General features: G+C 39.7%; 2 long non-coding RNA genes across 2 annotated transcripts; one reads left to right on the forward strand and one right to left on the reverse strand.

Moving 5' to 3' along the window:
• Window positions 1-14,333: 14,333 nt before the first annotated feature.
• Window positions 14,334-22,773, reverse strand: LOC123619797 (uncharacterized). The gene is made up of 4 exons (XR_006728491.2): window positions 22,634-22,773; window positions 15,574-15,697; window positions 14,911-15,156; window positions 14,334-14,778 (listed from the first exon to the last, which is right to left on the reverse strand). It is a non-coding gene; the product is annotated as an uncharacterized LOC123619797 (long non-coding RNA).
• A 7,135-nt stretch (window positions 22,774-29,908) lies between these two features.
• Window positions 29,909-35,901, forward strand: LOC141578469 (uncharacterized). Its single transcript, XR_012508855.1, has 3 exons — window positions 29,909-30,068; window positions 31,673-31,826; window positions 35,444-35,901. It is a non-coding gene; the product is annotated as an uncharacterized LOC141578469 (long non-coding RNA).
• The last annotated feature ends 36,188 nt before the right edge of the window (window positions 35,902-72,089 follow it).

Below are 72,089 nucleotides of genomic sequence, written 5' to 3' on the forward strand. Positions count from 1 at the left end.
CTCCAGCATCTTCTTCCTGGGTATCTCTACATCCACCACAGCCACTAAACTGGGTGTTACAGGACCTGTCTTTTATAGGGAACTGCCTTCGCTGAACTACTGGAGACCATAGGTACTGATGGTGTTGTGAAGGCGATGTTTCACAAGTAACTTTCTCGCCTCTGGCTATTACATTTTGCTGAATAGGCACTACATCTCTGCTGTTTGTGCCCCAACAGAACTCCTGGTAAACAGAGTTTTAGTTTCTCATCCTGAATACTACCATTTACCATTAAGACTCAAGGAGATAGGCTGTCAGTAACTACCTTGTTAGAGTCAAATTCTCTCTCCCCTCTGGCAACTAAGTCATTGTCATTCCTAACTCTTCTCTTGAAGTGGAAGGCTTTTCAGGTCCTTATGCGCACAGACTTCTAGCAGATCTTCTCACCACTTTACAAACAGGCAATGTATGTCTGAAACTCAATGGAGAACACAACTTACATGTAGTTTGAAGCCCTCTCCCTATAAAAGTATAAACAGGGAAATAAAAAAGATGCTGGGAGCTCAAAAGTGTGGTGAAGCACGTGGCAGAGAAAGAGAGGCTTCTGCAGCAATGCTTTGTGAAAGATCAAGGGAGTTGTGGGACTACTGATCTTAAAACACTACTGTAGGGCCGCCTGGGATGGGACAGAGGGAGTGTTCATGAGGGACCAGTTGAAACAGAGAGAAAGGAAGGGAATGAGAGGCAGGATGCATTGAAGTTAATAATTCCTGGGCCTTGCAATTATGAAAGCATAGATGATCCACCGTTTTCCACTCACCAATTGATAAGGATTCAAGAAGTGATAATATTTAGTTTGGGGAAGGGTATGGTAAGATAAATTCTCTCTGTCACAGCCAATTTATTGCTTTGCTTTGTAATCCTGTTTTTTTTTCCCCTTTCAGTTTTCACTGATAACAATTTCCTATACATCATAGAAAGTAAGAAGTAAAATATCCTCTCTGCAGTTTTCCAGGCAGGAATTTAGGTTAGAGCCACGTGAAAGCAGAGACTTCTGTTCTGAGCTTTTCACGTATTTAGTGGTACTTTATGAATGATGACACATCGGTAGCTGCTTCTCACACGCCGGTGGATGGCCCGGCTGTGGGCTCCTTCTGCTTCTCTGTAGAAGGCACTCTGAGCCAGCTAGCCTCAATTTCTTGAAGGCATTTAGATTCTCAGGAACTTGTTTCTCTTTAAGCTTTTGGTTTTAACAGAACAAAGTAGAGAGAGAAATGCAGTGGCCTACATTAAGTTGTCCGTGATTAAATAAATGAATTCACAATACCATTTGCTAATTACTGACAAAATTGCTTAAATAATTTCCATTCAGATATGATACAGAAAGAAACATTTTTGTCATCATGTTGGAATAGAAAAAGTTCTGGTGTTCATATCATGGTACCAAAGAGTTTTTCTTATGCCTTTATAAACAATTTTGCAGATTTGTTTAGTTCATTAATTGATTTCCAAATACGGCTTTTAATGAGAAAAAAATCAGAAATGCATTATGTATTAATGAATGGATGAGAAAAGGAAGGACTCCAAGAATAAATTGTAATGTGAGTTATCTATATTTATCAAGTAAGAACATTCATTCTCTTATGAATAGAATCTTTCACTTTATTTTCTTGGCAATGACTCGACACAGGAAGGAAATAATATTATCTGAAATAAATGAGTCCATGTGTATCATCACAGAATATGCTTAGTATCATACTGTTCCCACGTTTATTCAGGAAAGGAAAGAAAACATTATCCGGTGTGTTGGACCAAGTAGCTGAGACGCAAGTAAGGGTCTTAGATCCTTTTAGAGATTTTTACTATATATCCAAAATACTTGTTAAATATTTTTAAAATGAAGGATGTACATGGATAAATTCTTTCTTTCTTTTAATTAAGAAAATTTTGGAAGTCACTTGCAGTCCCACAGTATGAGTGCAACTACTGTCATTTTCATGTTTCCTCCCTTTTCCACATGTGTGTACAAGGGTTAGAATTTTATGAGCATGAGGCACAGACTCCACCTACATAGACTGATTGTAAATCTTCTGGTTTAAGCCTCCACCCAGAAACCTGGGAAGCACTCACGACAGACAAATGGCTTGCTGATTTTAAACCTGCTTGGTCAAAGTGCAAAGGCCCTTAATGGTCACAGTTGCAAAGCAGCCCATGGAACATTGCCAAAAGAGCACCCGCTTCTCCTTTGGGAAACTCCGAGCTGATGTTCAGGCCCCTGCTGGTATTTTTGCTTCTCAAAGGCATATCAAGTTAGTCATCACTATCTTTACTTCCTTAATTTTTCAGCCTACTGTGGTGTGCTTTCGGACTTACAGTAGTCACCACGTGGCTTTCCTTTGCCAAATACCCCGTTCTCTTTAGCCTTGCCCTCTTTGTAGCATATGGTCACGTCCTTATTGAAACTCTTTCCTCCTTCAGCTTTCACAGCCTGAGTCTTTGGGTTTTTCCCCCCTCTTTCTATGTCTCTACTTCTCCTTCAGATCCTTTTTTTTTTTTCCTGTTTTTTGTATTTGCTATCCTCAAAATCCTTCCAACTCTAAGTCTGATCTGATGTCAAGCAGCATCAGCAACTCCTGAGAGCTCTGATTAAAAATGCAGAAGTTGGGCCTCATCCCAGACCTACTGAGTCAGAATCTGCATTCTCACAAAATCTCTGGATGACCCGCCTGCACGTCATGTGTGAGAAGTGCGGCTCGAAACGATGGTGTTCCCTAAGGTCTGTCCTCTGTCCTTGTTTCAGTTTCCTTGATAATCACATCTGCATCAGACTTTAAATTTTATATCCTTCTGACTTTCAAAGTAACTCCAGCTCGATGTGTCTTTGGAGTGCCAGGCAATCATTTCAATTTTCTTAACTACGTGTGTATCCCATAGGCACAATGGACTAAATATGTCTATTATTGAACTCATTTTCACTTCTCTATCTGCCCAAACACCCAAACCAAAAACCCATTATTCTTGACCCCTCCTTCTCCCAGCAGTGGTAGAATAGACTAATAAAGAATCATCAGCTATAGAAAATGCCCTGGGAAAATTTTAAATTAAATGCTCTTATTTTATCGTAAGTCAATCCCACCCCCACCTAAAAAAAAAAAAGGATGGGAAAAAAATTCTATCAAGGTCAGTGGCAGACCTGGTTTGCTTGTGGCTTCCCCAGAGAACTGGAAATCACTCACAAATCTGGCATGGCCTAGCTCTTTTCGCTTGTTTTTAATAGCCTGAAATCAGAGTAGAGGGAGAATTGAGTTTTAAACAAGTCGGTTAAGAAGTGGAGGTCCTTTCCTAATGCAAGAGATGGCGAAAATATATACATCCTGGTTGGCCTTCCAACTGCTGTTAAAAGGAAACGTCTATAATGCTTTGGAAATTCCCAGATGTTGGTGTTTCTTTATTCTTAAAGTCATATGCTTCTAGGAGCAAAAGTTTACTTTAACTTTTCTTAGGATTTTAGCTGCCCTCTGAATCACATCTAGAGTTGAGTTAATCTGTTTGTAATTAGTTGAAATGACATGTGTGGGGTCAGAGATGGTTGGCTGCCTGTGAATATCCGGCATCCCCTCCTCTTCAGTGACAGCATCCTGACTTGATCTGAGGAGGCCTCTGTCCTGACACGATTAGAGTGGTGAGCAGCCCGCGGGAGCGACCAGCCACACACCGCAGCATCTCTGCCTCCACGCCATCCTCCTGGCACACCCTGGAGAGAGCATCACCACGCTCAGCTGCTACCCTCGGGATGAGCTGTGACTGCTCATCCTCTAGTTCAGAACCCCCAGAGGAGCAGTCTGACTCAATCTTCAAAGCTCCCCCTGGGGCCCCAGAGCCCTGGCCCCTTGAGTGAGCAGAGCCTCCAAACCAGTCTCCTAGAGTAGCACACCTTAGTATCTCTAAGCAGATTATCATCGACAAGGCTCTTCCGTATCATCATTCACCTGTATGGAGTATACACAGGCCTTTGCTGTCTGGACCAAATAACTAACCACCATCTGTAACCCTATTTGTATGGGGGAAATGTGTTTGGCACTCCAAATATCTAATTTACTGAGCAACATTTACAGCACGGCCCGTGTGTGTAAGAGGATGCCTGCCAGGGGAAGTGGACAGAGATGAATCAGGAATCAAGAGCCTCAAAATGAAAAATGGATTTGATTCCTAAATATGGCTGTGACTATGCACAGGAACAGATTTAGAGAAGCAAAACCCATAGATGGTTGAATTCAGTGGGAAAAAAAAAAAAAACAACCAACTAGCAATTTGATGTAATTCAACTATTTCCTCACCCACGCACTTGGCTGAAACCAAGGCAGTTTATTCCGTCTTTTATCTAATGCTCTGAGATGTCCTCAGATGGAAATGTAAATCAGGCTGCCACTGAGTCACAAATGCATCCCCAGAAATGCCCCTGTACCGTAAGTGAGGACATATCAGCTCTGTGTCCTCTGATTTTCAAGTAGAAATTTCCAGAAGAACTGGCAAAGTCAATGTCTCAGTTTGGTATGACTTTAAATCCTTCAAACCAGTGTATACTGATTGTCCTTTATTAATAGTAGTAGAACAAGTAACTGGAAGTGTACCTGTTACATGGGATCCATCTGGGGTTTATGTGTAACTTACCAATTTCTTGTAACCGGCCAAATCCTTGAAGGGGATTAGAAACATAATAAAACAATACAGGAGAAGCAGCAATTTTCTATAGTTTTCCTAAAGGGATGAAGATATAAAAGCTGATTAAACAAGTGCAAGTCAAAGTGGCTCAAACCAAAAAGGGAACCAAAGGAAATATGATTTGAGTAAGTGACAGAGCTGCAGAGCGGCCCAGAGCCACGTCCCCGAAGTCCCAGGCCTGCCTGCAAAGGTGGCCGCTGTCACTTGCTGGCTGTTCAGGTTTAAAGAAGACCCTGAATGTGTTTAGGCCTCAGTTTCTTTCTCTGTAAATGATATTTGCTGCTTTTCCTTTTTGGGCCAAAATAATCACCTCAGGCCTGAAATGGTGCTGATGAAGACACATGTGCTTTAGAATATTATTGTACTATTGAGGGTTTTTTTTCTTCTTTTTTTTTGGTATTGGTGGACCAACCAATTTGAAGTAAATTCCATATTTGCTTTTGAGACCAGGCAGAAAAATCATTTTTAGAGAAGAAGGAGACACTTGGTTTTTTAAAATTTATACTTTAAAGTGTATTAGTCTCTTTATAGCACCTTTAAGTCTCCTCCCCAAAAGGAAAAGAAAAAAAAAAGGGAAGATGATTGGAGCCAAATCTCTCGTCACTATCTTAGGAGGGAATTTCCTATAGCACCTTGTCACTGTAGGCTCCTCCTTCACCTTAGATTTTAGTGGAGATGTTGAGATGAATGTTGGCTTGATATATTGCCATAACAGATCATATAGAATGATGGAGGCTCTTGACCTGTGGTCTTTCAAGTTTTCTCTAAGTCAGGTTCAGAGACTCTAATTTCCATGAGGGTGCTAAGGTGGTGTCATTTACTGAAAGGAGGAACATGTGGACTGAGGTGGAGAACAGGATATGGACATATATTTATTTGAAAACATGTAAGTTTGAGGCAAGAATCTGACATCCCAGAGTGGATATCATATTGACAGATGGCTCTGTGAGTCTAGATTTAAGGATATGGTTGAGGCTAGAGGTATAAATTTAGGAATCTTTAGTATATGCATGATGTCTAAAACCATGAGACCAGGTATGGTCACCTAGGGAGCAAGTATAGTCCATCAGAGAAGAGGTTGAAGAAAAGGGATGTTCTGTGACATGGTATCTGCTATTAAGGTTGATTTCCTGAACCAAAATGAACTTCTGTCAGAAGTCATATCTAGGGAGATGATAAGGTACTCTAACTTTTAAAATTTTATTATTATTTTTATTTTTTGAATGGAAGTACGGGAGACAGAGCCCAGGACCTTGCACATATCAAGCATGCACTCTACCACTGAGCTATATACCCCTCCCACAAGGTGCTCTAACTTGAAGTGAGAACTTGAAGATGTGTTTCATTCCTGGTTCCATAAGACATGGTGGTCAAAGGCAGTATGACTTGGCTCCATCCTAACAGGACTAACATAAGAAAGGATGGACAAGTGGCAGCCAGCTGAGGTGGTGGTAAAGCTGGGCTGAAAGGGTGATTCCATTGTGGGGGGGTGACCAGCAGAGGGGACAGCAGTGCCCAGCTGAGGCTGAACCCAGTGCAGAAATAAACCCAGGGTTCAGTGGGCAGAGACGTAAGTGATGGCTGACTTGAGAGCTGGCTGTAAAAAGCCTCGAGGAAGCACCCAAGGGAAGGGAGCCACACCTTGCAGGAGGTGGTGAGGGATGTGGAGGAAGTTTTGAAGGCAGCTGAGCTCTCGCTGGTGATGAGCCTCTGCCTTGTATGTTCTGTGTTCTCTCCATGCGCCAAGGATCTCAATTCACCTCTGGCCAGTCTTCATTTCTACCCATTCATAAGTTTCAGTAACTGACCGGCAGCTGTGGAGGTGATTCAGCAGACCGATTGCCATAGCATCGTGTTCTTCGAAGTCCTGGAAACTCCTCAGAGATCTTAAAGGGCACAGAGGTAGGGGTGGGAGTGTGACTCTGGCTCTCCCCACCTCCGCCCCACTTCAACAAGAGCACTCTTTCTTTATTCTGTTTTCCATCAGAGCTTCTATGAAGTTTCTTAAGAGACATTTCTACAGTTTAAAAATTAAAAAAAAAAGAAAAAAACCCCACTGAACTACAGAAAGGATGAAGTGGTGACTAAATATATAAAATACTATGCAGATGTGATTTGTTTGAGAAACACAAGGATGTATTGTTTGACTGATTGTCTAAACCAATTAATCTCTGAAATGGAATACAGAGGGAGAAAAAGGAACAAAACTGTCACACAACTGCAGTTAGTCGTTGGGTTATTTTATTGGCCTGATTCACTGACAGACTCTCCTATTCAATTGAATAGTCTTCAGACACACTGTATGCATCCCCCGGCTGACGTCAACTGTGACCTTTTAATACATTATTTTTTTTAACTCTGTGTGTCATGAATCCAGTACAATCTTAGAACACAGGCATTATGTTACTCCTATACTACATTTCCAGGACTTGGCTAAACAATGGACTGACCATTGTTTCCGTCTTCAAAACACAGAAGGAACATGTAAAAAGTTAGAAGACTATCATAGGTGACTTCCTTCTTCCAAAATTATTCACCTTTGAGAACGTGATGGGGTAAAATGCTAACAGAGGAAACTGTTGAACCAAAAAAAGAAGGAAACCTTCAGGTCCCTAAATCATGAGATGTTATGAACCATTATCCCATTTCCTGGGTACCTTTCTTCTAATTCTGTTCTCTGAAAGCACACCTTCCTCTTGACAATTTCTGGTCTGACACCTCTCTGCCAGTGTACCTGTACAGCCTTGACTGTGTGACTATGCTCCATTCCACAGAGGTCTTGCTAACCCATTTGAACACTTCGAATATTAGGGCCTATCTTATATTTCTTTTATTCTTTAAGAGACTTATACAATGTGTTTAAAGAACATATGGCCAGTGCCTTCCTGGCAGAGACTACCAAGAATCCACTTGTAGGTGAATGAGATCTGTTTATGACTCACGCAGTGACAGAGAGCACACACCCTGGGGGACAGAGAAGGTGGTGGGAATGACTGATCATAGGATTTGGGCTTGTGTTAAGTAATTTGGGTGAGGATTTGAGGAAGTGGGGCTTTGCTCTGCATTAGACGCTGTCAGGAAGTGGGAGTAATTCTGTGACTGAGGAGCCTCATAGATCTGATCTAGAAGGAAGGGAGACCAGACTGAGTCTACAGCTGTAATTGGTAAAGCTGCAGCCATAACTCCTATTAATCAGGACAGGGGGATTTGGTTCTTTTTTGTTGTTTGGACACTGTGTTTTTGTGTTGAAACATCATGGTCTTGTGTTTGTCCTGGTGCATCACGTTTACAGAGTGGGCTTGCCTAGTGTTGATGCCCTGTGAAATCCTCTGCATCCAATAGGAGAACCCCAGAGCTCCCAGTGTCCATCTTTCTCAATATGGAATTTAATTGCTTTTCAGAAGAATTTTATCTTTATCAAAGACCCCTGTTTGATATCCTGGGTGGGTAGAAGTCATCCCAAGAGATAGGACCTCTGAGCTTTAATCTCTGATCTCTCCTTTTTCTCTTACGCAGAAGGCATTATATAATTTCTTTTCAAGGCTGTCTTTTGATCTATGGAGGAAGTTGCGTTGAACTCCAAGCGAGTGTCCCAATTCTTTCCCTTAACTGGAATCTCCTGGTAAGGGTCAAAACCTAATTTCTTTATCCTGGAGGCTAACCCTTCATGTCCTTGTCCCATTCTTAAAAGGACCAGGTGATAGTGAGGCTCTGCTGAAGGGGGAAACCTGTGACACAATGTGGTCTTCTGTGCCTGAGGCTGCTTTCTGCACTCCACCAGGGTGGCCGTTTCATGCCACCTACACCTGTTTGGAAGGTTTGGGTGAAAATCAGCAGGAATCTATTTGATCCAAATGGATGTAAAACATTTGCTTGGTAATTTGTTTGTCATGGATCCTGACTTTTTTTTTTAATTGAAGTATAGTTGATTTACAATATTGTATTAGTTTCTGATGTGCAGAAAAGTGATTCATATATATACATATATATCTGAATATATATGTATAGGTATGTGTGTATATATATATTTTTTTTTCAGATCCTTTTCCATTATAGGTTATTGCAAGGTATTGAATATAGTTCTCTGTGCTGTACAGTAGGTCTTTGTTGTTTATCTATTTTATATATAGTATTGTGATGGATACTTATTTTAAGCAGTTCACAATCTTGGCTGCACAACAAAATCAAAGGAGCACTTTTTAAAAAGAAACTGGTTTCAATGACTGGCATGGGGTCCAAGTATCTGTCTGTCTGTCTATCTATCTATCTATCTATCTATCTATCTATCTATCTATCTATTTAAAAAGATACTCCCAAGGCAATTCTATCAAGACTCATTCTTAAAAAGTTGCCCTAAGTTGATAGTGTAAATTATCCTTTGAAGTGGTCAAGGAAGGTTTGTGGCTCTAGGTATCCAGGTTTGCTATAATATGCCTTAAAATTGGATGCTTAGGCCAATAAACTTTATGTGACTGGCTCTTGGAAAAACAACAATCAGCTAAAGTCTCAACTGAAAAATGAATCATCTTACAACAAAACTGGCTAATTTCTCCAAGGCTTTGGTGAGTTAAAGTCATTCTGCTTCCGTGGTCATTCTCCCTGCCCTATAAACAGGATGAGGGGGCAGCAGCAGTAAAAACGGGAGCGCCAGTGACTGGCGCTGGGTTGACGAGCAGACGTATAAACAGAGTCTTGGGAGGAAGTTGTATTTATAGCAACAGAGAGGGAAGGCCTGACCTCAGAAGTGACTGAGGGACTTTGGTGCATATAAATAGTCTGATTATTTCCAATGCTTGATAATAACTATTCATCAATAAATATCTTCCAATATGTAGTGGAAATTAATCATTGGTTCAACATTTATTCAGATGCTGATTGTACTTTGGGTTTCTGCAAAATTGTTTTAGACTAAGCCATATAATTTCCTAATGTATAGACAGCAATATATTTCAAATTGAATTACAGCACAAAAACTTGAAAGGAGGTCACTGAGGTGTAAATGTTAACTTGAGTAACTTCATCTCCTCTGTGAAGGCCAGCATGAAGGGCCTTGAATGTGTTATGTGTGTAACTGATGGTAGTTATTACTCTAGAGAGAAGAATTGTATTTATTGCAAATAAAAGAAGAGACCGAGCAATGTTGTCTGTTATATATACTCTGTATGGAGATATATCAATACATATGTGTGTGTGTGTGTGTGTGTGTGTGTGTGTGTGTGTATTTGCTGAAAATAAACATCCATGGATCTACTGAAGAGATGCACACACAGAAAGATATTGGAATCATAGTTCATTAAGTTAATAAGTTGAGTTCCTGGGCTACACTTTTACTTTTAATTACATTCTAGATGGCGGTATTGATAATTTTATTATTGTGGAAGTATGCTGTGTGATATCCTAAATTTTAGACATTAGTGTTCATTTTAGGGGAAACAAAGGTAGTATAATTGAGTAGTTATAGATGGAGGGCAGGGCCAGACTTCTTGGGTTTAAATTTTAGCTCCATCCATTCTAGCTCTATGTGATCTTGGGCAAGTTATTTAATGTCTCTGAACCTCATCCTCAACTGTAAAATGGGACAACAATGACATTCCTAGAACTGTTGTGAGAATTAAGCTGTTTGATGTAAGAAAGCACCTGCAACAGTGCTTGGCACAGAGTAAGATCTTGATTGTAAGTACCAGGTGTGTTTAGATTTTTGGTCTTTCTGAGAGTTGAGTGGTGAGAAATGGACTTTGGTTGAGCAAGGACATTGGCTGAAACAATCTCTGTCTGTTGAAGGTGATTTTTTCTGTAATAACACCTGATTCACTGTCAGTAAATTTTATGCTAATTACCTCGTCTGAGGAATGCAGCTGAGGAAACTCTTGGGACAAAGCGGTTTGCCTTTCTATCCAGTTACCTTGTACTTCCAGTGACTTCTGAAGGGGAACAGTAATTTTTTTGAACAGAAATCTGTTTCCATCTCAAGTTGGAAAAAAAATCTAATTAAAATAATTTCAAAAGATTTTTGCTTATAGTCTGAATAATATTTAAGTATCTGTTGTAGAAAGGGCTTTCATAAGCATGGAGGACATTGAAGGACAGAGAGGATGTCTGTAGTCCTTTGTCACATACTTCCTTTCATTTCAGGGGCTCTATCGGGTTGACTTCTTGAACTCTCGGTGAAGCTCACTCACAGATCTTTCTGGAAAGAAGGCCCTACCAGGAACTCTCCAGCGACAACTGTGAGTACCCGCTGCCTGGCTGAATGCGCACTGGTTGGCAGTTACTAAGCACTTTCTCTAAATGTGACAGAGGAAATCAGTGCCAAGACACCATCCATGGACCCTGGGAGACTGTGAGGAGCGTTTCACCCTGGGGCAGTCTGCTTTCCTTTCTTAACAAAGGAAATCAAACTGATTTATGATAATACATGAACTCAGATGCTACAGGATAAATGGAAAAGATTTAAAAGATTTTTGCATGTTCTCTTCTGATTTTGATGACATTTTGATGACTGTTAAGTAGCATCGCACTGGAGTTGAAACTGAAGGTTATTGCTTAGCAATCATTATCTAAATAATAATAACTGCAAGAACCAAACTGAGTATCTCCTGTATGTGTGTCACATCTCAGCATGGCTCTGTGCAGAACATATTAGGTATTACTTGTTTAATCCTCACAACAACCCTGTGAATATCACTATCAACTCAGGATCCCAGAGTGTAGGGGGTGGAGGATATTGTACATTGGAAAACACATGGCAGCGTGAGTGGTGCTGGGATTTACTCAAAGGCATAGGATGATTTAGAGATCACAAAATCTGGATCAAATCCATGTGTTCTGCCCTCTGCGTCTCATGATCTGGCATTTCTCCAACTAAAGAGTTTCAAAATGAGAGAAAGGGAATGACTCCTGAATATGGAAATACATTTATCTAAGGGTAATCCTGTCCTTCTGTTTATTTAATGCCCTTCACTGAAACAACTGTTTTCTATCAGTAGTATAAATGCACATAATATAATTCAAAGATTTTTAAACACACAGGACAAAAGTTTCGCTTGTTACATGGCTGTGTGCTAATCCCTGAAGTTATTGGGGCTTTTCTTTTCACACGAACATACTTGGAGAAGAAAAGATTTGCATAATCTCTAATACTGCCCTGTGGTCCTGAATGAATTACGTTTTCCCATTATAGTCCTTGCTTCCCCACATTCTCCTGATGACTCTGAAAAAATAGACTAATTTTCTATCAGGGAAAGGAAAAGAGGCCATTAGTTAGTGTCTGGAAAGAATGAAGGAATTACTGAGCTATTTACAAGGTCTGCACATGTGGAATCAATCTAAAATTCCATCAGATGGTTCAAAAATGTATTCAAATTATGTAGTTTTGAAATTCTACATTTTGGAATTTGTTTTTTAATGAGAGGCTTTTTAGGATGGTTTGCCTGATGAATATCCCCTTTCGTGAATCTGAATAATAAATTGTTTATAATAATATATAACCATCTTAATTTACATTTTATCCCTGTTTTCTGAATGTCAGTGCAAGTCTGACGAGGTGTATTACTGCTCCCTCCCTAGTGGGGATGTGATGACCACAGCAAATTGAAAGAAAATCAGGGCAAGGATAAATCCCTCTATTCCATTTGGCTCCTATTGTGATATTTGCCCATGAATTGGCGGTCATATTTAATTAGCCATAGTCTGATTTCTATGCAAGCTTTTCCTTAAAGAATATGATAGTGTTTAAGCACATGTGGACTTTCAAATGAGATTCCTAAAGCAATAAACTGAAAGGAAATGAATGATACATGTAGAATTGGATATCTATTAGAACTCCTGCAATGCAACACTTCAAAATTTAGTTGAACTTGGTTAAAGTATGTAAATTCCTAAAGTCAGTGAAATGCAAAATGATATTTCAGTTATGTGCCCACTAAGATCCGTATTCCTGGCTCAGTACACACTTTCACCATGTGTGTGTGATAACAAGGCTGGAGGTGTGGATGAGGCATGGAGGTTGCAGCATGGAATTACTGTTAGGCTAACTTAGCTCTACCTTTCTGTGCAGAGCTCTCACACATCGTTTCTTCTGATCTTCATAGCAGTTCTACGAAGTTAGATATTATCATCTCCCTTTTACAAATCAAGGAGCTTTTGTAGATAGTGAATAATAGGAACAGTGCATGGAAGACAGCATGGTATCATGCAAAGAAGATGGACTTCGGGATCAGACAGTTTCAAAATCCCAACTTCACCGCTTAGTGCATTGATGAACTATGAATATATTGTTTAAGTCCTTTAAGTCTTATTTGCATCATCTGTAAAATGGGATAATTCTACCAACCTCATGAAATTGCTAAGAGAACTGAAGACAGTGAGGTGTGTGGATGGCCTCACCTGTCCCAACTCAGCTTTTTCTGGAAGATATGAGTCTTAACTCTAGGAGACTCCAACCCCCCCAGTGCTTCTTGGATACTTGGCTGAGATCTCTTTTCTGACATTTCTGACATTGGGGCACACTTTCTTGGGCCCTGTTGCTGAAGCCATAGGGAGCCCCTGGTGAGAGAGGAGCAAAGTGACCTCTACCCCTGATGAAAATCATTACTTTCCTGATGCCTCGCTACACACATCTGGATTTAGTCATCATTCTCCCCAAGGGGTAAAGATCTACAGATGTGTGTGTACAGTAAGAATTACATGGTCTTGCTGCTTATAGTTTACATGCTTTGCTTTTAGCTACTTTGTGGGTACACGTGTTCACCAGCTGTGAGAAACTGCTCTACCCACGCGCAGAATTCTTATCACTCACAACATACGTCTCTTGAGGCCCCCGATGTGCATGGTTCGGGCTGTTTGTGACATGCGGGGTATCTATGGCTTCATGGCATGACCTATCTCAAACATCTGCAAAGGAAGAAGAGGACAGGCACTGGTTAAGTTCACTCCCCAAATGGAGAAGTGGGGGAGCAGGGAAGGAAACTGTGTACAACATTACGCAGGGAGCACATGATGAAGTGGACTGGGAACCTGTTACCCGTCTCTTGTCCACTTCTCTCTCCCCAGAGGGAATGACGCTGCCTCGACTCGTGGGTGTCACACTCACACCCTTATGCGTGCTCACAAGTGTACTTTCCAGGGACACCACTGCGGAGACCTCCACCCACCCCCACACAACTTATATTTAGCTCTGAAGACAAGGGTTCGCTTGACCTCAGCAGAAATCAAAGGGGAGGGCAGACTGTTGGGGCCTGGAAAGGGGAGGAGGAACTCAAAGAAGTGTCTCTGTAGAAACTGCAGGAAAATCTCTGACCTTGAGGTCCTCGGAGAGGAGGCGGTCTAGCCCCCATGATGACAGAGTTGAATTAAAATAAAAATGCTTCCAAATATCTGTTGCCAGGAAGCAGATGACATGCTAAATTACTCTGCAGATTGACTACTTAATTCAGCGATTTCCTGAGTCAGGAGTTGCCAGAAGAGCCATTTTGTCCTTTCTGGCAAAAAAACCCACTGGGATGGCTGTCTCCAGTCCTCTTTCCTGTGCTTCCTGCGTAGGAAGGCCTGTTTCCTGCAGAGAGATGCCTGATTAGACGGCACTATTTTGGTAGGCTGGGGACGAGGTAGCAAGCGAGGCCTTTCCTTTGCAATTGATTCGGGAACAGTGTGGATGTCACAGACATCACAGAAATAGAAATTCTTTCAGAAAATGTAAAATAGGGAATCCAAAGCAAATTAGACCCAGTAAGAGTTCCAAAAGGTTGTACAGTAACATTTTCATCTGTTTAATTTTAAGTGTTTTGAGATGCCTGGTTTATTTTTGTGTGTAAAGAATTCTGCTTCTGTTTTAATGCAGTTTCTTAAAACTGAATTTTGAGCAATGGAATTAATATTTACAGAGCAAATATGATGCTGCTAAGGGGTTTAATGCTGGTAAGGGTTGACTTTGAGAAGCTAGTCTGGCAGTAGGCTGGAGCTTTAAGACTTGACCCTGAGCCAGTGTGGGGATTTTATAGGACCTGATGGATGAGCTGTTTGTATCCCAGCTTGTGACTCTTCCTCTGGGTTCTTTCAGCAGTGCCTTTATCTGGTCTCTGAAAGAAGTAAAGTGGATGAATTAGATGCATATAACTCAGCAAAGCTAAATAAATACAAAGGTTAGGACCTTTGGGCAAAAGGAAATGAAGGGTAGGAAGTAAGTTGAAACCACAAATGAATTTGCTCACAAAACATAGAGGGTGAAGATCTATTTCTTCTCATACTCGTTTGGCACTGATTCCATGTGACCTCGTGTTACTGTGTGTGTGCCTTGTGGGACACTCGATCAGATTGTTAGCTTCTCCAGGGAAAGGCTGCTGTCTTGGGCTTCTCTGAATTCTGTGTCTGGTTCAGAGCCTTACTTGCAATCTGCACCCCATAAAAGTTTGCTACCATTGATGGTGATGCTTGAGTTTCTTCTCATCCACAAGCTTCTGTCACAGAATACCAAATATTGCAACATTGTTACACACATTAACCATGATTTTGGGAGTTGTTACTATGGATCACAGGGTGTCCCAAGTTAATTGCCTTTAAGCAAATTTGGGATTACTTCGTTGAATAATTTCAAATTTATACTTTTAGGCTTTTACTCCAATATCTGAGTGTTGGTTAGAGAGCTCCTGTCACTAAGAGTATTTGTACAAAAGAAAAATGTCCATTGACCATGGAATATCTTAGAGCAATTCCTTCTCTGGTGGAGGGGGTGACTAGTTGACTCTATTAGCTGATTCTACTCATTTTATGATCTCTTATTTTACCACAGCAGTGATTTTGTGATCGAAGCTCTATAGCTTATTCTCATATTCGGTATTTCTTTAATCCTAAAGAAAAGAACATAAAATAAGTACTTGACAGGTTGCTTTCAAGTTTCTGCCCTTGACCTTTTGGGTGTTGCTTCCCAGTATGAGGACTCTGCAGGCCTGAGGGGTCTCTGGATGTATCATCTGCCAGTTTGGGGATTTGTTATCACATCTGCCAAAGAAGATCAAAAAACAAAAATTGAAACAAAAGTGAAAATCTGAAGCTTTCCTTTTGCCTTTTTTCTAACAGCATGGTTGAAGAGTTTAGGGGGAAAGAAGTCAAAGATATTAACTAAAATGAAATTTTGGCAATATTTAAATTAATAATTTTGGTAATTTTTAAAGATTTTTATTAATAAAATATTTTATTAGGCAATATTTTATCAAATTTTTATTTTTAATCGAGGTAGTATATTTTATTTAGTATTAAATTTGGTAATATTTTATTAAATTATTATTTTATTATCTATTGTATACATTATCAATATTTTATTAATAAAATATTTTTATTTTATGCTATTCAAGTGTATTAATGCAGGTAATGAATAACTAATTCTGGTATATATCAAAAATCAATAATTAATTTAGCATATATCCAAATAAAGGAGAAAAAAGTTCTTAAAAGTCATTAGCTCAGCTTGTAAATAAGGCATGAATATAAATTTATCCTGTCTTAATCTGCATTTTAAATCTCTTATTTGCATCTCATCTCCACCAGATGACCAATTTAAAATAGAGAACACATCTCAACCAGAAGAATAAATGGGAAAAATGGAATGGAAACTTTTGGAAAAAAAAAATAGTTGTGAGAGGTAAGGAGGGACTTTCTACATATTAAATTGCATGTTAGAGCAATAACATTTAAATCCATGTGGTGCTGACAGAGGTATCAACTGCCCAGTAGTCTAGAAATAGATAATATTATAAAAGATCCTCCGATGTATATAAAAATAGCATCACATATCAGTTTGAAAAGAACATTCAATAAATGATGTCAGGACAATGGCTACTTATTTGAATGAAAATCTTGCTAGATTTGCATTTAATAATACACACCAAAATAGATCAAAATGGGTAAAATAGTTATACACTAAAATGAAGTCATTAACAACTGAAAGAAAATACGGGTACTTGTGTATTTGATCTTATTATGGAAATAAGCTTTCATTTAAAAAAAATTTTTATCAGAGCATCTTTTCATTTTATTTATGTATTTATTTTAGTGGAGGTACTGGGGATTGAACCTGGGACCCTGTGCATGCTAAGCATGCACTCTACCACTGAGCATACCCTGCCCCCTAGAAATACACTTTCTAAGAAAAAAAAAGAAAACTTAAAGGGAATAGTGTTACATTTGATAACATAAATAAAGAAACTTTAGAAACTTTGTGTGTCTATTTAAGTTGATTTTTCATAGCAAAAATTATTGAACAATTTTTCAGCATATACAACAGTTACCATCAGTATATAAAAGGCTCTTATAAACCAATAACAAAAATATCAAGATACCAAAGTATTGAGTAATGATATTGAAGAGTTAATTGACAAAAAAAATGTTCAAATAGCTAATAAACATCACAAATTCAATCTCTAATAATCAGAGAAATGCAAATAAAATCAATGTGATATTATTTTTCTCTCATCAAATTATCAGAAATTTTAAATACAATGTCCTGTGTTTAGAGGCACTGCTGATGGAGATAAAAATAGATACAACTTTGTGGAGTACAATTTGAAATGTATATCTGTAAAGCCTTAAAAATTTGCCCTTCGATCCCAAAATTCTACTTTTAAGAGTTTACCCAAAGAGAACAATACGAGATGTACCCAGCGAGTTATGTGGGAGTATATCCACGTAGCATTGTGTCTTATGTTACAATATTGGGAAAGTGTTCAACAATAGGGAATTAATTCAATAAAATTTGATAGAGCCATATCATGGCCCATTATGCAATCTTTAGAACTTGTGTTTCTAAGAATAATGACAAAATGAAATGCTAATAACATATTCTCATAGAAAAAGTAGAATAGAAAACAGTGTGATCTGAATATCGGAGGATGCGGAAGGGACAGGAAAACGAGAAAAAGGATGTGTTTATGTGTCTAAATTAAGAAAAACAAAAACAACAACAGGAACAAAAGAAATCAGAAGTGATCTGTAGTTTTTTCTGTTTTCTCTCTTGGGGGAGGATGGATATTTCTTAATATTTTTATAGTTTTTTAAAATACTTTAAATTGCTATTTTTATAGGCAGAAATGAATCTTACAATAAATGCTACTTTTTTTTTTTTTTTTTTGGTTTGTTTTTGCTAAGAGCACATGGAAACATATTTTTGGGTGCTGTGGGCGATAAGCTTTCCCAGAGCAGAATATTGCTAGCCTGTGACAGCTGGGCTTATCTGTTCTGTCCAGTCAGGACACCAAGAGAGCTGGCTGCAAAGTTGGCGGGGCCCTTTCTGTTCAAGTGACTCTACTCAACAATACATTTAACTTGGCAGTTTTTAGGGTCAATAAAAGGTTTGTTTGAAAATGAACCACATGAAAAATGAAACATGGCCAGTGACTGTAGAATGGCTTGTCCATGATGGGCCTTTTATTTTGTGGCCTGCTTCTCTGTTGCTCTGTCTAGATCCTCTGCCCTTACAGTGCAGGGTCATGAGGCAAGCTAGGTGGACTCTGGTGTTCACACATTCTGAGCATGCTTTTCAGGGGTGGGTCCATTTCCATGATGAGTAAGGGCAGAAATCTGATGGAGAGCTCATCCAACAGGAGTTGCTGCCCGGCACAGAGACCTTGGCTAGTGTCCAGAATGTGTGTTAATTATTGATCAGATAGGTTTTTCATTCCAGCTCCACTGTGTCTACTATTCCCATGGGGTTGAAGGTTAGGAAGATCTCAAGTAAATGATCGCAAGTTCTTTTTTAAAAGACTGGGCACTGCTTCATTGCATGGCTAGCAATGTGTAATAATTTGAAAAAAAGGCAAGAAGCTTTTTCTTTTTTTTTGCCTAGAATTAGATTAAACATAATCCTTGGCTTCACATACACATACACATCATTGGTCAATGCAAAGCACTTATTTTAGTTTTGTTTGGTTGTTATTTCTAGTGCAGTAATCACTCATGAACCCACTGCCTCATCTAGCTAATGGTCCTCCACAGTCCATTCTCTGCTTCCCCTTTCCTGACATACATAACCACATCCTGAATTCTGTGTTCATTATTTTCTTGCTATCCTTTCTAATATTCTTTCTGCTAATCTCTACATATCCCATAATAGTATAATTTTTTAAATTTTGTTTTTGTTTTATGTAAAAGGGTATCCTCCTTAGGCAATCTTTCAGATTCAGCCACACGGTTGCGTGTTGCCGTAGTCCGTCTTTCTTTGTTCAGTATCCCATTGTGTGACTGACTGTGTCACAGGTTGCTCCTCCACTCTCTCATTGACAGGCATTTGGGCTACTTCCAGATCTTTGTTATTCTGAATCATGAACACCCTTGTACATATCTCCTGGTAAACATGTTCAGAATTTCTTAAGTATATGCCTAGGAATGGAACTGTTGGGATCACAGGGTAGGGGAATGTGAAACTTTGGAGCTAAATGCCAAAGCGTTCTCCAAAGAGTTTTACAAACTTATCTTTTCACCAGCAGATATTTCAGAAATGTCTTATGGATATAAATCTTCTCCAACATCAGGTATTATCAGACTCTCTAACTGTTGCAAATCAAATGAGTATAAAATGATAATCATTGTGGTGTTAATTCATATTTCCAATTGAATGGGTATAAAATGATATTTTGTTGTGAAATTGATGTATGTTTCCCTGAACTGAAGTTGAGCATCTGTTCATGTGTTTATTGACCATGTATAATTCCTCTTCTGTGAAACGATTGATCTTGTCTTTTGTCTATTTTTCTATTGGGTTGTTTTTGCTTTTCTTGTTGGTTTATTGATTTTATATATTCTTGATACTAATCCTTTGTTGGCTCTGTGTATTTCAGATATTTTCTTTCAGTTTTTGATTTGTCTTTCTATTCTATTTAAGGTGCCTCTTGATACATTGCTTAATTTCAATTCTTTAATTTTAATGTGGTCAAATATATGCCATTTTTTTTTTTTGCTTTTTAAAGTTAGCATGCTGTGTGTTTTATATCTTTTCCTACTTGAAAATCTAAAACTATTGACTTATATTTCCTACTAAGAGCCAAAAAGATTTGATTTTGACATTTAGAGAGAGGTATGTTCTTCTACTTCAAAGCAAACTTAGGTTAACATCTGTCCCTTAAGATCTGGTGGAAGTGACAGAAGTGTCTATTGACTCATATCATGTGCAGCGGGAAAAACAGCAGGCCTGACAGATCTAAGATACTCAGTGGAGGTGATAATAGCCCCCTTCGATATCCAGATAACAGGGCCCTGATTAAAAGTAGAAGAAAAAAGTATATCTGCATTCAGGAAGTTACACATTTTCCAGCAGACTTGATCATGTACACCTGGGAGCTTCTCAAACAGACACATGATCCTTAAAGTGCCTGAGCCTTTTTATTGGATGGGAGAAAGTCACATACTATTACTCAAAACTATTGAGGAAAAACCAAATTACGTTCATTTTAGAGATATCCATCTGTTTTTCCTAGTTCAAGCATTCAAGTCCAGTTTTCCTGATGGGGCATTTCAAAAGGTAACCCCTTCTACAGGTTTCCTTCTGTTGCAAATGCTCCCCACTATGCATGGTTGTAATAAGAAGAATTTTATAGGCACTGAAGAAAAATGAAATTTTCCAGCTATTTCCTTGAAGCCTCTCCTCATGTTTTCCCTCTAAGGTATACCCCTTTTCTTCCTATGTATGTCCTTTTTCCATTTCTTCCTCTGCTTCCAGAGCCACCTAAGGCACCGGGGGCAGCAGGTGGAGTTGTAATCCCCTTGTGAGTCCGTGAGGCACAGTCAGTGACTACTTGCTGCTGTCTTGTCAGTATCCATATGCCTCGTCTTGGAAGTACTGCCTGTGACTCAAGTTGTAACAGGTGTCTGTGAGTGGGCTGTGGGCTTCCTGCTACCGGATTTGTTTCTGTTACACTTCGGACAATAGTTGTGGACACTGGCACCTCGAATTATAAAGAATAATGACTAGGGTACAATTAAATATCCCCAGACTTTAAAATAGCATTTGTATGCACTAACAACTTCCTGTCAAATGAAAGATTGCTTATGACATCCTTATAAAGGCAAAAGCCTTTCCCTGTTTGTCAGCCTTTGCAAGCTGGCCTTTGAATCAGGCACCGTGCCTTTGATCTGCGAGCTATTCAGTAGTCATTGTTTCTGGCCACTGGAAATTCAGGTGCTTTGGGGGAAATTTGGTAACTAAAAACCTAAGGATTCTTTGCAATATCATTTAACTATATAAAAAGGTCCTCTGAGTCTGGTTATAAAATATAACCAAATGACTTTCAGCAAGAAGCCAAAAAAAAAAAAAAAAAAAGAAACCAAAAAAACTTAAAGGCAGTTAAGTCAATTCCTAAGCAGTTATTAGGTGCTGTGATGAAATGGGGTTACTATCCCATTTTTACTAAATCTGGAATTAATTCTAAAGGTACCAAAATTAAGGCTAAAATGAGGGCAATTTCTCCAGCAAAGATTTGGCCCATGGGTCAGGGCATTTCACAGAAGAAGAAAATATTTAGCCAGTACACAAATAAAGAGCTGTCCAATATCAATAGTGGTCAGGGAAAGGCAAGTCCAAACCACAACAAACATCACTTTGTACTTAGTTGATTGGCAAAAGTTTTAAAGTCTGATGTTGTCAAATTTTGGAAATGACAAGGATCAACAGGACCTCAATGCTATTGCAGGGAGCATGCATTGGTGCAATCTGTCTGGAAAATAGGTTGACATTGTCTCCTAGAGTTGAATATCACGTACCCTTTACCCCAGCAGTTCTGTTTCCGGGTATGTACCAAAGAGAAACTTGATGTCAGTAGCAGGAGTCATGTATTTTAACTGCATTGTTCATCACAGCAAAAAACAAGACAGGGGCCAAATTCCCATCAACAAGACAGTGGAATAATGAGTATTCACTTGATGAATATTGTACATCAATTAGAGATAGTGAACTACAGAGACGTGAAATAACGTAGGTGAATCAAAGTTAAAAACAACCAAAATAAGGAGACGTATTTTGTAAAGAATGCTTATAAATGAAATAATACTACTTTAAAAGAAATTGAGGGATTCATAAATACAAAATTTAGGGTAAGATTTACCTCAGGTCAGTTGAGTTTTGGGATTGGAGTGCTGAAGACTAGAGTTAGATGGAGGTTAGGGTCATTTTTCTGGCTTTTTGTTTTGGAAAATATATCTGTGGTTGTGTATTGCATTTATCAGAACTAACTGGAAAACCAATAAAAGCAGGCCATGCATTATTAATAATAAGTGTGACTGAGGTTGGTTCCACTCTGTCCACCTGAGGTCTGCTGTCCAAAAAGAAAAACGTTTTCCTTCTGAAATGAGCTATACAAGAATTTTATAAAGAATAGAAAGCACAGGGTCATGACACATTTGAATTCTGACACTGTCCTTTGCTAGCTGTATGATCTTGAGCAAGTTACCTAACCTCTTGCTGTTTTAGTTTTCTCATCTGTAAAATGCAATTTATGTTTGTGCTTTCCTGATAGTGTCATGATGAGAATTTATTAGGATCACACTTGTGAAATATAGTGAATTTAGCTTAGTGCCTGGGACAGGTTAAGTACTAAAAAACTATCAACAACACGGTCCTACTGTACAGCACAAGGAACGATATTCAATATCTTGTAATAGCCTATAATGAAAAGGAATATATATATGTATAACTGAGTCACTATACTATACACCAGAAATTAACACAACATTGTAAATTGACTATACTTCAATTTAAAAAAAAACCAAACTGTTGGCTAGTATTATGAACAATAATAACAGTAGTTTCATATTACTTGGATTGATTAGGCTAAAAGTGCAGCTTCTCCTTTATTTAGTTCTGTTCTCATTCACAAGTTTTTCCCAGCTATTCTCGTCACTGTACCTTATTTTCACTTCTCAGTCAATCCTAGGTTAGACTTGAGTGCTCACCTGTATTGACTTTGAAGAAAGATTCTTCCCTGTTGAACTGCAGACCCCATTCTTTGGCTTCTTGCTACCGCTAAACTGGCAGTATGTGAATGGAACTAGCCGAGAAGTCTCTGACTATATAAGGTCCTGGTAGAGGCCTGTAATTTCTGACGTAGGCAGCTCGGGCAGTCAGAGAAATGAGATAGGAAGGATGATGTGGCTTTGGCAATGTAAGTGTAAGTGAAAATAAAGGTTGCTGGATGAAAAGATTTCTTTCCATAGGTATGCTTTAAAAAAATCTAAAATGGCTCATATATAGAGAAATCTCTATCTTCATCACATTTTTCTCTATGCCAGTCAGAAGCAATGCTAAGCAGAGACTGGCTTTTTCATCTAGTGATACGCTTTGATCTAAAGAGCCCAGTGAATTCTAATTTTTTCTGATAACAGTTAAAATATAGATTAAAAAACAGTTCACTGAGAATAGAGTTACATAATTATAACTATATGATCATATAAAATTATATGTAAGACTTCTGTACTGAAATTCTAACCCATGTACAATGTGGGATATTAATTACGCTTTTTAACAGTTTGAGGTTCCCAAATGAGAAAAAAAAATTGACAAAAATGAAAAAAGATAAAAATTTTGTGTATATATGTATATATGTGTGTGTATAGATATAATTACTATTTTTGTAGTTACTGAAAATTTTTAGTTGCACCAAAATATAAAATAGTGCATTAAGCTAAAAGATAAGTTTGCCCTTCCTGAAAAAGTTGAATAAAAGAACTTCTAAACTGCAGTAAAAAATAAATAAATAAACCCTGTATCATAGCAATTTTCCATTTATTTGTAAAAAAAATTCCCAGCTGAGCCACTTCAAAAGAAATTTCAGGAGACCTTTGCCCTTGGCTCTGTGTGATTTCGATTGAAAAATCACTGTCAGTGCTGGTTGAGGAATTGTGGAGCATGAAAGATGTGTTCTGAAACAGGATGGGAAAGGGAAGATGTCCTAGTTTTTTGGAAGGGGAAGATGTTTAAACTTCTTAGACCACAAAGTGGAAAATTTGACATTGATACTGAAAACATTTCAGAATAGATTATCATAATGAGCCCATAGAAGGGGGAGAAGCGAGATGAATAAGAACTCCCCTTAGAGACTCACTTCCACTTGGTAAGACCACTGAGCTGGCAGATTACGCAGCTCATGGTCTCTTGGTGATTCCGCAGCTGGGTGGGAGGGCAAACTTTTTGGAACCTTAAATAGCTTGATGGGATGGAACAATGGGCCAAATCTAACAAGATAAAATTGACACATTGTAAATGATTATACTTCAATTAAAAAAAATAAAAGGGGGAGATATAAAGGCTGCCCTTAGTTCCAGAAAATTATCACTGCAAGCACAGGAGGAGCAGGCAGATTGCAAGGCCAAATGCAAGGTTTAAGCAGATTGCATCCTGCACCCAGGTAGCTGGCTGAGGATGTGGCTGGGGACTGTGTCCATCCACAGAGAACACTTCTTCCTTATTTGTAAAGAGGTGCGGTAAAGCAGAAGGATGAATGCTTGGAACAGTACAAGTTAGGGATTTTGATTAACTGTGGACTCAACGAGTTACTGCTGTAGGATGATCACCATGAGTTGGGGAGGGTATATTCCTCGACGTGCCATGTTCAGAACAAGAGTGGCCAGTGTCCAAGCTGAGCTGGACATACTGATGGTGGAAAGAAGGACAGTGGTCAACTGGAAAACGACAAGAAGAGAAAAGTGAAAAGCTCTGGAAACGGTGATCTCTGAGGAATAGCGAAAAGCAGAATGTTTAGTCTGAAGAAGGGAAAATTTAGAAGCGCCATGAAAGATTCCTAGCAAATAAACATGAGCATAGGACACTGCAAAGCAGGGCGTCAAAGGCCAAACTGATATTAAATAATTTTTTAAAATATTTTTAAAAAATAATTTTACAGTTGAGATTTGAAAAAACACATCAAAATTTTCACTATGAGGACATTTGGAACTCAATTTTCTTCCCTTAAAGTATTTTTATATTTTTATATTTTGAAGTACAAATTGCCTAAAAGGCAGGGAACATCATATCTTTTTAAGATTTTAAGACTTCATATCTGAAGTCTTAACCAAGGTCATAGAAGATCTAGAACTTTCTATCTATTTGACATGTCCAAAACTGGAGCAGACAGTGTTGTCAATGGCTAGTGTGGCTAAGGCTGAGAGCAGGCACCACTTCCTGGGTGTGATAAAGAGGCAGTTTGTACACTGGATAAAGTGTAGGGCTAGACTGCCTTTGTCTCTGCACGTGCTGAGATTCTATGAGTCTGAGAAAAAGCAATTTCTCTTAAGAAAGAGGAAAATTGAGATCACCAGTTTGTCTGGTCCTTCGCAGAGAACTGCGGAACTAAAGAGAGAATTCTAATACTTGTGATGCAGGAAGCTAGGGTCTGCTCAACTTCTCCTTCTTCCTTTTGAGTAATTAACTAGGGTCACTTCGTGAATCCCCTTCTTAGGCTTGGCATGTTAACAACTGAGGCTTGGGACATAATACTGTAAGGTGAGGGCTAGTTAGCTTTTGAAGGTTTGCTTTCAAAGCAAGCAAATTAACTCACAGCGATTTTATGGCTATAAACTTTACTGAAAACTGCAGCTGTCTTTGTCAAGCATGCTCAGAGTAGCAGGTAGGCAATTGAAGATGGCTGGGTGAGTTAATATTTACTTTCCTGCTAGAAAAGCAGATAGATAGATAGATAGATAGATAGATAGATAGGTGTGTGTGTATGTTTGTGTGTGTCCAGTGACTGGAACGTCTGGTGTTTCTTCTCTGTCACAGTGAGACCATCATCCAGAGGTGACTACCGCTTACCACCCCTTTGATTGGACCTTGAGCTTATTTTGCAAAAATATCAAATGCACATTTCCTGATGCTATATATGGATGTATATCCTGTATTAAGCTAAAAGATGACAATTTGTCCTTCCTGAAAGAGGAAGTATGTACATATACTCTCATGAAATTATCCCCATGTAACAAATTGTCTACTAGAGAATAATTTGATTTTCTTTGGTTATGTCCTTATTTTATTTATTCTCAGGGAGAGCATCGACTAGCTGATGAGACAGCAATAAAAGGAACAGGCAAAACCACTCAGAGTTTACCACACCCCCAATATGCTCCTTCCTGTGTCAGCTACTGGGCACTTAGTCTTATAGTGGCCTTATGCTAGGGAGGTGGGGGGGAAGGGCTGTGTGGCAAACTGATGTGGAATGCCTGGATCCTATTGAAATGAGACAACGTATACAGCAAAAGCAGCCCTGAAGAAGAAGAAGAAAAAAATCACAGTACGAAGATGCACGTGGATAAGAAAGCAGCTGTCACATCACTTAGTTTTGGTCATTTGCGTTTCATTTCTTTGCAGTGGCCTTTGTACCATGTGGAGGCAGGGCAGTGATGGGTTTGCATCAGGAATACTGCTCCTATTTTACATGAGTTATGATCACAGTCTCAACAAACAGCCTGAGCTCCTTGCTGTTGGCTAAAGATCAGGGAAAACAGACCTTCCCAGCAGGGTTGACCTGGAACAAACGGGTACTTGCTGCATCAGTGAAGCAAAGTCGAAGCTGGGGGCACTCTGAGATGATACGTTCCTCCAAAGTCAGGGCATACTGTGTAACAGAGCAGCAGGGTAGGTGAGGGTATAACTTTTTTAGGAAAAGCATTCTCCATTGCTGATTGGTTACACTCTTGGAATTAGCCATGTTCTATGCTAATTTCTGCCAGGCGTATCAAATACCCTTAGTAAAGTGAGTCACTAAGATTTTGTACCTAAGGGATATATTGTTAAGTAACGTGAACTTTGAACCTAATCCCTTAATCTAAATAGAGCTTCAGTAATAGAAGTCTGCCTCCAGACACACGGTTATGTAACTTTGCTGCTTGGGCCTCCTGGTGTGGGATTGTTTTGTTCAGCCAAGTCATCACCATGGTTACCTCCTCAACTTGGGTGTGACACAGAGCTCTGTACAAGGAAGGTGGTGTTCTACATGTCTTAGACGTGTGTTCCAGCACTGATCAGTAGTCTTTTTAGTCATGGGCATGTTGCAATAGGAATTATTGAATGTTTAGGAAAAAAAAGACAACTTTAGGAAGCTTTTGAGAAGAGAGGAGAGAGAGAGAGTGCATGTGCATGGCAGCAACAAAAGAAACAGAGTACGAATCAGCACCAGATAGTCCTCAGCTGACACACTGGGTAGATCCGATCAGACAATTCAGTGTGTTTCCTGTGCTCTGGAACCAAGTCACTGCGGGATTTAGGAGCATTCCAGAGTTTCTTTATCAATGGGGTCAAACATGCAAATTCTTTCCACTTAAGTAAATCGTTGTTATCCCAAGACTCTGAAAGCCAAGTCAAATTTCTTCCACTGAAGGAGATATATCTCATATTTGGTATATTTTTCTAATTACATAAATGTTTACTGAAATTCCTTCCAGGATAATGGGTTGAAAACTTGGAGAGACCATCTATTACATGACAAATTGTTCCTCCAAGGATGGAAAACTTTACTTGACATTAAATTCCTGACCAAAAATGCCTGTAAGAGACGAGGACAGATATATACATTGAAACCACAAATACTGGCGCTACTGTAGGTGGTTTGGGGGAAAGGGTATGGATTGGGAAGAAATGTTTGAGATACTAGAAAATGCAGAATAAGGCATTAACTGCCAACTCTAACTTTTATTCTTCTCGGCACACAAACATAATACACTGTGGTAGACTTTAAATGATCCATTTTGTATTCATTCTTGGTGGAGAAGGCCCTGAGGTTGAGGAAGGGAGAGAGACTACAAGTCTCCCTTATTTGAAACTTGGGGAGGGAGAGAACAATGGAATCGATCCTGTTCCAGATTTCAGACAAAGTCACAGGTCACCATTTAGCTGTCTCCTAGGCAGAGGGAGGGACACCCTAGGAGCAGAATGAAGGAGGAAAGAAGGGACGAGGGAGAGAGGATATGATGGAGTGGGGACAGTTTTCATAGAGCGTCACTCTAAGTGCCCTCCACACTGAGCACCATGATTACTATGAATTCCTTCACTATTACTGGTCACAGCCAGGAGGTGGTCAGGTCACTGAATATCTGGGTAGACCAAAGGAAAGATAGGGTGCTTCGGTCTATAGACTCACCTATTAATATATAACTCTACTTATAACTCTCCAATCTCCATGTGAAACATCAAAAAAAAAAATAAATTGCTGTGGGTGTGTTTTAAATGAGATTTAAATGAGCGTGATATAAGGCACTACTTTTTAATGATTGGCAAGCCACAGTGATAAGTAGACAGTAAACCCATGAGTCATCCTTTACTCCTCCTTTCCCTCCTACTCCATCAACTAGATGAGCTGACTCTACTAAAGTGCATCTTATGGTTATGTCCAGTTACCTTATAGTTATGTCCAGTCTCCCCTTCTCCCCCACCTCCTACTGCTTTATCCAGTTCAGGTTCTAATCATCTCTTGTCTAGACAGTTGTACCAGGAAGTAGCCATTGAAGGTCTGCCCTGTCCTACCCTCTGCTAAGAGCTTAGAGAGAATTTAAGAAGACACAAGTGGGTGCCTACTTTCATGGAGCTTACATTTTTGAAGGGAAAGTGAGAAACCGATTGCATAATTCGTTATTAATTAACACGTTAACGGATGCAACAAAGGGTAAGTGTAAGGTGTTCGGGAGCATACAGAAGGCACCTAAGGATGGCTTCCTTGAGAAACTAATGTATGAGTGGAGTTTTGAAGAATAGGTAAGAAGTAACGTGTGTAGAGGGGAGATCCAGACACAGGGAAGAATATTCCAGGTGACTCTTTGGCATGAAAGAGAGTTGGAAAGGCTAAGAATGCCAGTGGTGTTGGTGCAAGGAGAGAGGAAGGAAAAGGCAAGGGCTAGAACTCAGGGAACTTGAAAGTTGGAAAAGGATTCTAGTTTCTTCTAGGATAATACACATCCTTTGGCATGTAATACATCCTTTGGAGATCAGTTTATATGTCTTCTCCTCCAGGCAGCCTTCCCTGATTGTCTCTCTCTTTTCCCCATCTCCCTTCACTGTTTGGTGCCCATGGTTTATCACTGCACACAAGTTAAGGCAATTATTTGCTATGGGTCTCTATCGCGCATTTGATGGTGAGCGTCTTGAACTCAGGAACCACATACTGTTTATAACCCCATATAACCCCAAATTAAAGCTTTCCCAATATTCCACAGAAGGGTGACAGTCTGATGCCAGTAAACACATAACTGTTGTCCAGGAGAAGAAAAACATCCTGAAAGGTAGGAGGAATAATATGAAATGTTGAAGTTTTTTTTAATTTTAATTTTTAAAGTTGGTTTTCAAGAAAGTGTGCACAGGGTTTCAGAATTTGTTTTTAAGAAAACTATGGGTATTTAGAATTAAATATTCTTTACCATAGCCATACCGCACCGCTTCCAACACCCAGGGTATCTAGTAGTAAGGAAAAGAGAAACTTCATGAATATGTAGTGAAGTAGGAAATTTCTTTTAAATCACATAACTAAGAAATTGCGCATGTAGGGTATGAGGTCCTAGACCAGGCCAGGGGAGACAAAGGCAGGAGAGTGCAGCTCCCCACGGCCGCAGCCCTCGCCGTTGGCTATTGACTTGGTAGGCTTCTCCATATCACCTGTGTGTTCCCTCTGCGTCTTACTCAACACAGGCTTCCTAGGGCCACCACCAACCACCCGGCTAAGATGAGACTTGTTGACCTGTGTGCATGGAGAGCCTGGGGTTGTCATTTACATACCTTGACAAAACTCCTGCATTTCCTAAGTGCATTAGAAAGGGGCTTTAGTTCTAGCAACAAGATATTTCTGGACGCCGTGTTATCAAGTCAGCCACATTGGCCTCTAGGAACCCATTATACTCAGAGATTACTTTTCTTTTTAAAACCTTACAATCAAATTGTGCCTATTTCTACCAGGCTTTCCTAAAACTGAAAATGTAACAGTTTTAAACTTCTATAATCATTTAAAATGTTGAAATGACTTTTGAGGTTCTAAGTGTTTGTTAATAAACCGTTCGTGCTGATCATACAAAAGGCCCCCATTTGCTGGGAACGTCAGACATACTAGAGTTTGGTTTTACTGCAACATAAATCAATGTAAAGCAAACATGCTGGCTCTAACAAGACAGGTTAATTATTACATTCAGAATTTTTTTTTCTTTCTAAGACTTGGTTGTTCCAAATACATTTTGGAAAGCTTTCCAGAGGCTTATGAATGAGTATCTTCTCCCTGCCCCCCAGCCCATGTTCACTCTGGTAATCAAAAACATCCCAAATCATTCCCCTGAACTTAAAATTGGACTTTTCAAATAGCCTGTAGTTCCCCACTCCGGGTGAATCAATGAATGAGTGAATGAAAATGCTGAAAATTCAAAGGTAGGTCTATTTCGAGCAAAGTTAGATGAAGAGCTGAGAAACAGGTCCTGCTTCTAAAGGCATAATCTTTGGTTTTCCTGTTGCTGTCTTATCATTTCTACAGCTGAGTTGAAGCTGGAGCTGGAGGCCTGCTCCAGTCATCCAGTCCTTGGAAGATTCAATGGAAAAACATATTTTATAAGGACAAGATTTCGGAAATCCTGATGTGTTAACCTGTATTCAGTGTGTGATTTTTGTTATAAACTGCAGTAGTTTATCTAAGAGATGTGATTTCTGCCCACTAGGCATTGATGATTTAGTTTTTTTAAATGCAATATGTCAAATACACAAAATATATGATGATTAACAAATTAATTCAGTCTTCCAAAGTCTTTAAGAGCCATTTATAATTTTATCTCTGCCCATGGGAAAAATCAATAGCTAGCTTTCAATTTCTTTTTAGGAATTGCTGTAGACTTTACAATATAAATACTAAAAAGCAGAGAAATATGAAAGAATGGTACCTATTGGAAAAAGACAGAGAAGAAAAGTCACTAAGCTCAGACTTTTCTGAGTGTTAACATGGACGCAAAGGGACTTTTTGAGAATACAGTCCAGCCAGAGCAAAAGACCCTCCTGGCTTACTCAGATTTTCTGGCTAAGCTATCAGGATGAACAGAGTGCAGTATTTTGGTTACCCATGCTGTCCACACTCCAGGCAGCATATCTTATTTCTGGCTTGCATTCTTAGTTTGTATCCTTGTTCTGTTATAGAAGAACTGATCCTTGGACTTCCTTGGTTTTTAAATAACTTGATATTTTTAAAGTTTCCAACAAATTAAGACAAATATGCTGGTGGGGCCTGTGTACTCTGCACTTTGATACTGTGCTATGCAGGTCATTTGAATATACAAAACAAGAAGCTGTCTCTCTGCTGCGGGTATCCCCCTCTACAACATAATCATTTCATCTACACCAAAATATCGAAAAGAGAGTTGGTTAAATGTGGATATTTAAGTATCTTGTCTCATTGTACAAAGCTAAATGATATTTTCATTTTCCAAAACTTTATAAGCAATATATGTGTAGATAGCTAACCTCGTGTGAGGTGATTTTGCACTTAGCTTTATTTTAAATTTATTTCACATACAGGATAAGACACATCCTGATTTGCACCTTTGGAAGACATGTTTCAGGGGTGGCAGAAAATAGTGGTAAACATTCCTTCTCAGAACAGATTGCTATGCTGGTATCTGTAGATGCCTCAAGGCTGAAGTTCCTTCAGAAATTATTTTTAATCTGCTTGAGTCCCTAACCTCCCACCATCCCCCATATGGCAAGTGTTTAATGGTGCTATTTCCAAGGAAATCCATGATTGTGAGGCGATATGTATTTGTGAGTGTGTTAGGAAAGAAATATATGAAGAAAAACAATTTATCTTAAAAGATCTTAATTTGTTCAGAAGCCATATTTATATACAAATATAAGTAACACATCAGTCTATCTCTTCTCTAGTCAAAATTAATCATTCTTCCCTGTTCTTTGTTACACTTTGTTAAACCTGTGTGATACTTACTGTCATGGTCAGATTTGACACATTGTTGTGTGTCTGCATTTCTTCCCAGCTCACTGAACAGTGATTCCTGGGAAACGGGGGACCAGGTTTTGTGTCTCCCCCCTGCATCTGTGGGCTATTCACAGTGTACACAGTTGATGCTCAGTCATTATCCCTTCACTTGATCCAGCATTTCAGACCTTTTGGAGAAACCCAGCTGCTAGGTAAGACCATTTCATTTTGTTTCTCTGTGAAAGATTGTGTTTAGAAAACTGGGATCAGAGCCACAGTGGGAATCTTTTTGTGTTTTGAGACATTTTTGTGTTCACGAGGTAAACGAAACAGCAGTGTTGCAGGGGTTCTTTCACTGAGATGGCTGAGGACACATCAGAAAGGCATTTGATTTCTCTTCAGAATGTACATGGTGATGCTCATGTCACAGACACGCCAGGTGCCACCATCAGTAGGTGAACTTGCAGCAGCCACGGCCCCAGAATGTATTGCAGAGACCAAGGGTGTGGATGGAGGTGGAGGTGGGAATGGAGAGGTAGAAAAAGGAGAGAAGGAATTAAGCCAAGGTACTCATGTTTATAACACTGTCGACGAAAAATTAATCAGTCCATCCAAGAAAGAAATGGAAACTTTTATTCAAGCCAAATTTGAGGATTATAACCTGGGAAGAGCATCTCAGAAATCTCTGATACCTGTTCTGCCAGTTAGAAATCAAGGCCAAGTTATTTAAGGTTTTTGAGACAGAGGGCTGTATATCAAATGATGCATTACTGACAGTTACATCATCCAGATCTAAGCATCATCCGGGTGGGTCACGTGACTCCTTACAAGATCAAGAAGGAATGTTATCTTTTAAGGAGCTGTCTTGTTAATGCTAGAATGTTGCTTCTTATGGTTGAGCAGGTACTCCTGCCGATGGGGGAGGTTTGGTCCATGCATAACAGACACACAATGCACAACAGAGAAATATTTTTATGTGTAAATTTTTCTTGTCTTGCCATAAATAAGAATTTTATTTCACAACACAAATCTTTCATTGTTGTATAGGGAAGAGCTGCTGGGAATTTTTCTGTAAGTTCTAGTTTATGAAAAGTCTGGATAAAAGGTGACATGGTAAACAAACAAACAAACCTCATATACTAGAGTGTCTTTAAGAAGTAACGTCTGGGAAATTAGCCCACTATCTTTTGGAAGGGGCTGAACAATGATTTGAATGTGGGGATATTTTCAAATCTGCACTGTGGCCAGGCATCAGGAATATGTGCTGTAAGCCTGACAAAAGCAAAACCCACCTGGAGAGCGTATTGATCATCCCCTTTGAGCGGAGCCCAGAGGCAGGAAAGCTTGTGAACCAAACTGTCTCTTGAGTCTGCTCAGAACTCGCTGTGGGGTGCTTTGGTATTTCATTCCTCACACGGGTAATGCTATGGGTCATCCTGATTCTTTGCTCCCCAAATATTAGCTCCCTGTGATACAGGAAAATGAGCTGTGAGAGGATGGCCATTCCCCAGGTCCTAGGCGATTCCCTGGGACGCAGTCCATCAAATGAGGGTCCCTGGCTTTACACAGGAAAGGATTTAAGAGTGAGCCATAGTTGAGTAAAAGGAGATTTATTCAGAGAGGTGTGCACTCCATTAGACTGAGTGCCGGCCGTCTCAGAAGTTGAGGGAGCAAGAGGCCAGGAGGTGTGGGATTGCTAGTTTTTAACGGCTTGGTTATTTCATATGCAAACAAGTGGGAGGATTATTCCAACTACTTTGGGGAAGGAGGGGGAACTGGTCTACTGCCCTCTTTTTGACCTCTATGGTCACCCTCGGAACTGTCATGGCGCCTGTAGGAGTGCCATCCAGGTGATTGTAATAGAGCTAAGGGAGCCAAGGCTGAGAAGCAGCTCTATGCCAAAGTGGTAAGAAGACCCGCACAAGCTCAACAGCAGCAGAGCAAGTGAGCAGGGCGTCTGCAGCACCCACCGTAGTGACCTCAACAGCAACGGCGGCAGTGGCGGAGGAGCCACCCCTGGCTGGGAGAATGCCAGGAAAGGAAGAGACCTCATCCATATCTAAACTCCGCCAGGCACTGGTTGGAAGCATGGAGCCACTCCTCGGGCAGCTAGCAGTGTGGGCCACGTTCCTGCACAGAGCTAGGGACTGGGCGTGCAGAGTGGACAAGACCTAGTCTGTGCATTTGAGCAGGACAGACTGAAACAGAACAGGACCCTGGCGGGGCCGCCCTGGTACAAATTCTTTCTGTGTCCCCCATTTCTTGTTTGTAAGAAATAGGCTTCATTCAGCCTCCCTGACCTTTCCTGAATTCCAAAGGGCAGATTCAAACAGTTGCTAATCAGGGAAGGGAGGGAATGCAGAGGCAAGGGAGGAGGAGTCAAGAAACAAAGGAGAAGCAGCCTTGGGGCTGGCTGGTTCCTCCTCAGACAACATACTTCACCTTTTCTTTGAGTGCTTCTGCAGGAACTAAGGCCCCCACCCAGGTGGAGGATGGCAACTCAGGCTGAGCACAAGCGAGATTCCTGGAACACTGCCCTGTTATGTCACCAGTGACAAACCAGAAGAATTTCATGTACCCTGCAGCCCTCACCCCAAATTTTGCCCCATAAAAACTTTTCCCCCAAAACCATAGGAGAGTTTGGGGTTTTCAAACATGGTCCCCTGTCCTCCTTGCTTGGCCTTGCAATAAACCTTCCTCTGCTCCAAACTCCAGTGTTTTGGTTTATTTAGCCTCACTGTGAGTCGGGCACACAAACCTGTGTTCGGTAACAAGATGCACATGACAGGTGCAGGACAGGATACAAAGGGGACCCAAAGAGGGAGTCTCATTTCACCTGGGGAGGGAGTCACGTGGTAAGGGTTTTGTTTTGGAGAAATCCTTGCGGCAGCAGGATTGGACTGGGAGGGACCATGGTGGGAAGCGGGGGAACAGTTGCAGTTGTCCAAATGAGAGAAGCTGAATGTCTGAATAAAAGCAGGACCTGAAGGTTGGAGAGCAGGGAAATGGTCAGAGAGAAGACATGGAGCCCTCTCCTTTCCTAAAGTGGCATATGGTCTCCTCACACTGTCCTAGTGGCCTGGGTGCCTGTAAGTAGACTTAATACAGTAAGCAAGTGTTCTCGGTGTTAACAATCTTAATTTCCATGGGTTAATCACTAAAAATGTACATATAACACAATCCTTACCCTTCACTGGTTATAACAGGCCACACCCCTAAATACCCCATCACCCAGGTAAAGACTAGTAGCCCAACAGAGGCATCTCTGTCCAGGCTCCCGCTGCCATGGGCTGGTTATTAACAAATCCTCACCTCCTGTCTAGAGTGCCAGTGTTCCTCTCCCCCTGCCCAGGGATTACTGGTACAGTGCAGCTGTAGCCACCCTTTAAGAACATCCTTGGGTCTGAAACATTGTCAGGTATAAAGAAAACTATGGCTTGACTCTTGGAGCTGTTGTTTGCTCTCCAGGGGAAGCAGCAGTCAAGGGTGTTTCAGTGGGGTACCGTTTCAGGAAAATCTTTCAGTTTCACTGGAAAAGATGAGACAAGAAGGGGGCAGGGCATAGCCACTCAAGGTATGCTACAGAAATTAACATGAAAATGGTGAAAGATTTAACCCCCAGGAGGACTTGAGGCTCAAGATGGAGGGAGATTTGACTTCTAGTAGACCCTCAGCATCATTATATGCCCATTGTAATACAGTAGCATGGAGAATAACATGCCCACAGGTGCCATAGCAATCCCAAGGCTGGCCACAAAAGGTCAAAGAGTGGGAAATGGCCAACTTCCTGGGAATCCTGTAGTAGAGAATAACCTTTGTTTTGTTGGAGGTTTACAGGGACACCATGACCTGGCCTATGGGGACGGCTGCAAGAACAAAGAATGCCTACAGCAAGAAGATTGCAGCAATCAACCATACCCTCTCCCTTGTTTTGTTTTGTTTTGTTTTGTTTTGTTTGTATAAAAGGAGCTTGTATTCTGACTAGAGGGTGATGGTTCTCCAAGACATTAGTTGGCCATCCTCTCAGTCTGCCGGCTTTCCGAATAAAGTTGCTATTCCTTGCCCCAATACCTTGTCTCCCGATTTATTGGTCTGCCGTGCGGCGAGCAGAATGAGTTTGGACTCGGCAACAATCCCAGACCCTTCCCCAGACTAGTTAGACTGTTCCTTCCACTTATTAGCATATGAAGCCATCAAGCCCATGAAAACTGGCAACACAGTGCCCACACTCTGTCTGTGGAGTGTGTACCTACTTTTACTCTAATCAGAGCACCCAACCCCTGCACCTCATGGCCTTTCTCTTGCCTTTTGATGTATCTGTCTAAATAAATCTTCCTTTACTCAACTGTGGCTGCTCTTGAATTCTTTCCTGTGCGAAGCCAAGGACCCATACTTGGCGGGGCACGTCCCAGGGGCTCAACCAAAGCCTGGGACATGGCCCTCTTCATGCCCCATGTGGGTTTTTCCTGCATCAAAGAGACTGTAGGAAAAAAAAAATGCTAGATGGTGTATAGGATACTTCTCATTTAGCAAGATAAATGCCAGCCTGCTAAATGAAAAATAGCAAACTGCAAGGACTGCAAGAGACAGCCCTGAATTCTTTCGATGGCTGCGAAAGGCTGCATCATCCTGGTGATGTTGTCCACGGTAGGGGAAGCGGCAATGACTGGGTATTGGGCACAGACCTGAAAACATGAGATGACAACTTTTTCTGGACAACTGATTCATCTCATTAGACCACAAGCTCAGCTTCTTGGCTTGTGGAATTACAGAGTACTTGCTTAGGAATAAACTTACAAAATACAGAATTAGAAACGATAAATATTTTTATCAAGTTTCTCCTGACCTCTTAATTTTTAGAGTTTTATTTCTCTTTTTGGAAACTAGAAATGGTGGGATGAAGAAACCTGACCCTAATATTGCTTGTCTTTAACAACAACGTTAATTTTGCTCTAAGGAGCTGGGCAGGTTACATTGTACATTTCGTTCCTGACTATTGCCTCTCATGAGAGCATTCAGCTTGTTACACTAAATTCATGACATAGTTGGAAATTTCCAACCAACCCAGCATTCAGTAACTTCAGTTGGGTGGGTTCTAAATTTCCTGATCTTACACCACACCCTGAATACAGATCTGTGAGGGAGTGGATATAACAATTCTTTCATTTGATTTAAAGCTTATGTTTTAATTTCCCTTGAAAGAGAAAATATTTTGTCATCCAGTGGAAACAAGTGATAACAGCGTTGAGAGGGACAAGCTCAACACAGGAATATACACTTCCTGAGTTTATGTAGGGGAGATAAAAGTAGCTGAGGGCATGATGTCTAGTGATGACCTGATTTGATTTGTGATCTGACTGCATCCATGGCAGTTCAAAGCGTGGTTTCCAGCACTTCACATCAATATAGTAACTCTGGGATCTTGAAGAAACTCATATTTGCTATCTAAGACAGGGAGAGTCAGAGAATATGAGTACCCCTAAGCTAGGTATATTCATTCTGAAAAATGAGTTGGCTCACTGAAGCTCTGTTAGTAATAGGAAAAATTGGAAACAATTAAAAATTTTAAAATAGTTAAATAAACGATGGTGTATTCATTCAGTCAAAGGTTATTCTATATTTTAAAAATGAAGAAGTTTGAGGTGTTGACTTAGAAAAATATCCATGCTATACAAAATGGGGATAATTACAGAATGATATGCAAATCATACATTTATCCTGCTAAAAACAAGTACCTTGTTCTATATACACTTACACAGACATATGTCTGCGAGTTGTGGCAGTGTTACGGGACAAAAGTTGTGTGCCTGATGCACAGTGAGGCCAAACAAACCAAAACATCAGAGTTTGGAGCAGAGGTAAGTTTACTGCAGGGCAGAGGAAGGAGCTCAGGCGGCTCGTGCTTGAAAATCCTGAACTCTCTGGTGGCTTTTGGGTAAAAGGCTTTGTAGGCAAAATTTAGGGTGAGGGCTGTGGGGCGTGTGGCTTTCTTCTGATCAGTTGGTGGTGAGGTAATAGGGCTGTGTTCTGGGAATCCTGTGCTCAGCCTGAAGTTGCCATTTTCAGGCTGGGTGGGGGCCCTTGTTAAGAACTCAGAGATATGTCATATATATTCCTTGAGGAGGAACCAGGACCTTGCCCCACGGCTTCATGATGGTTCCTCCTTTGTCTCTGCATTCCCTCCCTTCCCTGATTAGCAACTGTTTGAATCCGCCTTCTGGTACTCAGAGAAGGTCAAGGAGGCTGAATGAAGCCTATTTCTTAAACAAGAAGCGGGGGACATGGAAAGGATTTGTACCAGGAAGGACCCCACAGGGTCCTGCTCTGTTTCAGCAATGTGTGGTGTGCTCATGTGTAAGGATGGGTGAATAACTGTGGAAGTGGAATGTGGGAAGGTAGGCATTGCATCTTTTTCTTTTTATGCCACTGTAGATATCTATCTATCTATCTATCTACCTACCTATCTATCTATACACACACACACATTTATACAATAGACATCTAATAAAAACATTACCAACACAATACATGGGTCTCATCATATTAAATGTGTTGATTTTAAAACCACCATCACATTAAGCCATTTTATTTAACTATGAAAACGCACGTGTTTCTGAGCCAGGTCAGAGAGCCTGGCAATTATGACTTGATGTTTTTAAGATCTTTGTGCTCGTAACTCCGCTATTTTCATTCATTTAAAAGACTATACTTCAGCATTCTCTCTGGGTATTCTGAAGACTGAAGTAGAGCATATTAGCGCTCTGGAGCAACTGTCATTAGGTGATCAGAATCTTGCAGACTACTACATTCTAAGCATGTTTTCATTGCCCTGTGTCAATATTTTGACAGTAGCCTATGCGCACTAAGAGCTTTGCATCACAAAGAAAAACAGGTGCAGTAAAAAGGGAAGCAAGTCCTTTGAGGATGAATTTTCAATTTATTGGATGTGCCTTCACTTTTCTAAATGCATATTAATAATAACAATAATATTTGCTCTTGTGGTGGAATTGGTTGCTATGGATAACTTATGACAATGAAAACCTTTTGAAATAAAGTAAGAAACCTACCCAGATGAGTTCAGGATATCATGGAGAGGCAACTCTGATCCAAGCCTCCATGTCCCAGGGCTGCAGCCCTCTTACACCCTAGGGTGGTCCTTCCCTGGGCTTCGTGGAGCTCATGTGACTAGTGGGTGGGAAGAGGTGAAGAGAGTGACAGGAAAACACAAACTCAGGTGTGTCCATCTGACTGATACGAGAAAAAATGGGGCTTGAAGGGGTGGCTGTGTCCCAGGCCTCAGTCAAGTCCCTGGGATGTGCCCCGCCAAGTGAAGTTCCCTGGCCTCGTGCAGGAAAGAATTCAAGAGCGAGCCACAGTTGAGTAAAAGTAGATTTATTTAGGGAGATGCACACTCTATAGACCACGTGTAGGCCATATCAGAAGGTCAGAGAGGCCACGAGGGGTGTGTGTGTGGTTAAAGTAAAAGTAGATACACACTCCGTAGACAGAGTGCGAGCTGTCTTAGAAGGAGAGAGAGAGAGCGCGCGCGCTAGCGCTATGAGGCAGGGGGTTGTTAGTTTTTACGGGCTTGATAATTTCATATGCTAATGAGCAGGAGGATTGTTCCAACTACTTTGGGGAAAGGGTGGGGATTCCCAGGAAATGGGCCACCGCCCTCTTTTTGACCTTTTCTGGCCAGCCTCAGAACTGTTATGGCACCCGTGGGAGAGCCATTTACCATGCTAATGTATTACAATGAGTGTATAATTAAGCTCAAGGTCTTCTGGAAGTCAAATCTCTCGCTATCTTGGGCCTCAAGATCTGTTGGGAGTTGAATTTTCTGCCATCTTGGTGCTAATTGTTGTGTCACTCCTCTACTGACTGTGCCCTGCCCCTTTCCTTCCTGTCCACAATGATCAGAGGCAGTGCTAACAAGCCCTTGAATCCATGAAGATGTAGGATGCACACCCACTTGCTAATTTAGAAAGGCTGAATAATGGCTGCAGTTAGCCAGGGCCAGAGAACGTGGCAATTTCCTTTTGGCAGGTAGATTTTTTTTCCATTTTAACAGATATATTTGGAAATCTAGTCTAACATGCACTTATGTTTGGAAGAGAAACCATAAAATGGCTTTCCTACCATGATGAAGTTTTTGGAGATCAAGGAAGGTGGGTTCCCCTCCAGAATTAAGATATATAAACTAAACCAATATATTTCATGCTATTCTCATCATATGAAGTCAGAATTTTCAGCATTTCTGAAAATAGAATTTGAAGAAAAATCAAGACAAGAAAGTACAATCCAAAGTCCTTTACAACTGACTTGGCATTGAAATCATGGACAGAAAGCAAAGTGTCTCTGTCATTAAATGGAATAAAAGTTGTTGGAAAAATTAATATGATAATAATACTTCTGTGAATGTCTGCAGAGAAAAAAAAAATAATCCAAACTTATTTACCCAACATAAATCAAATACATTTGTTCTCCCTTCCCCAATTTTTGAGGTTACTGGTTTTGGGGTGTTCATTTTGCATAGTTTTACAGACATAAGATTGATGTAGCTTTCTGGTTAGATACAGGTTTATGGTCTTCTCTCTCTGTCTCTCTGTCTCTGACTTTGTCTCTCTTTCTCTTTCTTGGTGTGGGTCACTTCACCTGAGCTACCCTAAGTCAGAACCTTTAATGTTTGCAAACACTAGTTTTTAAATCCTTGTCTGAAACCAAATGAAGAGGCAGCAGTTTAAAAATACCTATTGATGGAATCTCTCTCCCTATGCAATTCTAGCTCATCTATACTAGAGAGAGCAAGGCAAATTATTAAACAGTAGTATTTCATTCTTTCACTGAATCCTCTTTTATAATAGACGTGAATGTTCTAATTCATGGCTTTCATTACTAGGTTTGTAGGCTCTCGCTCCTTGTAATTGTTTAATAAAATTCAAAAGTGTAACATATTTTGCTATAAAAAATATCCCACATCCTTCTCCTGGCTGTTGAGTTATAAATCCTTAAGTCCAACCTAGACACTCTGGCTTTCAACATTCCTATATTACTGGTGAAAGAAAAGTAATGGAAACTCAAAAAGATAAAATGGCAGATGGCATATAAATGACTGGGGACACAGCACTTTACATAGAATAAGAGTTCAATACGTTTTGAATTAAGGGAAGAAAGGTTTGGATTTCGGTCCTATAGAGTGTGCAGTCAATTACACAGTTTAGTGAGACTGAAAGAGAAATCAGCTTTCGAGGGAACTAAATCATTTCTGCAGAAAAGAGAGCAGTATTGTGTAACCATTGGTAGGCTTAATATTAATGCATTTCACCAATTTAAGAGAACTCTATTAATAAAACACTCTGCTCCAAGCAAGTGAGGGCTTACAAAATGAATATGACATAGGTATTTTCCTCAAGCTGTTAATGCCAAAAGAGGGAGACAGACTTCTGAATATGTATCTGATGATAACAGCATAATCTATGCTACAATCAAGGTCAAGTTGCTGGAGGGAGAGAAAAAATAATTCATCTTAAATTCATAAAAATTTTCCATTTCCAAAAACAAGATTCCTACCTAGTCCAGCATATGTAAAATTTTTTAATAAAGTACATTTAAAAATATGTTCTTTTAATGCAATTTTTACTGCTAAGAGAATATGGGAATTCTTTAAAGGCCGGTAAAACATCTACAAGATGTGCAGAGGCTAACTTTTGTGGGTTATTGGCATAAAACAATTTTAAACACACATGGGACATTTCTGGAAATCAACTGAATATATTTGGCCTTAAATATCTCAAAAATTTTTGAAAGATCGGTAACATACCTATCATATTTTCTTACTATAATGCAATAAATAGGTCATTGAAAATGTTCTATACATTCAGAAAGTTTAAAACATACTTCTAAATCAGTCAAGAAAGAATTAAAAATTAGGAAATGAAATACTGTATGTAAAAACTTGCAGATGCAGTTAGACTGCGAGAGATAAATCTGTAGCCTTAAGTACTTGTATTAAGAAAGAAGAAACGCAAAAAACAAATGAGCTAAGCATCTAATTCAAGAAATCAGGGGGAAAAACAAACTCACTGAGTCATTCAAAGAAAGGTAAAGAGACGGAAATTAATGAAACAGAAATCAAAAATACAAATGAGAATAAACAAAAGTTTGTTTTTAAGAGTGATAAAAACGGCCACCTCCATCAGGATTAATCAAGAAAAAAAGAGAAGAGTGTTACTACACATGTAGCATTACAAGATTAGATAAATGAGAGAAAATTATATTCAATATCTTGTAATAACCTATAACAAAAAAGAATATGAAAAGGACTATATATATATGCATAGCTTAAACACTATGCTGTACACCAGAAATTAACACAGCATTGTAAACTGACTATACTCCAATCAATCAATCAATCAGGTTTGGTAATAATTTCTAAAAAAAAAAAACCCTAGGATTGTATGATTTGGGGCAAATTTCCTAACCTCCCCGTCCCTCAGTTTCCTCATCTGTAAAGTGGGTGAGGAAAATATGTCATTGGGTTGTCATGAAAGTTAAATAAGCAAATATATATGAAGCACTTAGGAAAATGCCTGACAGAATGTGAGCACTCAGTGTAAATATTAGTTGCTAAGGAAACTTTTTTTTGGTACTAAAAAGTCCTCTTTATATTTTTCCTTTCCCCCCTCAATTTTCTACAGTATTTTACTTTCATTAAAAGAGCGATTTTACACACACACACACACACACACACACACACACACACACACATACAGCTCACATACACCCCCACAAGGGCTCAAGCTCTTTGACATGAGCTGCCTCCCCCACTTCCCTTGAAGGTTGGGTTGTGACAGAACATCGTGTCTGGGAACACTGCCCTCACCTGTCAGGGTACCTCTATGCTGCTGCTTCTCCTAAGGCAGGACGGTTGAAACACTGCTCTGATGACACATTATCATGCCATAACAGTCCACTGTAAGCAGTGGTGACCCCAGAGGCAAAGGGAAGGCTCTTCCTGACCATGTTGAAACAAAGATGCAGCCGAATCCCCTGTGGGATTTCCTAACCAAGGATGTGCAGACTCTGCACCTAAAGCCTGTGATTTAGTGGGTTAGAGGGCATTTGCAGATTTGTGACGGTGATGGGCACCTGGGTTGTGAACAGCTGCTTTATTCTGTTTCACTCAACCTTTCCCCACATCCTGACCCAGGCAGTCCTGGGCTGGTGGATTTTAATAGCATGAGGCACTTCCCAATGAATTTTAATTAATTTTCCAAATTGTTCAGGAAATATCCTAGATTAGAAAAAAGGGGACCTGAAGGAGAAACTAAGAACATTCCTCATTCTCCAAAGTTTAAATTTTCATATTGAAAGCCAGTAATAAACACATAGGATAATTACAGAGTACAATAAATGTTCTTAAAAGAGGAAACAAATGGGATGATATGACAGAGTAATGGGAGAGGAGGCTTCACACAGGTGCCCAGGGACAGCTGTGCTGAGCAGGTGATGTTATAGTGGAGACTTTGAGATGAGAGGGAGCAGTTTATGTTCAGAATAGACGTGAATATTTTGCAGGCAGAAACAACAGCCTCTGCATGGCAATAGGAAAGAACTCTGCATGTTCAAGGTCAGTATCCAGTGTGTCATGTGTAACAGGAGATGCTGGGGAGGTCAGTGCCTGGAGACTTGTCCAGGCCAAGGAGTTTGGGTTTTTTTCTAAGTGCAGGAGAAAACCACAGGCTTTTGAATGGGGTATGGTGGACCTAACATAGGAAACTGATGTTTTCGAAGGTTACACTGGTTTATGGGTGGAGATAGACTGGTGGAAAATAACAGCAGAAGGAAGGTTTTAGGAGGCTATTGCGATAACCTAGGCGAGAGGTCATGACAGCTTGGACTCGGCAGGTAGCAGAGGAGATGGTGAGGGGCGAACCAAGTTGGCGTCTCTTTCGAGGTAGAAGGCAGCTAGGGTATTTGTGGCAGATTTGTGGCTCTGATTGGCTCTGTGGCAGATGGAAATCAGACCATTGGGTCAAAAGCCACTGCTACGTCTCTTTCCCATGAAGGTAAATGGCAAGAATGCTGACTAATAGCACAGGTCCAAAATCCAAGTTCTCATTTGTCCTTTTGGACCATGAGAATAGTTATACTGTGGCTGTTGTAAATGCCTCACAGTCTCAAAAGGGTGAGATGCTGTTTCTGCTGAGGGATCAGTTTTCAGCTGCGGGACTCTATATTCTGGGTAACATTTAGGGCTCACATGACTACCCTCCTATGTTGGAGGTAGAATAAATTCTAGGTTTCATCAGTCCCAAGAGGTCAGCTCCAGAGGCGGGGCAGGCCACACGTCTATGGGGCACCTAGTTCCTTGCTGCGCCAAGGAAGCCCTGAGGAGGCCTGACCTCACCTGAACCTTGGGGCCCTCCCTCTTAATAGATCCAGAGCTGACCTGCTTCTCTATGGTTCATTCTGAACCGAAGCCAATCTGAGTGCAGGTCAGAGTCCTCCCTTTCTCTACACTCTTACTCAACGTGAGTCTAGTCTTCATGAGTTCACCCCAACCCTGCTCAGCCCCTGGGCCAGCTCCAGAGAGTCTGAGACTGCTCAGTGACAAGGGGAGTGCAGGAGATGGGAAGGGAGGGAGGGTAACGGGATAACTGCTGTGGCAAAAGCAGAAGTGGAGTCAGCAAATGTCTCTTCCCATCTCCTCTCAGGAGGAAATGGTGAGATACTTCAAACCCTACAGCTCTCATACGGGGTATGTTTGTGTGATAGGACAGAACATTCCTGACCACACTGCTTAAAGAAAATATAAATAAGCCAGTCCGTAGGTTAAATGAAACACTGCTTGCCCTAAGCATTAGGAAAGATAGTTTTATTTTGCGTGCATGTTAGCTACAGGTTATGAGGGTGCTCCCAAGAGTAGGATCCAAATCCTTCATCTCATCCACAAAACAAACAAACAAATAAACAAACGAAAAGTTTTTATAAAGGACTTGGGCTTTTATTCTTTTTTAAAAATTAATTCTTATTTGTAGTCAATTTAGTTTCAGGTGTACAGCAAACCGATTCAGTTATACATATACATACATATATATATATATATATATATATATATATATATATATATATATATATATATATATATATTTTCAGATTCTTTTCCATTACAGCTCATTACAAGAAGTTGATTATAGTTCCCTATGCTGTACAGTAGGTCCTTATTTTATTGTTCACCTATTTTATATATAGTAATGTGTATCAGTTAATCCCAAACTCCTAATCTATCCTTCCCCTCTCCTTTCTCCCCTGGTAACCACGTTTGTTTTCTATTGGACCTTTATTCTTATGCACTGTGTGAGGGGTCAGGAGTAAATTTAGAATCAATTTCAAGATGTGAGAGCTGTAACCATATATTTTACAGCTTAAAAATATCAAATGGTAATGTGGCTATAAACGCGAGTGAGAGTGGTGAATACTGTGTCGAGAATTTACTTAGGTTCTCTTGAAAAGCAAGTTTCAAAACAACACATCAAGTCTGGCCATTTAATTAAAAACTAAAAAATGATGGTGTTTCACTGAATCTAAGAAGCTATCAAATGTAAGACAGTCTAATGTTGGAAATGTTAATATGTGAAAACATATAATGTTTAAAAATCAATACAAAAATTTAAAAAGGCTTTTTGTAATTGCTTTTACATAAATGTTTTTAAATGCATAGAGTGTCAGAACAATATACTCTAAAATGTAAACAGAGAAATATTACACTTTAAAATGTTAAAAAAATCTCTGGGAGAGGGTAGTAGAATGGGGTAAAGGACCCTATATATCTTTATTCTACATGCTTTTACATTATTTGAGGTTGTAAATTATAAATAAGCATGCATGGAGATAATGTGTGTGTGTGTATGTGTAAATGACACTGGTTCTTATGGGTGAAGCTACATGTAAATTTGTTAGTCAAAAAATGTTTGTGGATGGCCCAAATAAGCTAATAGATCCTGATTTTATTAAGCATGGCTAACACTCACATAATTCAGAGAAGTCCAAAGACATTTTCTGTTTGTGCTTCAACTGCACATTCCTACCTGCTGTGAAATAAACCCAGCCTTCCTGCAGGGTCTGTTGATTCAGCTTTGCCATCTGGAGCAATCTAGCATTAACAGGGATGGAATAATGCTGCTTTGGTCAGGGGCTCTGCTGGGAGCTGTTTGTGGTAGATGGTGTTAATTACATTCTTTCCATAGAATAGCAGGACTTTAAGTGTGGAGCTGGGTGGAAACGGCTGAGCACATGTGGCAGCCAAGATTCAGGATATAGGTAATTCCCTTGGATTTCATCTGTTCTCTCCCATGGGAGAGGGGAGACTCTAGAATCAGGTCAGAAGGTGGAAGGTTTGTGGGTGAGAGAGAACACCAGACAGGCAAGGCTGTAAAGTCCGGAAAGTGGCTGCCTCGTTATTCACGAGTCCTGTTGCTTTTAAGAACATTCTGTACCATGTGCACTGTTGCTTAGTACAAATTCCAAAGCCATTTTTTTAGAATTATCGTTTAGAATCTCATGTTCAGAGTAGGTAGATAAATAAGCTGATAGTTAAACATTTGTAAACCAATACATTCCAACAAAAGCCACCCATTGACCATGGGGCCAAAGGACATCACGGTCCTTTAGAATTGATGCAGAGAGCAGTCTTCTCAGGTCTACTGGAAAAGAATATTAATTTCTTCCTTTGTTCAAGAAATGAATGAATTGAATTGAATGCCTTCAGTGTGCCACGCTCTGTGTCAGAAATACACACTGAGGAAAGCAGACGGGGAAGTTCCTGCCCTTGTACAGTTGACTTTCTGCTGCAGTTGACAGCTAATAAACAAATAAGAAAGAAATAAGTACAGTTGGTGACAATGCCATGAAGGTCAGGAACAGGGTGCAATGGCAGAGAGTAAGTGGGAGTGAGAATGAATGAGGCATTCTTCATACTGTTTAGGGTGCAAATGAGGCCTTTCTGGGAAAGCATCACTGGAACTTATTGCCAAAGCCTGCAAAGATAGCAGTAGAAGCTTCAAGAAGAACCCTTCCCTGAGCATCAGGAGACGTGGGTCTAGGTGGGCAACATGTTCCTCAAGGAGCTGCCCCACAGTGAATCTAAATAATTATGAATCAGTTAACTGAAGAACTTTTATGAGAAAGGACATTGTAAACTATAAGGAATTTTATAATATTGCCCCCATTGGATCCTTATAATAACTCTTCTAAGTAGGTCAGATAAGGATTAAAATTAGTTGAATGTTTGGCAAGTCCAGCTACATAATTTGTGGTGCCCGATGCAAAATAAAAAAGCAGGACACCTTGTTCTAAATGATTAAGAATTTCAAGGCATCCACCGCAGAGCATTAAACCATGAAACTTCTGAGCAAGGGGCCCTGTGGGACTGAACAGGTTGCCGACTCGTGAAGGCCAGTGCTGCACACTGTGCTATTGTCAGATTTAGTGGTGAAGGGCAGGGGAGGGGGTCATTTTTTGCTACATTCTATCCAGGGTCTATATTTTTGCAAATACTAAACTATCAATTACTAGTTTTTATTAATACAACCATACCATGAGCTTATTCTGGGAAATCTGGTCTATTTCTTCTTTTGTGGTTTTCTATACTCCTTTTTCAATAATTTAAAAATCTGGGAGAGTGCTTAGAGGGCCAATATCTTTTCCAAAAATGTGTAGCAGTTGAGTTATTTGGAAGCAAGTTGTTGCAAGTTGATGCAATTTGTCTTGAGGAAAATGATGTCTGTGCAGCAAAGAGAACTTTGTTTGAAATAAGAATAACTGAATGTGAGTCCTGGCTCTGCCATTAATATTTATGTGATTTTGTATGTGGAATCCTGAAAAAAGAAAATGATACAAATTCTATTTACAAAGCAAAAGCAGTCTCATGAACATAGGAAAGAAACTAAGGTTACCAAAGAGGAAAGGGGAGGGGAGGGATAAATTAGGAGTTTGGGATTAACAGATACACACTACTATATATAAAATAGATAAACAACAAGGACCTACTGTAACACACAGGAAACTGTATTCAATTTCTTATAATAACCTAGAATGGAAAAGAATCTGAAAACAAAATGTATAGATATGTATGTATATGTATAACTGAATTGCTTTGCTGTACACCTGAAACTAACATTGTAAAACAACTACTCTTCAATAAAAAATAAGAATTAAAATACTACTAATAATTAATTTTTTTAAAAAAGCAAAAAAAAAAAAAAAAAAAAGAGTCAATGAGACCATGGCTTCTGGTCTGCAATACTTGCCTCGTATAGAAAATGATCCTTGGTGGTTTCCTGTCTGAAGGCCAGGAAAGGCTTGCATGAATTGTTAATGGGAGCTGTCATTTCTGATTAGAGGCATATGTTTCTTGCTGGTTATTAAATATTTTGAGCATTACTCTTGTACAGTAGATGTACAAAAAATTGTACTGATTTTCAAAAGAATGGCAAGTTTATGATTTTATTTAGTGTGTTAATGTCATCTCACTGAGAAGACATGCAATTTTTAAAAGTTGAAGTCAAATTCACATAACATAAAGTCAACTATTTTAAAGTGAACAATCCAGTGGCAGTTAGGACATTCACAGTTTGTCCAACAATCATCTTTATCTAGTTCCCATGCATTTTCATCATCTTGAAAGGAAACCTGATGCCCATTAAGCAGTCACTCCTCCATTTCTCCTTCCCCTCAACCCCTGGTTACCATTAATATGCTTTCTGTTTCTATGGATTGACCTGTTCTGGATGTTTAGTTTAAATGGAGTCATACAATATGTGACCTTTTGTGTCTGGCTTCTTGCACTTAACATGTGTTTTCAAGGTTCACCATGTCGTAGCCTGTATCAGGACTTGTTTCTTTTTATGACTGAATAACATTCACTCTACATACATGCCACAATTTGTTTATCCATTTATCTGCTGACGGATATTGGGTTTTTTCCATCTTTTGACTATTGGGAATAGTCCTTCTATGAACATGCAAATATATGTATTTATTTCAATACCTGTTTTCAGTTCTTTTGGGAGAAATATTCTAGGTCATATTCTGCATTTAACTTTTTGAGCAACAAGTCTTGTAATCTTAAGTCAAATAGGTAATCAAATTGACTATTTTATTATAAAATAATAGCAAGAAAATACTTCCATTCTTTTTCTTGCTTTGCTATCCCAATTACTGGTTCTTGAACTGCTGCTACTATGAGACTGACTCACCAAAATTGACGACCTGGACTCCAGAGCCCCTGCTTTTGACCGAGAGACCTCCCAGCTGAGAGCTTGGATTAATAAGAATGTGTTAGATGTCAATGCTAGAACACTTGAGCCAAACTGCATTTCATGTCTCCATCTTCTACTGTCTTTTATGTGAGCCTGTTTCTTTTAACAACCTCTGAGTCAGTCTAGTGAAGGGAACTATTAGCCAAGGTTAATTATCATCACTGAAATGTGAGTAAATGAAAAAAAGTGAGTCATGCATGAAGGCGAGTTTATGACGGCTATGAGGGGAAGATAAATCAAATGTACAAATCTAAATGACAGGGAACATTTGAGAGGCTGAATCATACGTCTAAGTGGATATATATTTTATAGCATTTGCCTGTAGATCCTTAAGATGATTGTTCCAAGGCTGTGGTCAGACTGTTCTCTTCCTGGAGAACTGGAGGTGACCTCTCCAAACCCATCAAGTGAATTCCAGGACACTTCAAATGGGCCCACACATATTGGAGAAAAAGAAAAAAGAAAGGGAAGGAAGAGAGCAGCAAAGTCACATTTCTTTAGAGTTTCACCAAGAGCTAGCTCTCATCCTGTAGTTGGCTATTTTCCTTACAATTCATCCATTTTAACAAATCTTAGGTAGCAACCTAAGAAGAGCAGCATACAGGGAGCACTTGAGAATGAGACGGCTGAAGAGAAAGGACGATGTTTCTCCAGCCCCATCACCACCAACCTGTGTTTGTCACAGATGTGTTCTTGCTGTCTAAGCCTAGATGCCCTTATGCCTTTGTCACCTGCTTGTTTCTTCATTTACTTAGTTAATAATTTGATTTCTAAGTCTGCCCACAGGCACTATTTTAAAGGTTCTCTGGAATACAGGCATGAATCAGAATGGACTCTGTTCTCAGTAATCTTGCAGATAGGAGAAAAGGTCGCGTGTGGATGCCTGTGGCCTTAACATGGTAAAAGGGGTGGAGGATGGGGTTAGAGCATGGACTCTGGGCCAAGCCCGACTTGATTTGAATCTGCTCCACCTTGGCAGAGTGATCTCTTACCTCTGTCCCTTAGGTCCTCATCTATAAAATGAGGGTAATACTAGTATGTATCACTAGCTTGTTTTAGAACACTGTTGACACTAGGTAAGCACTACAAACAAATAAGTGACAAATATGCTAAGGAAAAAATGACTGGCGTGCCCTGGGATCCAGAGGCAGATGTGTACTGGGAGACTCGGAAGGCTCAGGGCAGAGATGGAATTTGATCTAGGCCACGAAGGCTCAGCTGAACTCTCCGTCCAGTGTTCTTTGTTCTCCTGTTCTCCTGAGTCAGTGCTCCCAGCATTGGACCAGCAGAACTTTGCCCAGATTTCTCTGTTCTTATCTATCAGCCTGTGACCTGGCTCCTTATACATGCTTTCTGAGGACACTGAGAAAATACATTATTTCTTCTATAAGGGTTAGTTATTTGTCCTTCAAATAGTCAAACCACTATGTGCTTGACCTTGAGTTAGTCACTTCACCCCTCTGAGACTTGGTTTACCCATTTGGAGTAGATTAGGTCTAGACTCAGGAAGCACTGTGGCTTTTTAAAAAATGAACTCTAAACTATTATGATTATTAACAATATTGTGAGTTTTAGCCTGGTACATCATTCACACTATTTATAAATAGTTGATTACAAATCATGTAAGACTTGGGCCTCAACTTTAGTGACTAATTTCTCTCTGAAGTTTTAAATTTTATTTTATTTTTTATTTTTTTTAACATTTTTAATTGAGTTATAGTCATTTTACAATGTTGTGTCAAATTTCAGTGAAGAGCACAATTTTTCAGTTATACATGAACATATACATATTCATTGTCACATTTTTTTTCCTGTGAGCTACCATGAGATCTTGTATATATTTCCTGAAGTTTTAAATTGTAGACTCCTGAAAGGAGCTTTCCAAAACCACAAGATTGTCAAAAATTCTGCTTGACCAACAAAGTTTACAATGTTTATAGCCATAATTACAAATTCCATCCTTATCCACCCCACCCCTCTGTCTGTCTGCTTTCCTTCATTTTACCTAGTTAAGGACAAACAACTAGTTTACCACTGCAATAAAGTCAGAGTTCTTCCTACAAATACAGAAATCTCTAAAAGGAATTTTTTTTTTGAGATTTGTGACCTAATTTTAATTAGATCCACTACCTAATTTCACTCTGCTTTGTTTTACTCATACTTGTTGTGGATCCATATACTGTATAACCCAAGGAAAAATAGAACTTTTGTTTGTTTTCTATGGGCTAGAATCATTGATGCATTTTTGGAGTATCATGATTTGCTATAGTCAGGATATAAGACACACTCTATAGATAACAGAATCCACTGGTCCTAATTAAGAGAAAGGAACTTAATTCAAGGAATGGGAAGTCAGAAGCAGGTTCTAGGCTGAATTTTCAGGAGCCACCACTGAATTGCCCTACCTAGGTAGCTGCTGCCTTTAAGAGAAGGAAGGGAAAAAAAAAACCACAAAACTGACACTGTAACTGCTAGCTCTGGGAATACTCCACTCAGCTGTACTTGCATCGTCAAAGTGGGTGCACTGGTCTCCCCATTCCCTGCCTCTCAACCTCACAAAACTCAGGACCAGACATTGGGACCTGTACTATGTTTCTAGGGCTGCTACAACAAAGTACCGTGAACTGTGTGGCTCGACCAACAGAAATTCATTGTCTCACAGTTCTAGAGGCTAGAAATCTGAGAGCAAGGTGTCTGCAGGGCTGGGTCCTCCTGAGGGAAAATTTATTCCATGTCTCTCTCCTAACTTCTGGTAATTTGCCAGCAATCTTTGGCATTCCTTGGCTTGTAGGCGCATCACTCTGACCTCTACTTTCATGCTGTTCACATGTTGTTCTCCTTGTATGTGTGTCTGTCTCTGTGTCCAAATTTCCCCCTCTTATAAGGATACTAATTATATTGGATTGGACCCACCCTAATGACCTCATCTTAACTTGACTATCTGAAAAGACTCTATTTTCTCATAAGAAACAGAGTACATAGGCACAGGGGGTTAGGATTTCAACATTTTTCAGGAACACAATTCAACCCATAACAAGACCTTTGCAACAATTGCTGCAGAAAAGACAAGAAAACCAAATGCCGCCACTGCAATAATGCAACCAGAAATAGCAGGGGTGGTAGAATGGTCTCGACATTGCGAGGTTCATCTTTGTCTTTCAAATCCTGCCTGGTTAGGTCTGCTTGGTGGAAGCTAGGCTTTGGAAGGAGCTAGAGCTAAAAGGAAATCTGGCAAGTGACAAAAGACCTTTAGCTCTTCAGCCTCTGGGATGCTAAGGGGGCAGGGATGGAGATGGATGGGCTACAATGGAACTGTATTATCTTCCACTTAGGGAAGTGGAGACCTGAAGGAGATGTATGAGGTAATGAGTGATGGATTCAAACAACGGCATCATTAGTTGGTAGTGAATTACTGCTTTCGGTCCCAGGACACGATTTATTAAATCTTCATTTCCAACCGATATGAGCTATTTATTCGTGGTCTAGGAATTGTAAGTATTTAAAAAGGCAAGTGATTTATTTTCTTCTTGCCAACAGGATTATATTTTGGCCCAGTATCTTTGAAACCTGTCAGAGCCTAGAGGGAATGTAGTAGATAAGTAAAAAGGGAAGAAAAGGAATAAAGGAAAACCTTGACATATGCTGGACTGGTTAATAGTGTCTCCCCGCCTGGCTTCTCAGTTAGAAATCTTAGGAACATCTTCATGCTTCCCTTGCTCTCACTTCCTTGCTCAATTTTTTCATTGCCAAATCCTAGAAATTTTGCCTTGAAATGAATCTCAAACTGGCCCACCTCACTCATTCCTATGGCCACTGTCTGAATTTAGTCCCTTACCACCTCCAGACATTTGTCATAACCCAGTATTCCCACCTCTAGATTCTTTCCCATTCCTTCTTTCATGCTGTTGTCAGTTATTCTTCCTAAAAAACAAATCTGGCTACGTCCAACCCACTTTCCAAGTCACTGCTGTCCTAATTATTGTCATTCATAACCACTGCAGAAGCAAATATTTGTTCTTTAGATTTCAGAATTGTCTCAAACTTTTCCCTGGGCTCCTATTACACTTTTTTTTAATTGAAGTATAGTCGATTGACAATGTTGTATTAATTTCTGGTGTACAGCATAGTGATTCAGTTATATATATATGCATATATGTGTATTTCTTTTCATATTCTTTTTCATTATAGGCTATTACAAGTTTACATTTTTAACCTTTGACAGCTCCCCTTGGATATCCTAGGGGTATCTCAAGCCCTGAAGTGACATGCTGCAAGCTGAATTATCAGCTACTAATCTCCTCTCTGGAGGTCAGGATGCCAGCACGGTGGAGCTCTGGTGAAGGTCCTCTTTCAGTTTGCAGTCTGCCGACTTCTCACTGTGTCCTCCCCTGGTGGAAGGGGCTAGGGATCTCTGTGGAGTCTGTTTTATAAGAGCACTAATCTCACTCGTGAAAGCTGCACCCTCATGACGTTGTCACTTCCCAGAGGCCCCACCTCCTAATACCATCGAATTGGGTATAAAATTTCCCTGTGTGAGTTTCAGGGGAACACAAACACTCAGACCATAGCAATAACATTGTAAACTCATACCAGTGGCTGGAAGCTTGAGGAGACCACAGGAACTTTGCTTCACCTTGACCTGGTATCTTGTCATCTAGCATCTCTTCTGACATCTGTATTCTTGTGTGAACCATAGTGTAACGTGGCAAGTACCTGTATCCTTGTACTTACTGCTCTAAATCTTTTCTTGCCTTCCAAAGCCCACAGTCCCATCCCACATTCCAGACATCATTGTGAATATAACTCCTTCAACCTAGATCAGCTTCTTTGCAACCCTGAGGGTTTCACTTTAGAATAACTGATAACATTGGTCTTGGGCTGATGATATAAAGACACAGGTAGCAGATGTAGTGCTTTAAACTTAAGTTTTATTTGGCCCCGAAGACCAAGGGAAGGGTTCAGAATATATTTGTGTATGTGTTCATGAGAGCACACACATCCTTGAGAAATCTTGAAAAACAAATGTAACTGCTATAAATTGCCCCCGGGTGTTTGTTTGTTTGTTTGTTTGGAATAGCATCATTCTGCAAATTTTCATAACTAAAAAATACAAATTATTTTAGTTTCTGGTTGCACAGCACACAGTAAAATAAGAAAAAACCCTGTAGGCTAGTACTTCTTTGGGTTTTTACTTGCAAGTCTTTGTTATGAGTATATCAAAGGACTAAATCCTTGGAGGGTCTTTATTCTGATCTCCTGCTCACAGACAGCATCACCTTAAAAAGAAAGAATTGAATGAAATTCTCTTGCTACTGAGATGTCTTCTTTTTCCCTTTTCTTTTCATTCTTTCTTTCCTTTTTTTTTTTTTTTTTTTTTGGCTATTGGTGTCAGTTCCTGAACCATTCTTAAATTATCAGGCATGTGATATGAACTTAAAACCTTCCTTGCAATTCTAGTTCATTTTCTTTATATGGTTATCAGTAAAGACGAAAGCCTTTATAATTTCTTAGGATAAGATCTAATGAGCTTGAAGAATGATACTAATTTTTATCTACCTAAAATTAGAGGGAAGAATGGAATTTGCAGCCCAAGGTGCATTTCAGTCCACAGTTTAGAAGTTTTTATCGCACTCACCCTGTCTCCCCTTGCTGACATTCTATTTTTTTAGCCTGTTTCAAATGCCTCATTCTTCACAAAGGTTTTCCTGGCCTCAGCCAACCAGCAGGCATTTCTTTATTTCCCAACCTTTTAAAATCTTTGTTTCTGCTGTTATCGCACTTTCATAGTTTAGTCTGTGTGGTAGTTATTGGGGGCCCACGTGGTATGAAAGGGAAAGCACAGTCTGGAGCAGACAGATGGGAGCTCGACTGTGATTATGTGTCTTGGATTGTGTGGCTCAGATATGGTACCCTCCTCGCTGAGTCTCAGTCTCCTCATCTTTATTTTTTATCAAAAGAAAATTTTTTTCTGTCACTCTCTCTTCTCATCTTTTATTTTTATGTATTTTTTTTGATTGAAGTATAGTCAGTTACAACGTGTCAATTTCTGGTGTACAGCATAATGTTTCAGTCATACATTTACACATATATATTAGTTTTCATATTCTTTTTCATTATAGGTTACTAAGATATTGAACATAGTTCCCTCTGCTATACAGGAGACATTTGTTTTTCTTTTTTAATCTACTTTATATATAATAGTTAATATTTGCTAATCTTGAGCTCCCAATTTATCTCTTCCCACTCCCTTTCCCTGGTAACCATAAGTTTGTTTACTATGTCTGTAAGTCTGTTTCTGTTTTGTAGATAAGTTCATTAGCGTCTCCCTTTTTTCTTTTTTCTTTTTTTTTTTTTTAGATTCCACATATGAATGCTATGACATGATACTTTTCTTTCTCTTTCTGGCTTTACTTCACTTAGAATGATGGTCTCCTGAAGATAACAGTATCTGTTTTGCAGAGCTGCCGTCAGAATTAAATAAAATACGGCGAGTCAAGCGCCTGGAGTCACGTCACGGTGCACCTGTTATCAGTAGTGCTTGGAATCCCAGCCTTACCTGCGTCATACCTTTGCATTTCCTCTGGGGCATGGACTTTCTCCTTCTCTTCTTTGAGCACTTTGCAGAGGCTGGAGGCACCTTGAACACAGATGCTGGAGATTGCTGAATTGGAGAATAGAAGCAGAATGTGTGTGGTGCGCATGTATATGTGTGAGTGTTTCTGTGGGTATTTACCCAGAAATGGAAGAAAAGGTTGTCCCTCAGTCCTCAGGGTCCGAGTCAGCAGGCCCATGGCCTCTGAAACAGCTGCACAGAAAAGAGTCTTGGGAACAAACCATGTAAACACTTTCCAGTTCTTATCTTACACAAAGATAGAGCCTCATCTATAGAAATATAAGTTTCCTTGACTGTATATTTTCCCTGGGTTTTTTTTGGAGGGAGGCAAATTTCTCTATTGGGGGAAAAAAAAACCAGTTGCTATGCTATATTGAAATGAAATACATGATTTGCTTTTTGTAACAGGAGGGTCACGAGTCCCAAATGTTTCTCACCTCGTACACTCACTTTTCTCTTGGGAACCTACAGACTCCCTCATGCTTCTCTTCTGCTGTGTGAATTACACAGCTGTGACACTGACATGGCCTTGTTCCCACCCAGACTTCCCAGGCCTCCCACCCTCAGTGCCAGTGCTTCACTGGCTGCCCTTTCCTCCCACAAGCATATCAACGTAGAATGTGTACCAGCAGCAGATTTTTAGGACACTGAGTACTATGTTTAGGAATTCATATTTGCACTGAATTTCTCAAAAACAGAACGAGCAGAAATAAAAACAAAGACTATCTGGTCAAGGTCCTGAGGGCCAGAGTGTCAAGGGCCACAGTAAGGGAGTTCAGGAACGAGGGGACCAACCTTTTAAATAAAATCTAGGTTTCCAGAAGATTGTAGGTTTTCTTCTACCAGCTCTAATGATCACTAACATATTTCGGGCAAGGATGAAAAGGCCAGAAACATGTACTCTGTCCTCAGCCATTTATTTGTTTGCTTGTTTATTCATTTATTCATTCATTTAAAAAAATCTTCCCTTTTCTCGGCTATGAATGTGACATTTTCTAACAAAGGCCACAGGCCATCATAAAACCTTCATCATGTGACAAAGACCCATCTCACTATCCCAGTCTTCCTTCTTCCATCTTGCTGTCCAAACCACATGGTGAGAATTTCCTGCTGGCTCTGTCCTAAACCCCTAAACGTTCTGGGGGTGCAGTATCTAATGTGGCAGGTCCCTCCTAGAAGGTACACCTGCAACTCTCATCACTACTACCCTTCTCTGCATCTGTCTGCAGTCATGCTTCATATATTCAAAGAATATAAGACTCAAGGTCATGATATTCTCACCAACACAAGAAATTTTCAAATTTCTCAGAGGCCAACAGGTCTCTCTAGGTTGTTTTCTAGAACTTAAGTGTACCTTTTCATTGATTCTTATTAACATTTAAACCTAGAGTTTCAGCATTTCGAGATCTTTTAAAATTTTTGATCTGTCTTTTGTCATACTGGTTATTCTCCGTCTTGAGTCATGAGCAAATTTGATTAATCAATATTCATCAATTCTCTTTGAATTATTCAATTTATTATGAATCCACTAACTGCACTGTAATGTAGCTGATTCTATGAAGACATGAAAGAAAAAATTGCCAAATACCTTTAGAAAGGAATATGTACCACATTTATTACATTTCTAAACTGATACTCTAATAATTTCATCATGAGGCTAGTTGTCCTTGATTTATTCTTGATCAATTCATGGGAGCTATTTTTGGTTGGCACTTTCTTTTATAAGTTCTATATATCAACTGTTTAACCAATTTACATTTGTAGAACTTTGTTAAGATTGATGTCAAATATCAGTAATTTCTAGAAACTACCCTTTTAAAAAATTGGGACATTTGTCCATCTCAAGGTTTTCAACATTTCTTTAGTTTCTCTAAATGCTGAAATTATAGAAATTGGCATGTCAATCAAAATGTGAACAGTTTCAGAAACTTGAGGTAGTCCATCTGAGTCTGGGAACTTGACTGTGGATAAATAAGCTAGATTTTTAAGTGCATTTATTATTTTCTCCACTATTTTGATCTAAAAGTCTTACTATGCTTTATACTTTCTAGTTGAAAGACACTCTTTCTAAGGCAGAAACAAACAGGAAAGAAGTAGTTCCAGCCTTTCTTTTCTGTTAATTTTATGCCATCTGAAGATGGCCCACCTCTTCTTTATTTTGAAAAAAAGGCTTTGCCTTCCCTTGGCAATTTGTACAAGTGTTTCTGGCCTTTAGCCTTTTATTTCAACCTGTGCAGTATTTTCTCCTCCCTCACCCCATCCCTTTCTATCTTACGCGCACTTTTTTCTTGTGTAATACGTACTTGTACTTTTAATACCAAACTCCTCAGCTCTTTTGAAGCCTGAGTCTGCACACAATTCCACTGCTAACAAATCCCACGCCTTTGGCCAACTTGCTTGATCTCCCAGAGATTTAGTTCCTTCATCTGTAACATTGTGGAAAGAAAATGCGTGACCTACAAAATTGTTGTGAAGGTCAAATGGCATGGTAACTTCAAGAGCTTTTGGTAAAGTCTAAAGCACTGTCAAAAATGTAAGGTCTTACAAACTAGGGAGCCAAGCAGTACTATACAGAAGCATATGTACATAGACTATTCATACTGGAAAGAGCCTGTCCAACCCTCTCAACCAACAGATGAGGAAACAGATCAGGAGGTGCAGTGGAACTTGTCAAAGCTCCCAGCCAGGGGCAGCATGGTAGAGAGCTTGGTATATATACTGTGGATGGTGACTCATTATCTCAGCTGTTGCTGTCCAAATCTGATGACCTTGGTTCTAGTCCTGACTCTGCTGCTAAATCGGCACGACTTCCTTAGAATGGAGCTTGACGCCACCCTACCTCAGCCACCACCCCCTCATTGAGGATGTAGCTGTCCACTCTGCCGTCTTCCCATTACTTTATATCTCTTCTCAACACAGTATCAAAGACAGCCATGTCCAATCTTCCAGAGACAGCCTTGCCTGCTTTAGATGCTTCTTTTATATTCTGTTGAGGCTCATTTGTTGTTCTATGGTCAGAGTGGTTTTCCTGCTTTGTTGTCTACCATGTGGTGGCAAACTCCTTCCAAAGACATCAATGAAATTAATAAAGCATGGGAAATGGAAGCTGTGAAGGAAAGCTGGCATCATGTCTTTGTTTTGAAGAAAATATATAATTAAACAAATTAACACATACTTATTTAGCAACTGCTAGATATGAGGTCTGACAGCTTCTGCAAGGGCTATGCAAGGCAGTATAATAGAACTCATGCTCAAGGGGTTTAAAATACTCTAGAGGGTATTTTATATATCCATTATATAAACAATGCTGCTGTTCCCCATGACTACTAATAGTCGTTGCCACTTTTGGAATATCTATAGATTGTGTGTGGACTTGATGATATATTTCATCTTACTTAATGCAGCAAAGTTCTACTATTCCTATTTTATGGATGAGGAGACTGAGACTCAGAGAGGTTAAGTTTCTTGCCGTGGGGCACATGGATCCTGTGACATAATCAAAATTTGAACTTACATTGGCTTGACTTCGGTTTGTGCTTTTTATGAAAGCTTAAGAGATATATTTCCTGTTGTAAATTATGTGTCTGACTACACACAGTGTTATGAAGTCTGAGATGACTTGCTTGTTTTTGCTCAAATTTGATACATCCAAATAATTAGGGATAGAAGCGAGGAACACTTAAATTTAGAAAATCAGTCCATGGCCAGATGGAATTCTGCCAAGAACACATTTCTAGGCTGGCAGTTTCCTATCCCTGCTCTGGGCCTTACTGTCCTCAAAATATGCAGATCAAACGCTTGCTTTAAATTTACCGTTTTTTTTTTTTTCTTTTCTTTTCTTTTCTTTTTTTTTTTGTAGCAGGAAGGATGTAATTAGGTTTATTTGTTTCTTTATTTTTAGAGGAGGTACTGGGGATTGAACCCAGGACCTCCTGCATGCTAAGCATATACTTTACCACTTGAGCTACACCCTCTCTGCCTAGCTTTAAATTTACCTTTTAAGGTACTAAGGCACAATAGAATAATTAACTAATCCAGAATCCATATATCTTTATTGAAAATTTACATATATGACATGTTCCTACATTATTTTTTTCTTGGCAGACAACAGATATAATTTATTTTAGATGGAACACACTGATTTGGCCACATTTGCTGAACAAGGCACTCTTTATTCTGTCCTGCTTTAGCTACTAGTTCTTTGTGGAATAAAGGCCTCTCCCCTTAGACCTTTCCCAAAAGTATTCAGATTGCAATATCATTGTAATTCTTTTAATGGGAACTGGAAACAGCAGTATAAACATTTCATCCCAAGTCTTAGCCTTGAGGTTATATTGTCCTGACCTGTGTCCTCCAGAGGCGAATGGGCCGGAAAACACTCAGAACATCCATCGTGTCCCTGAAGATCAATAATGAAAGAAGATGTTAGTATTTGTGGGTGACCTGGGTTTAGTCTGGGAGATTTGTTTGTTTACTTGCAGATAGTAACATACCATCAATGTTCTTTTACCGTCAGAGGAATTAGCGTATTTTTCTTCTTTAAAGAACCAGTATCCGTTCGCTGTTTATAAAGATAAAATTATTTACGTTGGTGCTAAATCTAAACAGTTGTTATGTAGGAGCTCCTCCACTCTCACCGCCAACTGAATCTAATGTGTGGGAATTCAGACACCTCTGTTCAAATGAGTCAGGTGTTTTCATGTGAGTATGTTGATCAAGCAAGTGGTGCTAAAACAAGACTGAGCATCCATGAGCTTCAGTTTCTTTGTGGTTCTTTCACAGACGCACTATGACGATTTGACCTTTGGACCTATTTACCTGTCTGAAAAATAACAATAATAGGCACTTTGGTACAATGTACTTATCTCCTTTTTTGGTGAGCTGAGGATTTAAGAGTTAAGCTCCCTTAGTTATCCAAATGAAGGGTTTGGCATCATCACCCACTATGATTAAGGAAATGAGTAAAGTGACAAGCATTCTAGCACCAGAAGGTATTTCTGGAGTGAACTAATTTTGCCTCTTGATTTTCCACCATCAAGTCCATACTGGGATATGGTTTAGTATTAAAAGGAGGTGGAATAAATTGCCTGTACTGTTTCGGCATTGACAAGCTTTACTTAATTAGGATTTGATTTGGAACAAGGGATAAAGAGGTATTATCAATGATCACTCCCGACACTTTTAAATCATTTTTAAGTTCTTAAAATGCACCTAATCCTGAATTTCAAGGAATAGAAAGAATTATGGGGTAAAGGTAAATCAAAAGGGATTATGTTCTCCCTGTAATTGCAACATATGGTGCTTCAACCAAACTCTTTATTCTTGCCCTGGATCCCAAGTTAACTTTGAAACTTTTAAACTTTATACTGGAAAAAAAAGTCCAAGTAAGATTTGTTTAATTTTTGCCTCCTTGTTCATGGTATATCAGAGGAGGAGTAATCCTAGGAAGTTTACACAAAAGGAAAACACTGGAAAATAAGGGGAAATGAGGGAGAACACTTATAACTAAATGCTTCTTTACAATTTTTCCTATGGAAGAACTTTGCCCTAGGATATATATTTATGAGAAGAAACAACAATTGGTTTTTGGTTCTACTCCTCTGTGATTTTAATTCAAGAGACGAGAACCATCTACTCTGTAAAACCCCCAAAAGAATAAACTATAGACATGACCTTCAATGTTCCTTCTTTCTAAAGGAAGAGACTGAGGTGTTTAGGCACTAAATAGAAGATGATTTAAGTGCATTAATAGAAATAGGATAAATTATATACATGGGGAAAATAGAGGAAGAGAAGATTAAATGTGACCTGGGAGACAAGGGAGAGATTTCAAGAAGACTTGCACTTGGTTGGAGCTTTGGGAAGATTTGGGGAGATAGCATTTCATGTTGAATACCAACAAGGAAACTGGGACACAAAAGCGACTGATGGGGAAATGATGAGAAGACTGATGATGGGGCAGGAGAGCAGGATGTAGTTGGAGAGGAAGTTGGGATGTTAGTATGGGGTTGGATTATGGTGGCAGATTAATGCTTTTCTCTGATGACCAATTCTTTTTGGAACAAGACTTTGCATGAAGCTGCAGAGACTCTATTTCAATTGTCTTTCTTCAAATGCACTTGCTGTTTTGAACAAGCAATACCTGGTAACTGTCTCATCAAGCAGTGTTTTTGTTTGTTTGTTTGTTTGTTTGTTTAAAAACAAGATCTGTTAAGTCACCCAAATATTGCAAACTCTAGACCACTTAGCAATAGGTCATAGGTCCGAAGTAGCAATTAGAGTTAAAACAGCCACAGAAATCCCCTAGTACAACCTTGTATTAGTTTCTTATAGCTGCTGTAATAAGTTACCACAAATTTAGTGGCTTAAAACTACACAGACTTATTCTCTTTACAGTTCTGTTAGCCAGAAATCCAAAATCAGTTTCACTGGGCTAGAGTCAAGATGGCTGCAGGGCTGCTTCCTTCTGGAGGACATGAAGAGAGATTTTGTTTCCTCTCCTTTTCCAGCTTCTAGTGGACACCTATATCCATTGGCTTTTGGCCACTTCCTCCATCTTTAAATCACATCACTCCAATCCCTGCTTCCATCATCACCTTGCCTTCTCCTCTGGCTGACTCCTTCTGGGTCCCTTTATAAGGATAGTTGTGATTATCTTGGGTTCCTTTGGATAATGCAAGATCTCTCCCCATCTCAAGTTCTCTAACCTAATCACACCTGACAAGTCCCTTTTGCCAGATGAGGTAACATTCATTGACTTCAGGGCTTAGGATGTAGCTATATTTGCAGAAGGAGGAGGCATATTTAGTCTACCACAGCCTCTACATTTTATGGATAAGAATGTTCAGATCCAACTGGGTACAGGTAGCTAGTGACAGAGCTGGGCCTATCACTCCCCACCCCTGACTCCCAGTTTTCTTTCCATTGCACCACGATGTTGGTCTTTCATGCTTTCAGTGAGGAACTAGTGGTGCTTTTTGGCAAAGATCCCAGCCAGCTGAGATTGGGACTGATCAAGGGCTTCCAGGGTAGCCATCTAGGAGTGGAGAAGGCTCTCCATCCTTAGTGTCACTAGGCAAGGACCAGTTTGAGAAAAGAGTAAATTCTCGTTTTAGGACCAAAAAAGGGTGGGGAATTATACTTTCATTGAGTGGAAAAGAGATGGCAGGGAGAGAAAAGAGACGTGTGCAGGAAAAGAGAAGAAAAGAGAGAGGAGATGTAGAGAGGGAGATAACAGTAGTTGAAGTGGAGTCAAAAGGAACAGAGACGATCATCATGTATATCCCAGAGCCATGCCCCCTTCTATGTTTATGGTCTCTGAAACGACGTATATCCTGCAACACTTTTCCTTCATTAATGCCTAGAGTTTATCTTCTATAACAACTATATTACTTTATTTATGTATTTTTTGCTCATAATTTATGCCCTTTACTGTTTCATCCTCCTCAGTATTAGATTCTCTAGAGAGTAGCAATAATTTCCATCTCTTTGTATACCACAGAGCACAAAAATGTGCTTTATAACAGTTTCAGTCATTTTAATGATGATACACAGAGTGTATCGCACTACTATCATTAGCATTTTTTTCTTTGAAAAAGTGTTGGAAAAATTCCAACCTAATTTTGTAGTTTAACTGAAAGAAAAGCTTGAGGCTAATATAAAGGGTATACTGTTTTTGAAGCTAATAAACAAAGTGAAGATTACCAAGAAATAGCAAAGACATAAAATTGGAAGGGCAATGCAGAGGATGAAATGGGACTTCTGAGAGGGAAGGGAGAGTTTAAAAACTATTTTTAACTATGAATGGAATAAGGAAAGGAGGGTATAAAATGTTTCCCCATTACTACAGGAGGAAGTATTGCTGATGGAGGATACTAAAATAGAAACTTAAAAAAATGTTTATCTTTACCCAAAAAGTGATCTATAAGAAGAATCAGTTTACATATGAATTAGCAGAGAGGTGAGTCAAGTTGAAAGAATATGGAACATCAGTAACATATTTATTAATAAATATTGAGTATTTTTTGAGTTAATGTTTCTGTGTCGTATAATTTCCTAACTTCCCCTAACTTTTATGCTAGTGTTGTAATTTGTGCTACATCAGTTAATAGATTTCAATACATAAAGTATGTGATAATGATTATTAATATTAATCAAAGCTGTTGAAAATATTTTGTTGTACCTATATCAAAAAATTTATTTAACTTGGAGTATTTATTTATGCTCATTGACATAGAATCTATAAACATTAAAGTGAATCTAAATGAAATCTAATATGATAATTAAATGAAACTAATATGACATAATTTTTATTTTCAGCACTTTATTTTAGGAAAATGCCTGAAAAACCTACTCAAATGCTCACTACTGCTGTCCATAAATGAATTCTTCTAGGCATGGGGGTGGGATTTGCAAATACACAAATAGAAAAGAAGAAATTTAGAAATTTAGATCAGGTAAGGAATGGCTTTATTTTTCCACTTTCTTCCACATACTGACTCCCTCTGACTGCTATCCCTGACCGAGTTCTAATAAATGGATTTTTGCCTCTTTTTTTTTTAATAACTGAGCTTTCCTCTTATACCTCTGCTGGGGGTCCCTGCTTGTTCCTATGCCCAAGGCTGCCTTGATACCCCGCCCAGTACTTACTCCTTCCCAGCCCTAAGCTCTTCCCTGCTCTTACTACTAGCCACACAGAGATCACTTCTCCCCTGTGCACTCGGTTCAGCCCTTGTAGCTTCAGTCTTGGTCCCTGCCCACAGTCCTTTATGACCTGCCCGTCTGCCCACCTGCTTGTGAGAACTTGGTCTCCCACTGCTTTGCTCCACCCACCTGCTGTAACGCTTGAACTTCCCTGGCCCTGCTGATGTCTCCTGGCTGCCTATGCCCTCCCCTCTTGCCATTTCTAACCTTTGGGACAAGCTGGTCTTCTCCCACAGCCTACAGCTGCCTCTGCTCCCTAAGAACTTAACCCACTTAGATAGATATGTGTTCTTCTCAATTCCTGGTCCCTCTAAGGCTGAGCCACCCTAATGAATCCTTAACTGTGTACCAAGCACCAAAGTGGTTTGGGCACTTGAGTCATCTACTACTCCCTGGCCCAGGGAGCAAGCCGGTCCAAAGGTGTCCATTAAAAGCACACTGTGCTTTTGAATGAGGGAAGAAAAAACCTCTATTATCCTTAATTCCTTTACCAGGAGATAAAATCCTGATGGCTTGGGTCCCTCTGTGTCATAGGTTAGCAGTGGTAGAGACCTGCCCTTACTATCTGCTTTTAGCATGTAAACTGTGCTCTGCCACCCCAGCTTCCATGGCTGAAAATCCCTGGCCACAGGAGCCTGAGTACCCGGTGCTGCCTTCTTCCAGCATCCTTGGATGCTGAGCGAAAGCTCTTGGGGACGTGTCTGTTCTCAGAATTTCACAGCTGGATTGCTGTAGCTCTGAATATCCTCTAAACAAAGAAAAATTTTGGAGGTGAATTTTTGAACTTAAAAAAATCTCAGAGTGATTAAAATGAAGGCTAATGCATGAAAATACACTCCCAAGAGATATCTCCAAGTATGAGTCTTTAATTCCTTTAGGTTCTGGAGGCAATAAAGCAGATAAAAAAATATTATTTAATTTTTTGTACTTATCTTTCAGAAGTAAGCCTTCTACTTGGTGAATCATTTAATGCCCCATAATAAGAGAAATGCTCTTAAGGTATAAATGGAAATAGGAAAAGTTTCTAAATCCACCTACATTTTTTTCATTGTTCTTTTTTTCAAAAGCCTTAGTTAAATGTAACTGGTTTTCTCATAAAAATCAATTTTCATACTTTAACTCCTGAATATTACCTACTTAGTCAAATATTATAAACCATTCTAAAACAGTGAAGTATAGTCTTTATCAGAACACATTGTCATCATGCAAAACACATGATCATAAATCAGGATACTGCTATAAAAAGTTTCATTTTAATCCACCAGTTGATTGTTTTAGTTATGGCTTTATTTCTCAGATGCATTCTGGTGTCACTCATGGTACAGAGGTGATTTTTCCAGGAACATAACAAGACTTAATATTAAATGAATTACATAGAGAGAAATCTATGTCTTCTTAAAATTCTTTTCAGTCCTTCTTCTTAGTCTGGCATTTTTCAACCTTTTATTTTTGTTATATCTTTTGAAATAAGAAAGCAGACTTCAGGCACTGAGACTTTCTTACATTCCAGCTAGAATTACAGTCACATTATTATGTTTTATTGTTTTATTTTCTTAAATAATTACCTCTTGTTTATGACAAGTGATGTTGATATTAAATTTATGATTGCTTTATTCCAAGAATGATTAAGTTTACTACAATGTAGGAGGTTCACGATATGGCACACGTTGGGCATCTGGTATGTGAACAACAGAAACTTAGGAAACATTGTTTTCTGGGAAGTGCTAGGTTTGAGTGTTTTCCAGGCTTGACTAGTTGGTTGATTTTGAAGTCAATTGGTTGTTTGGTGTAAAATAGACATAATCACTGGCGATTACAAATTTGTCACATACTAATTAAGTGCAAATGGTCTTTTGGTATTTGGAGCTGGTGGTTTTTAAAGGAGAGAAATTCTTTCAATGCGCCCTGAAATACATATTCATCGGCAGCTCCACCTTTAAACCTGAAAGTCCCTGAAAATTGGAATTGGTCTGTTGACCTCAGCAAGATCACAAATACACTGCCACTAAGAGCAAGAAATCTTTTGATAAGACATGGTAAAAAACGATCATAAAGAGTGCTTGTATATTTTTTAAAAAATCATTATCTAAACAAAATTTTTTAAATAATTCTTATAGAACTTCTGGAGCTTTCCACAAAATACATACAAGACCCTCCCCTCTTTGCACCTCAGATGTTTGGGAAATGTGTGGCTTCTCAAACATAGTTGCTTAACTATTTTTGCTGATTTCCTACTCCTTAAAACTAAGAATCCCCAAATAACATTGACCCTGAAGTTGAAATGAAAGAGAAACAACTGTTTTCCCTTGACTTTATCTACGCACCTACTGACAAACCACACTCTGAATTGGTACGGCACTGGAAGGTGGAACAGAGCCACAGAGCAGTGAAGCGCAGGCCTTACCGAAGGAGCCCACAGACTAGCGGGGCAGAGAGAGGAGGGTAGGGCAACTGTAAGACAAGACAGGGTATGAATGAGGGACCTAATTGCATAAGTCAAAGTTATGGGGATTTAAATGAGGAAAACTTCTCATCAGTAGGGAAAAACAAGGAAGTCCTAGAAGAGATGGCATCTGAGCTGGGCATTGAAGAATGAGTAGAATTTAGATAGAGTGGGGATTCTAGATAGATCCCCCTCAAACCTTTATTGAGAATACACTCTGTACCATGGGCCAAGGGCACAAAGAATCATATGATGATGATGATGATGATGATGATGATGATGATGATGATGATGATGATCTGTTATAGAAAAACACCGTGGAGGAAGACATGGGTGCAAATTGTTACCACACAAGGTATTAACTTGTGTGACAGTATCCTCAGGAAGACACTGGGGAGGAAGAAATTATTTCTGCCTGTGGAATTGAGAAAGCATTTATGAAGGAAATGAACTTTGATCTCGGCTTTGAATGATGAGTGGAGTTTTACCAGGTGGAAAAAGATGAGAAATATATTCCAGGCAATGAACAGAACATATGACAAAGCATAAAGACATAATAGAAAGTAATGTGTTTGGAAAGGGTGAGAACCTTCTATGTGGTTGGATTGTCAGGGGAGGTGGTGAGGAGGAAAATGGAGATTAATAGAGAAAGTGCCTGGAAAGACATGGAGAGGCTAATTTGTGAAAGGCTATGTATGCTGTGCCCTCGAATCTGAATGTTATTCTGTAAGACACTGTTTTAAGTAAGACAGTGTAGTTCAGATCTCTGTTTTTAGAAGTATTATTTTGGAGACAAGATAGAGGTGATACAGGAGATACGGTGCAGGGGAGGTAAGGAGAAGACACCCTGAACAGAAGGAGTCTTGCATGGGAACATGGCCTAGGAGCAGGGAAGTCTGAGCAAACTGCAGAGAGCCTTGGAGGCCAGATGGAAGGGTTGGCTCTGAGTTCTGTAACAGCAGAAAACTGCCAGTGAAGTACTTTATGACGACTGATCTGGAAGGAGTATATGGAACAGATTACCATGGAGAGACCCCAGGGCCTAGGACACAGTTTAGAGTCCACCGAGACAGCTCTGGCAAAAGATATAGCACACACCACTGGTTGCCCATCCACCATCTGTTCTGCCCCTCTTCCTCCTTCCTAACTGAATCCTGGTTTTGTTCTGCTATCCTCTTTCCTCTTCCTAGCAGTGATCTTCAGAAGAAGAGGCCCTATTCCCTGCCCAGAGGATGAATAGGCTCCAGAATGAGTCAAAAAGAGGACATTTCTAGCCAATGAGATATGAAAAAAGTCCTCTAAGGGCCTCTGGGCAATGTCTTCTTTTTTTAAAAAAAAAAAAAGGAAACACAGGAGGAACCATCTCTTCTTCCACTGAAAGCTGTCTCAGTGTGGCACTTGGAGCTGTCAGGCCACCATTTTGCTGTGCTAAGAGGAACCACCATTTTGCTGTGCTAAGAGGAACTAGCCTATGGCTAGCCTATGGAAAAGCAAATATTCGAGGAACCTGCTTCCTTGATAATGTTATGAGCCACTGAAACAAGCAAACCTGGAACTGCCTTCCCTTCAGACATCTTAAAAGATGAGCTGGTTTGGGAAAGAAGCTAATAAGCCAGATTTTATGCATTCATATTGAGTGTGAGATGAAGGTGTTGACAAAGAAAGTCCAGGGTTGGCACGCCAAGAAATAAGACTCAAAGCCAAATACAGTTGTTTTCCTTGCCGCAGGCCTGGAGGAATTATAAATGCTCTTTACTACATCTTCTACTATTAATTATTTACATTTTCATAAGTATAATTAATGCAATTTATATCAATAGTAACAATGGATAACACATAATATACTAAACAATTTCTTATTTGGTAAATTCCAGTAGTGCTTTCACAATACTCATGTGGGTGCAAGTGTTCTGCTATTACTTCAATTCACAGAAATGTGTCCATGTGCAGTGTGGCAGAAAAGAAGGAGTAGAGGGATGGTTAGAGCTCAGTGGTAGGGTGCACGCTTAGCATGCACGAAGTCTTGGGTTCAATCCCCAGTACTCCATTTGAAAGAAAAAAAAGTCATTAATGCTGTACCTCAGAAATTAACACAACATTGTAAACCAACTATACTTCAACAAAAAGAGAAAAAGAAAGGAGAGGAAAGAAAGCACAGATCTGAGCTCAAATAGCTGGTCCTCCACTAGGTTAGCATTTGGCCCTGGCAGGTGGCTTATTTACCGTGAACCTCAGTTTGACTACATTTTAAATTGGTTTCATCCAAATTACACTGCAGCTTGTGCTGAGTAATGGCCATTACTCTAGGCACCTCCATTTTCAAAATTGCATTTACCTTTGTTCTTGAAGTTCTTCAAATTGTCAGTTACAGATTATGACCACCAATCCTTGATTTTCATTTTAGTTTTCAAGGTCACTGCCATCTCAAGAACCCTCAGGTCGCAGGGAAGAGGAATTACAGATCTGTCCGTTGAACTGGAGGACACGGATGAAGCCATGCCAGGTGTCTGGCAGGGTCGCTGTGTCAAAAGTACAGGTCCAGCTAGTTTGCTTTCTCTCTTATTGAAGCATGGGCTTTCAGAGCTTAGAACTCATCGCTGCAGTCAGTCTGTGCAAAGGCTGGGGCTTAGAGGTGGGTCTGGGCCCACGGAGGGCCTCACCTACAGCCCCAGTTCAGCCTTCCAGAGAGGCCATTATTGGAATACAAAGCTCTCTTGCAACTAATATTAAATATGTAATTTTATTTTTCACTTGTCTTTGTTCCTTGTATGCATAGCTCCCCCAGGAACACAGTAAGAGTTGACCAGGCCGACACAGGATTTGGACATCTCTTGTTGTTATCAGTCACTGGCGAGGTTTAATGTGTTTTGAACTAAGTACCGATCTTGACAGTGTCCCTGGATAATCTGAACACTTGGGCTCATTCCTTTGTAGTTTAGTGACCACTTATCCCTAATTAAGACATGTTCTGCTTTGCCTTTTATTGTGTGTGTGAGAGTTGCCTGATAATTACGGCTGTCAGTTGCCCTTTGATAATTGGGAACAAAAATGTTTCCACTTCACTTGGGAAACTCAAAATTTTGCTTTTATGGCAATACATTCATTAGATAAATTCTGAACTACATAAAAAATATTTGGTCATTACACAATTCACTACCTTTTTTTTTTTTAAATAACCAGTCCTCCAGAGCCAGGGCAGGAGGAAAGAACATATTCAATTTATTTTCCTCTTCCTAGGAGTAGCCCAGGAAAAAAAAAAATATGTGTGTGTGTGTGTGTGTGTGTGTGTATAGTGGATACACTCATGTGCAAATAAAGAAAACTTCCGTGTTTGTCTCCCAACCTGCACTCTGTACTCTCTGAGTGAAACTGAATTTGCCTCCCTTCCCCTATCACATACACAGAGTTCAAGCTTGAGATGAGTAAAGCAGAGGAAGATGAAACTGAGATATTTATTTGATTTATATGAGTTTATTTTCTGCCCACCTGTGTTCCTCCTCCTCATAAAAAGGCACCTATATATGTACATTGGAGCTACTATATGAGACAGTAAAGGAGTCGAATAAATGCAGATCATCCCAGTGTATGCCTCCATTAGCACAGAGATATTCTGAGCTGAGTGGGAGTTCTTTGCATTTTTTGAGCCAGAGATTCATACTGAGTGTTGATGTTTTGGAGCCGTGCCTGGAAAATTGCACAGAAGCAAATCAGCTCCAATATTTTATAGAAAATTTGTATTTATATAAAATCCTAATTTCTTCCTGCCGTCTATAGGGCCCTCTTTGAGCAAGCTTCGGTCTCAGGAGCCTGGCATCTCCCACTCTATCTTCTCTCCAGACACACTAGCCTCCTGGCTTTCTTTTCTAACTCAACAAGCTGTTTCCCACCTTAAGGTTCTCGCTGTCACCGTCCCCTTTGCCCCCACTAGACCTTTACATGGCCAGTCACCCCTCCATGCCCATGCTGTCGACCCAGGCCTGCCCAGTAGTCATGTCAGGTGAGACAAATGTGAATCATACATGTAATCATACATTTTCTAGTAGCTACATTTAAAAAAAGAAAGGGATAAAATTAATTTTAATAATTTTTTATTTAAGCTAGTATATCTTAAACATCATCATTTCAACATACAATTCATATAAAAAATTAATGAGATATTTTATATTCTTTTTCTCATACTATGTCTTTGAAATCTGGCCCAGCTCTTAGGGACATCTCAATCTGCGTCAGCCACATTGAAAATACTCACAAGTCACACTGTGACCAGTGGCTACTGTATTAGACCCCACAGACCTAAAATAACTCCCCACCTCCAGCTGCTGTCTACCATATTACCCTGGTTTATCACTACTGTAACACTTATTAATGTTTGAAATCATTCTGTTTTTTATTGACTCCTATATTTCTCTCCCCCCATCTCCTAAGAACCCCCTGCCCTAAGATGAAAAGTCTAAAGGATCAAGGGCTTCCTTTTATTTTGTTATATCCACAGAGCTTAGGATATTGCCTGTTTTCCATAAATATTTGTTGAAATGTAGATGAATAAGAAACTGATGTGCTGAGGAGGGAGGGTATAGCTCAGTGGTAGAGTGTGTGGTTAGCATGCACAAGGGCCTGGGTTCTATCCCCAGTATCTCCCTTAAAATAAATAAATAATTACCCCTTTCCCCCAGCAAAACAAAACAAAACAAAAAAACTGATGTGCTGTTGAAACACTGAGTCCACGTAACTTGCTTTTCTAGTTTTCCCTCCCTCGCGCTAGGCTTCAGGTAAGTGGAATAATCATGACCACACATGCTGGGGCCCCCTTCCCCTGCTTCATCCATGTCCTCCCATAACTAACCTGCGTTGTCTGTATCCTATCAGTTTTCGGGTATGGGGCTGCTTCATTAAGAGACAGTACTTTCCAGCCTACCTTTAAAGCTGCTCTCAAGTTAGCATTCAACTCACAGTAAGGAGAAAAAAGAAAAAAGGCAAACATCTGGACTTTCTCTTCTTCCCCTGACTTACCATTATCGGATTATCTCAGAAGGTAGTCAGGCTGTAACTCGTATTTATTATACTTTTAGCTAATGGCTAAACCCTGGATCTGTGATCAGCTGTAGGCCTTGGAAACTGCCCTGAGGCCTGGATCCTGGAGGGGAAGTTTCTTCCCCCACTGCTCTAGTGTGGCCCAGTCTTGCCTGTACCACAGCACTGCATGACAGAGGCCAAGGGCTCCAGATTTGCCTGTGCTCATTTCCACCATCTGTCAAAGGAAAGTCAAAATCGTTGCTTATTTCTAACAAAAGGCTATAGTGAAAATAACCAGAAAGAACTTAGGCCCAGTAATGCAGAATTTGATTTCTGGTCATACAAACCAATGGGCACTGATGTTTCAGATTCTGTTCTACAC

This window comes from Camelus bactrianus, chromosome 8, assembly GCF_048773025.1.
Source record: "Camelus bactrianus isolate YW-2024 breed Bactrian camel chromosome 8, ASM4877302v1, whole genome shotgun sequence".
NCBI lineage: Eukaryota > Metazoa > Chordata > Mammalia > Artiodactyla > Camelidae > Camelus > Camelus bactrianus.